At 37.1% G+C, this 72089-nt stretch overlaps 1 pseudogene; it reads right to left on the reverse strand.

Moving 5' to 3' along the window:
• Positions 1 to 19384: 19384 nt before the first annotated feature.
• LOC149207813 (adenine/guanine permease AZG1 pseudogene) lies at positions 19385 to 28934 on the reverse strand (annotated as a pseudogene).
• Positions 28935 to 72089: the final 43155 nt, after the last annotated feature.

Here is a 72089-nt window from a genome sequence, read left to right on the forward strand (position 1 = left end):
TGGAAGTTCAAGAGTTACACGGGAGGTGAAGAGTCACGTCATTTTTTATAAATACACCTTCATAGCTCAAGAGACTAGACTTTGGACTTTTCACCTTGGCTTCCCTAGTTTGGCATAGGAGAGATGATCTTTCTTTGGAGGGAAAAGTGATGACTTAATGTTACACTATTAGGGCTAGTGAGGCAGCATTGTAATCATGTATCTTGGGAATTTCACTTAATATATGAATCTCTAAGAGCTAACACACTTTCATGCATATTTCATGAATGATTGTGAGACTATTGTTTCATTGTTTGTGGTGTATGTTTATGTTAGCACATACTAATGAAAATGACCTATTTGTTGGCTTTGGTATGCATCTTTTTGAATGTGTGTTGTTACTTGCTTTTATCATCATTTTTATCTTGTGAACTAATTTGGAGGTTAATAGACGATTATTTCATGCTCTTATGCGTCTATTTTAGGATAGTAATATTACTTTTGTTCTATAGGGGTACTCTCTCTTTTCCCTTTTGTGAAACTACCTTATATACATTGCAATTGTATGCCTCACAATGTCAACTTACTTGCTAGTGACTTGCTAGTCCCAAATATTGTTTGTATAATCTCTTATGTTGATAATTGTAGGCAAGCCAATTTCCTAAGGATAATAGAAACCAACCTTATTTCCTGATTGAGGGTCCTACTCCAAAGAGTGTGAGGTCTAATTGGGATTTCATACATGGGAGACCCCCTTGGTTGACAGATTTCCAACACCGTAAACAATTGATGCTAGAAGGAGGGCCAGATGACAAGTTGTGCCCATTGAGTTTGTTTTCAATCTCTTATCTTGAATGGCTCATTCCAAAATCATACTCTCAGAATGTTTTTCTAATATATCAAATCTTAAACATTCAACCCCCCTGGAATTTTTTTACAACTTGTCTCAATTAAGTTTTTATTGCAAGGGTGAAATATTTGTAACCAAGCATACATCTCATTTTCTCAATTGTTTTGAATCTCATGGAATCAATTCCAAAGATGTTTCTTTTAAACTATTCACTCTGACTCTTGAAGGTCGAGTTAAACTATTGTGTCATACCTTACCATCCGCTTATTTTCTTTCATTTATTGTTCTCTCCAGCTACAACATTGTCTATTATTCATCACATCACAACTTTGTTTGTTGTTTGTCATATTGCAACATTATTCATTATTTGTCACACATTGTTTATTGTTTTTCATATTAGGAACAATATGAAAGTTAATGCCCATGATGACTATGGTTCTCCATGGCAACCATCTTAACGATGGTTAACCATGTTATCCATAAGCAACCATAGTCAACCATAAGTGACATGTGTTAATTTATAAATTAATGTGTAGTTAACATGTCATCAATGTGTTAGTGTATAAATGTATATATTATTAATGTCTTGGTAATATGTTGATGTTTTAATTAATGTGTAGGGAAATGTGTAGATTAATGTATTATTAATATCCATGATTATTGATTTTTTTTTTTCATTTTCAAATTTTGTTTTGTAAAAAAATTGAATGATTATGCATCTAAATTTTGGCTTTTTCTCTTGTCCTAGATGTAAAATTGTTTTCTTTCCTTAATGTTATCTAATTTATGTTTTTTTTAGCAATATATATTGACATAAAATTGATTCCTTATCATTAACATTTTCCTAATATTTAGATAACTTCAATGATCCTAAAGTGCTTTTATTTCACAAAGGCTTAAGCAAACAAAATTGTTGATGTGGTTGGACTTAAGTAAGTCTTTTATTAATATATAGTTATGAATGAATTTACATATTATATTAAGGTATATATAATATTATAAAATTATTAAAGTAGAATTATATTGAAGTATTGCAGATTACAATTAAGTTGCAAATAATTGTATCAAAGTATCAAAATTGCTATAATTTTATATTAAACTTACAATATTATATTTAAAATATTTATCGATACCTACAATCCAATAGATCAATTGTTCTGCATTAAGACTTACATTCATACATAAGAACATCTAACTCAAGTTTATTGACTTACATTCATACATAAGAACTTCTAACTCAAGTTTACTGCTTACTTTTGTGATTTCTTTTACAATCATTTCATCTGCATTTTCTTGCTCTTATTTTACACTCATATTGTCTCATGGTTCTTTGTAATCTCTTATCTAACATACTTCAATGTCTCTTCTTTGAGTTGTCTCTATGATCTACAAACATTCTTTCGTGTCCTCCATCTTTGTCATTAATATCTCTATTGTTGGTTTTCTTTTCTTATCTCCTCCCATGCTTTTTATCTTATGTTCCACCCTTGTAAGCTTCTCCTGCATGCTTGTTTTCCTCTTTTTTCAAATTGCTTTTCCCTTTTCTATGGAAAAGGGCTTTTGTTAGCGCTTCAATTCACTAAAGTTCTCTTCTTAGCTCCATTGAGTTTACCTCCCCTGTAGGCTACAATGTACCTCTTTTTAATAGCAAGTCTTTCTCACCATACTAACACAATACCTCACTTACCTTTTCATTTGAACGTGGTCCATTGGTATCTCTTTATATCTTTATTATCCGTGTACCTTCTCTCTAAGCTTTATGTGCCTCTTACTCCTCTTATTTCAAGCTCCACTGGAGGGATTTTCCTTGCCACCGATGTCTTATTATCCATGCTTCACTTTTCTTTGGATTTTTCTTCTATTAAGGAGTTAACCTCTTCATAGTTATGGTTGAGTCCTGTAGTTTTTTTGTTAGCATTTCTCACTTACACTTGCACTATTCTTTATGGACAAGTTTCTTGCTCGAGTTTATCAAAGGTCGAACAAGACCCTATAACTTTACATACTAAACTTAACTTTCGCTTTCTTAGTGACCCAAACCTTAACTCAATTAGAATCTTTACCTTTCGTATCCCTTGAATGATTTGGCATGTCAAATAATACTTACTAACTTTGAATTTGACTATAAATTTAAACTTTGGGTACATCAGGTAACACATCACACACCCTTCTGATAACTTCGTCATGACTGTAATTTTAATTGAACCCAACCTCTTTCAAACTTTCTTTCCCAAAAGTTTTCTTTTTGTTAGTTAACCTGAAACTAGTCCAGTCACATTGCTACTCACTAACCACTCGACTTTTCGGTCTTCCCTGATCAATTGCCTCCGAAATGAAACTACCACTTTTAATTATGGGTCGATATCATTCACCTTGATCAAGGCTTCTTATCGATAGCCACCAAGCTAAGCTGATTATGGGTATTGATCAAGGCTTCTTAAATACCTCTCATCCCCAGGTCCATGAGTTGGACACGTCTAAACCTCTTATCATCGAATGCCATGAGCAAATGTTGACTCATTGAAGTGCTATTCATTCATAAATCTAGTTGCGTCAAACATACTCCTTTTATGAGCCTCTGCTGCTCACCATCTTTGACTAGAATTGTGGCTTCTCGAGTGAGTTTTGATTCAATGATTTCTTCTTTAGCCAACCTAAAATACAATATCCTCGAGAGTCTAGTGAAAATTTCACTCAAGTAGCCTAGGAAGCTTCATGCTTTTACTTCTGGTCAATAGACGAGGATCTCCCTCCACCACCATTCGATCTCGTACCACCAAAAATGATGTACCTCAAACAATGCAAATATGAAATTGAAAACACATTGGTCTCTAAATAGTGGAAGTCCGTTTTACTTCTTAGGTTCGAACAAGTTAAAAGCTCTCTCTCAACAGTTATTTGTTTAAAATAACTTGTAATGCTTGCAATACAAAAGGCGAATACAAAAGGCGTTCTACTCAATCAATTCGATGCTGTAAAACTTTTGTTCATTAGAATTAGCCCACGACCACAAGGTGCATTTTACCTTTTCTCTGTTAAATTCTACAGGTTGCAATCAATACTCAGGTGATTTGTCTTACCTCTGTCTTATCAAAACAAACATAAAGGAGTCACCCCTTCAATAATCATATACATGTCCAAGCAATGAATTGACACTTTTGATCCACACTCTAATGCGATCCGACATCCAACAATTCAACAATTCAATGACTGGTTACTAGCAATCATGGAACCAATCCAGAACTTTGTTCACTCTTTGGAAAGCACTAGTCATAGTTTGCTCTCTGCATAATCAATCCGTACACAACAGGTACACACGATCCACAAGCTTTTAAGTCTAATGGAAACCCTACTCACGATCACACGTCGCTTTATCCTTGTTGTGATATCAAAATGATGACTTCTAAATAATTATATGCTTTATTATCCAATTTACAATGAATGTATTTACACATTCATATGAAATAGTGAGGAATTGACTTGAAATATGAAAGATTTTTTAATTTCTTGAACATTTGTAATTATCCCTAAAATTATTCAAATCTTCCATTTATATGCCAACCAAATAAACTTGTTACATTTCAGAACATTTGAAAGAAACGGACACATCTCTATATCTCTATAACATTTCAAATAAACAGACTCATCTCTATATCTCCATAGAGATCAAAATGATGCTCTTGCATTATTAGATTTTCTAAATTTTTGCATTTTAAGACCACTAAGATCTAATTAAAAGAGACCATTCTTGGCTATATTCATGAATTAGAAAAATGCCATTAAAATCAAATCCTAATTATGGAAGTGTTTCATTTATTCGTTTTCATTTATAGTTTTATTTAAATATTAGAACTTGCAATGGGCAGATATAACATTAGATTTTGTTTTCCATTTAGAATGCATGTCCTCTTCCTCACTGGATGTAGCTTGTACTGTTAGATTTATCCATGATTCTTAGGTATGGGTTGTTACACTGTGTTAGAATATTAATCTTGACGCATAATTAAGAAGTTGGCAGGAGTAGTTGAAAGTTGCTTAAATATAAATGATAGTCGGTAGATTCACTATTGAATTTTCGGGTGAGATTATGTATAAATAAATCGATGTTGAATGTAATCGATAAGCTATCTTGCACAGTTTTCCCATTTCTATCAACTGGTGTTGATTATTGATTATGTATAAATAAAATGATGTTGAATGTAATCGATAATCTCTCTTGGAGAGTCTTCCCAGTTCTATCAACTTGTATTAGAGCTTGGAGGATGGAAGGAGTGAACCACTAAATCCTGAAGATGGCCGCTGCAATGATGAATGGCCAGGCAACCACTGTGTGCGTGACGGGAGCGACTGGTTACGTGGGCTCCTGGCTAGTGAAGTGATTACTCAACCAGAGTTACATTGTTCATGCTACAGTGCGCGATCTAGAGAATGAGACGAAGGTGTGCCATCTCCTGGACATTCCGGGTGCTGCGAAAAGGCTCAAGCTCTTCCGAGCGGAGCTATTAGAAGATGACCAGTTTCGGTTCATGTGGGACACCTACCGAGTTCGCACCCAAAGATGCAGAGGAGGATATGATCAAGCCGGTAGTCGACGGAACACTGAATGTTCTGAGGGGGTGCACAGAGGCCAAAACCGTCAAGCGTGTGGTGGTCACATCGTCTTAGGCGACGGTTGCCATGAATGAGTCAGAGGAGACAGTTGCACAGAGATGTATTAGCCGCTAAAGGAAAGATACAAGCATCGAACTATAAGAACCAGTGGAGTTGTCGTTGTGAATCTGTGCAGCTGTTAATCTATGTGCGCTGACCAGAGTCGTGGAGCTTGGAGTAGAGGCTTTGTGGAACCATTCTTCTCCTATTTTTTGTAAGTTGCATTGGCGTGTTTGAACTATTCGAGATACAAAAGCGTGGGGTAACGGGTGGGATGTGAGCTCCGGTCTTTAGAGCCATTAAAATTGGTGGTCAGTGAGCGTGGAACGAACATGCAACGTTCCACATGAAGCGTTGTCCTAGTGCAGTGTAGAGCGTGAAAAAAAGAGCACTGGAAGTTGTGGATGGTGTTGTAGGGCCAATCGACGTATTTACAGAAGCGTGTAATCAGACAATATAGCGTGAAAAAAATAGCGCTGGAGGGTGTGGTATTTACAGAAGCGTGTAATCGGACAATCTAGCGTTGAAAAGAGAGCGCTGGAGGGTGTGGTATTTACAGAAGCGTGTAATCGGACAATCTAGCGTGAAAAAGAGAGCGCTTGAGGGTGCGGGTTTGGCGCAGTTGGCAGTGAGCGTTTCATTCTATACGTAGGGTTACAGTCGGTGGTTGCCTAGTGTGAAGGGTTGAATATTGTCCCCTATGTTAAAATAGGCATCCTTAAGTCCACTGCAGTTTTCTCAAATATTTGGAGGGATATGGGCGTGGTCAATTTTTTGACCGCACAGATATTTCCGAATATTCGGGGAATTTATAATCAACTTAAGCTCAAAATGTTAAAATAATCCATGTAATGAAAAGCTTGTGGAGATGAACGGATGTGTGGAGATTGTTATCCTGTTGGTTTTGCATCGGAGACAGAGTTCAAGTGAGTGGTTGAGAGGCTTCCTGTGGAGTTGTGTGCGGTTCAGCGTTGTCCAGAAGAGGGCATAAGGGTGAGCCTAGGAGCTCAAAGCTAGAGCTGTAAGATCGATGGTGTGCAGAGTTGTGAGCTCTGTGGTGTGAGGAGCCAAAGGAGGGCTTGGTGGTTGTGAAGGGCAAGTATAATATGCCTTGTCATTGACACTGTTAGAGAGCATTGTTTTCAGTGGAGTGTCCGCTGAAGAGAATTGTGTTGGGCGTGACGCGTATTACCCAAAGAGTGATCTAGTGGAGTAGGATTCTCTGCAACCTAGTGTTTGCTGATAAAGATTGTGACACCTGTGTGGTGCAGATCCTGTGGAGTGTTGGTAGATAAGAGTGTCTACAACCGAGTATTCGCTAATGAAGATTGTGATGCATGTGTGGCATAGATCCTATGGAGTGTTGGCAGATAAGAGTGCTTACAACCGAGTATCCACTGATGAAAATTGTGTCTACCATGACGCCTGTGTGGCGTAGATCCAGTGGAGTGTGGGCAGATAGGAGAGTGTGCAACCAAGTGTCTACTGAAGAAGGGTGTGTCGACTGTGACGTCTGTGTGGCGGAAAGAATATCTAGTGGAGTGTTCACAGATATGAGTGTCTGCAACCGAGTGTCCGTTGATGAAGACCGTGACATTTGTGTGGCGTAAATCACAGAGAATATCCAGTGGAGTGTTGGCAGATAGGAATGTCTGCAACACTGTGTCCACTGAAGAGAGTTGTGTGAAATCAACAGCAAAAATGATAGCCCCCTTATCAAGTTTTTTTTATGTACTATTGTAAGCCTTAACTGAGACTGAGACCAACAGGCACTTTAAAATTTAAGTCGTCGTGATTAAGGGGAGATTTGTTAGAATATTAATCCTGATGTCATCTATCCTTGTTCATGTGACGTCTATGCATGTTCATGTGATGATGAATTCAGTGTTATTCCGCAGCATAATTAAGAATTTGGTAGGAAAGGTTGAAAGTTACTGAAATATAAATGATAGTCTACAGATTCACTATTGAATTTCTGGCTGAAATTATGTATAAATAAACCGATATTGAATGTAATTGATAAGCTCTCTTGGAGAGTCTTCCCAGTTCCATCAGACTAGATCTTCTCTATTTAATTTGCATGGCGGTTTTTAATGTTTCCCAATTTATTTTCATGGATAAACCGCCCTAAAGTAACGTTGAACATGTTGGAAATAATTACACCCTCAAACCAATGCACTACCTCCCTCTCCTAGACCTCCATCACCCCATGCACACCGCCTTACCATGTTGATCTTCGAAGAGCCATCACCGCCATAACCATATCAATCTAGAGAAAACAACCGACTTAGTGTTTGTATAAATTGAGGTGGTTACACGTAGAAGAAATGCACAGTCCAGATGCATAGTTTGTGTTTTAAGGTAATTGTAGTTGCATTTTGTTGTAGTATTATTTTCTTAGTTTATTGTAGTAGTAGAAGAGCATTGTAATTATCCTTGGGATTTGGAAATTTGATGAAGTTTTGTTGATCAGAGAATTGGAAATCAAAATAAAGATGCCCTGGTGGTAGTTTGTCGAGTGTGTACCTTTCAACTGGTACTAAAGCCTTGTGTGTGAGCATATGTATTGAGATCTGAGATCGCGTGATTTGTGATGTTGTACTGTTTGATTGAGTCTGCATGGAGCTGAGGCTCAAATTTTTTTAGAACATGTGTCTTGCTCCCAAGCTTTCTTTCATCAACCACAGTTTTATTTATAAACTTGGCAGCCATTATTTCTGGATCTGTAATTTTTGTTGAAATTATAATTTGCAACTGCCACGTATTAATTCCAGAAAACCACCATGGTTTTCCCCGCACCACCTTTCATGCAGTGTGGTATTTCGTGGGGAGGCTCCGATCACACCGACCAGCCGGCGCATGTCCACAGTACAGTTTCAAAACCATTCATTCCCTGGCCGGTAAATTTCGTTTGGTTCAACTGAGCAATAACCGTTCGATTAAAATGAACGCTTGAAACCATTGATTGAAGTCAAAGATGCATACAGGCCTGAATATGGAGTTGGCATGAAAGTTTTTGTTTGACCGCCAGCCTTTGTTAGAAAAGTAATTAATGAATTTACTATGGTCGTAGATTGTAGGTAAAAGACTTTAATTTTAATGTTTTTTATTTTTACGGAAGTATGGGCATAGGTCAATGTATTTTGTTATGTTTTCTTTTGGTTTTGTGCATATGCAATGTTTGTTGTTTTTTTGTGAAAAAAAAAAGGAGTGAACCACACAGCAGCGTGTGAGTAAAAACCATTACACAGCAGTGTAACATTTTGTATGCAGAGGCAGATTGTTTCTTAATATGCAGTAGCGTGAAGCTTGTTTGGGTGTTCGTTGAAAAACGAAGTGTAACGCACAACAGTGCGAATGTATTGTAATTTTTTTTGTTGTTGGGCATATGAAATGAAACTCGCAACAGAGCATATGTAAGGGATTTCTTTTACAACAGTAAATCCATGTAATTTTTTTTATTTACAGCAGTAAATGTAAAAGAAATTTTTACACACAGTAGTGTAAAATTTCTAAAAGAGACAGAGTAATTTTTTTTAAGTTCTTGGTGAATCCCTCTGTTAAGAGGATGAAGTTTGTATCAGGCAGTTTATTAATGAATATAAAGTTTTTATGTGTGTGAAAAACTCTGAGCTTCTCCAGCAATCTATTTTAAGCTTCCCTGTGTTAAAGATCCTGTGGCAAAAATAGAGTATTACTCTCTGTTCAGTGATTTTGTTTTGGAATTTACCAGAAAATTCCCAACAGTGGTATCAGAGCCTAGTGCAGGCTCTTTGAAGGTGTCAAAGAAGCTGAAGGGAAGGATTTCTTGCTGCAACAACTTCTCCAGCAGAGTGAAGACACAGTCAAGAAAGGATCCAGGTATTTCTCAAAGTTTTTTTTTGTGTGTTGTTGTTGAAGGCACTCAATGATTTTTAAATATACAGTCAAATATTTGAAGCATATTTAAGAATGCAAGAATGGCTAACTCCAGCACCAGCACTAGCATGGGTATGTTTAACACTCAGCTCCCATAGTTTAATGGGAAAAACTATGACTATTGGGCAATAACCATGAGAGCCATGTTTGCCTCACAAGATTTATGGAAACTTGTTGAATACGGGTTTGAAGAACCAGGAGATGAAGATGAGTTTAATAGATTAACTCAGGCAGAGAAAGATCTGTTGAAGAGAAATAGGAAAAATGATTCAAAAGCCCTCGTATTTTTGTATCAAGCAGTGCATGAGAGTGTGTTTCCAAGGATAGCAGCAGCCAAGACATCCAAAGAAGCATGGCAAACTCTCAAGACAACCTATCAAGGCATGGAGAAAGTGAAGACAACAAAACTACAGTTGCTGAGGAGAGATTTTGAGAATCTGTGCATGAAGGAGTCAGACAATATTGACTCATTCTTCACACATGTGATTGGTCTGGTCACACAAATAAGATCTCATGGAGAAATTCTTGAAGAAAGGAGGATTGTGGAGAAACTATTGAGGGTCTTACCCTCAAAGTTCGATGTGATTGTCACCACCATAGAAGAGACAAAGGATCTCACAAAATTTTTAGTTGATGAACTTCATGCATCACTGATAACACATGAGCAGAGGTTGAGTAGAAATGAAAACTCATCTCTAGAGCAAGCCTTCAAGACCCAGATGTCCTTTGGAAGAGGAAGAGGTCAAGGCAAAGGAAGCAAAATAGGAAGAGGCAGAAGCGAAAACAGAGGTGGAAGGAATAGTCCAGCAAATGCTCAAGGAAGAGGCAACAATCCAAATAAGAACCAAGGCCAAGGCAGCAATTAACAAAGTGGACAACATCATGCTCAAGGAAAAAGGTATGAAAAATCCAATGTCCAATGTTATTATTGTAAAAAATATGGGCATTATGCAAATGAATGTAGGAAGAAGCAGCATGATATGAGTAATAGATCTAGTGCAAATATCACTAGAGAAAATATCAGCCAAGAAAATGTGTTTTTAGCTTGTAACATGGCTGAAACAAACAATGATGATATATGGTTTCTAGATTCCGGTTGTAGTAACCATATGACAGGAAACATAGCCCTGTTTTCCAATTTAGATTAGAATGTGAAGTCACAAGTCACACTTGGGACTGATAGTAAAATTTCTGTTATGGGAAAAGGAGAAGTAAAAATATTTACAAAGAAAGGTGAAAAGAAAACCATAGCAGATGTCTATTATGTTCCTGGAATGAAATGTAACCTCTTAAGTATTGGACAGCTTGTTCAAAAGGGTTACAATGTTTTCTTTGAGAATGATGTATGCACCATCATGGATAGAGCACCCAGCAAACGATGTATTGCTGAAGTGAAGATAACGAGGAATGGGATGTTCCCTCTTAGAATAAATGCAGATTTAAAAAATAAAGAAGTAATAGCAGTAGTGACACAAGAGGCTTTCCAAAGCGTACCAAAGGATGAAAATTGGTTGTGGCACTTGAGATTTGGACATCTCAACTTTGGAGGTCTTAACTTGTTGAGTAGAAAAGGAATGGTAAGAGGATTACCATTGATAGAGAAACTGGATAGCATTTGTGAAAGTTGTATCTTGGGGAAATAACAGAGAGAAAGTTTTCCATCAGGGAAAAGCATAAGGGAAAAGGCACCCTTAGAGATTGTCCACTAAGAATTATGTGGACCTATGCAAACTCCATCACTGGCAGGCAGCCAATATTTTCTAACATTCATTGATGATTTCACCAGAAAGACTTGGGTTTATTTCCTGAAGAACAAAAGTGAAGTGCTTGAAAATTTTCGAAATTTCAAAGCACTTGTAGAAAACCAAAGTGGGCTGCATATCAAAATTTTAAGAACTGACAGAGGAGGTGAGTATATCTCCAAAAACTTTCTACGGTTTTGTAGAGAAAATGGAATCCATAAGCAGTTTACAGCTAGGTACACCCTGCAGCAAAATGGAGTAGCTGAAAGAAAGAATAGGACCATCATGGATATGGCAAGGAGTATGTTAAAGGCAAAGCATTTTCAAAACGATTATTGGGTTGAAGCTATACACTGTGCAGTATATATTTTGAATAGATGCCCTACAAAAGCAGTCATGAACAGAGTGCCGAAGAAGCATGGAGTGGGAGAAAGCAAGGAGTCACCCACATGAAAGTTTTTGGATGTGTGGCTTATGCACACATTCTAGATCAGCTAAGGAAGAAGTTGGACAACAAAGGGGAGAAATGTATTTTCGTTGGATACAGTGAGGAATCCAAAGCTTACAGGTTGTATATCCCATCTACCAAGAAGTTTTTTGTGAGCAGAGATGTTCAATTCATTGAGGAGGAAGCTTGGGATGGAAGCATAGAGAAAACAATGAATGTTAAAAAGTGTTTGTCTCATGATGAAGATGATGAGGAGATGGCTGAAATACACCCCCAAACAGTAGTACCAACACAAGGACAGCAAGGGACACCCTTGAGGAGAAATGAAAGTGCTTCTCCAAGCACAGCACAAGGAGGAAATTCAAGTGCTTCTTCGAGCACTTGTACACTAAATGAAAGAGGTAAGAAGCTCAGAAATTTAAGTGACATTTATGATGAAGGTATGAATTATTTGTTTGCTTTATATTGTCATGTTGATGACCCTATTCATTTCGAAGATGCTGTTAAGGATAGGAAATGGGTAGAAGCTATGGATGAGGAGATCAATGCCATAGAGAGAAATAAGGCATGGTATTTAGTTGAACTACCAAAAGGAAAAGAAGTCATTGGAGTTAAATGGGTCTATAAGACCAAGAGTAATGCTGAAGGCAAAATAGAAAGACACAAGGCAAGATTGGTTGTCAAGGGATACAAGCAGTAGTATGGGAGAGACTATGAGGAAACTTTCGCACCGGTTGCTAGAATGGAAACCGTGAGAGTAGTGTTGTCAATAGCAGCACAGAACAAGTGGAAAATTTACCAAATGGACGTGAAGTCAGCATTCCTAAATGGAGTGTTAATGGAAGAGGTTTACATTGAACAACCTCCAGGCTATGAAAAGAAAGGCCGAGAGCACAAAGTGTGCAGATTGAAGAAAGCTCTTTATGGGCTGAAGCAAGCACCAAGAGTGTGGTGCAGTAGGATAGACTCCTATCTATTGGAAAATGGATTTGAAAAGTGTGAGGGAGAACCCACCCTCTACATCAAAGAAAAGGTTGGTAAAATACTAATTGTTGTGTTATATGTTGATGATGTTATTTTCACAGGTAATGATGAATATCTCATTGAAAATTTCAAAGCAGTCATGAAAGAGGAATTTGAAATGACTAAAATGGGTTTGATGAGATACTTCTTAGGAATAGAAGTAGATCAAAATGAAAATGGGATTTTTATCTCACAAGAGAAATATGTTAATGAAGTATTGGAAAGATTTAACATGCAGGAGAGCAAGACAACAATCACTCCCATAGTGATGGGATTAAAACTCAGCAAAGAGGACAACAGCAAGGATTTTGATTCTAGTTTGTACAAGAGCATAGTTGGTAGCCTCATGTATTTGACTGCAACTAGGCCGGATATAATGTATGTTGTTAGTTTAATTTCCAGATTCATGGAGAGGCCAAAGGAAGCACATTGGCAGACAGCAAAAAGGATTTTGAGGTATGTTAAAGGTACTAAAAGGTTTGACATTTTATATACTACTTCAGAATGTTCAGATTTAATTGGATATACTGATAGTGATTGGGCTGGAAGTGTAGATGATCGGAAAAGAACATCCAGTTATGTCTTTCACATGGGTTCAGGAGCCATTTCATGGGCTTCTAAGAAACAACCTATTGTAGCATTGTCTACAATAGAGGCAGAATATGTGGCAGCTACAACAATAGCATGTCAAGAAGTTTGGATGAGAAGGATGTTGAGGAGTTTGTGCCAAGAACAAAGAAAATGAACTGTAATTTTTTGTGACAATAGCTCAGCTATTACATTGTCCAAGAATGTTGTGTTTCATAAGAGAACGAAACACATTGACACAAAGTTTCACTACATCATAGCATTTGTGAACAATGGTGAAATTGTTTTACAACATTGCAGAACTCAGGAGCAGGTTGCAGACATTCTAACCAAACCATTGGGACAGAAAAGTTTTGAATTTTTGAGGAAATGTCTGGGTATGACTGATAACCCAGCAATTGAAATTAAAGGGGAGTGTTGAAATTATAATTTGCAACTGCCGCGTATTAATTCTAGAAAACCACCATGGTTTTCCCCGCACCACCTTTCACGCAGCGTGGTATTTCGTGGGGAGGCTTCGATCACACCGACCAGCCGACGCGTGTCCACAGTACGGTTTCAAAACCACTCATTCCCCGGCCGGTAAATTTCGTTTGGTTCAATTGAGCAATAACCGTTCGATTAAAATGAAGGCTTGAAACTGTTGATTGAAGTCAAAGATGCATACAGGCTTGAATATGGAGTTGGCGTGAAAGTTTTTGTTTGATCGCCAGCCTTTTTCAGAAAAGTAATTAATGAATTTACTATGGTCGTAGATTGTAGGTAAAAGACATTAATTTTAATGTTTTTTATTTTTACGGAAGTATGGGAATAAGTCAACATATTTTGTTATGTTTTTTTTGGTTTTGTGCATATGTAATGTTCATTTTCTTTGTGAAAAAAAAAGGAGTGAACCACACAACAGCATGTGAGTAAAAACCATTACACAGCAGTGTAACATTTTGTATGCAGAGGCAGATTGTTTCTTAATATGCAGCAGCATGAAGCTTGTTTGGGTGTTCGTTGAAAACGAAGTGTAACACACAACAGTACGAATGTATTGTAATTTTTTTTTTTTTTGTTGGGCATATGAAATGAAACTCGCAGCAGAGCATATGTAAGAGATTTATTTTACAACAGTAAATCCATGTAATTTTTTTTATTTACAGCAGTAAATGTAAAATAAATTTTTACACACACTAGTGTAAAATTTCTAAAAAAAGACAGAGTAATTTTTTTTAAGTTCTTGGTGAATCCCTCTGTTAAGAGGATGAAGTTTGTATCGGGCAATTTATTAATGAATATAAAGTTTTCATGTGTGTGAAAAACTCTGAGCTTCTCCAGGAATCTATTTTAAACTTCACTGTGTTAAAGATCCTATGGCAGAAACAGAGTATTACTCTCTGTTCAGTGATTTTGTTTTGGAATTTACCAAAAATTTCCCAACAATTTTTGTGGCATGCAGATATCATATATTTACAGAGTACTTTTGCAGTGTATGGGTGGTGATAAAATTGTAGCCATTTGTCAAGGGATTAGTGATAGAAGGGAAGCGTGGCATCCCTTGGAACGTAGTTATGAAATCAGTTGTATTGGCATCATGTCAACAAATTTCTAGGCGTATGTCTTTTGCTAGAGGCCGACAATTGCGGAGCTCTCGTTTCATTTGTTGTAATTTCATGTAATGTGGGGCGATTTTGCTTGTGGGAATACAAACAAAGAAACCCAGAGTGCTACTGTTTAGTGGTGGAGCAGCATGAAATAAACCCTTCAATTTTCAGGGATTTCTCCCTAAAAATATGTGCATTTAAGTCCTGACATCTTATTTTACACTTGAAAGAATAATACCCAATTCCACTACAGAGAGGTATCTACAAGATATGTGGAGGTGCTGAGCAGTTTAATCCAGGGTGGTGTACGAAAGTAGAGAAGATGGTTTTGATGAAGAAATGTATTCCTAATTCTGCTGAGGAGGCATACCCTGTATTGTGTTGCATGCCCTGTGAGGGCTGTTTGAAGAGATGTTATAAAAGAAGAGCTTAGGACGAGCTAAAGTCTCTTAGAGTTTGTAGCTGCAGTCTGCGTGAAGAGAGTTAAGATTTGTTTCTTTGTAGGCATATATGGAACCGTCGCTACGTGTGTGACTCGGCTCCAGCCTCTTCATACATTCATTCCAGTTTTCTATATATTTTCTCAGTGCTCAAAATTTCTTGTGACAATGTTATTTCTGATCTTCGAAGCCAAGCCATCTTTGATAGAGAAATATGTGTATTTTGATACTTGTGGAGGCAGTGGATGCACTTAGGTTTTTACTTAGGTGTTCTGGTTCTTTGAAGCATATTCAACAGACTTAATAGTAACATCTACTTTGTCATTGAAGAAAAAAATGAATAGAGCCCTGATAGTACTCAATATAATAATGTTATTGTATTCTCTAGATGACATGAGTATCATTGTTCGTGCTCCTATGAGTTAGGGCGCTCGATGATGCCAGCGACATCTTACTAGTTTAGTGTGTTATCGGTGCTATGTATTTGTCCCTGAGATTGAATATATCGCATCTAATATGATAAGGTTAATCCAACCATAGATGCACCAAAATCAGAAGTGAAAATGTGTTTTCATCTATTAGGAGACAATGTGAAGATTCTGCCTTACAGGGCACATATTAAAAATCATATTTTTCTTTTGAGGGCGATATGGAAGATGGCCTCATGCAATTAGGAAATTATCTATAAGATAGAGGAAAGATAACAATCATGGGTTGCAAAGTAAGCCTGAAGAAGATTAAGAAAATGAATCAAAACAAAGAGACAGAGATTGTTGCCATGTTCATAGAGGTTCAGGTCACACCCAAGGAACTAAGAAGTTTAGCACAAGATGAAGAAGAGATCGAGGTTGATTTGTATAGCTTTGATTTTCTACCACCTCCTAAGTTTACTCGTAAATATTTTGATTTTTGGGTTATCAAAATGCTAACTTTCGTTCGAGCTAAAGAGTTAATTGAGTATCACTCTAATAACCCATATGATGAAGTATGTGATGCTTTAGCATTGAATTTTATAAAATAGGGATTGGATGAGATTTTTTTTACAAGATAGCAAAATCTACAACTTCCAAGGAAGAATGGAAGATCCTAGAAGTAGAATTTGGTGCAAAGGGGAGTAATCTAGTCGAAGATAATAGTAATTTTCAGCCTATTGTAGCAGTGCTTGAAGAGGAAAATGAAGATGGATCTCTCAGAGCAGACTAGAAATAGATCAAGAGTTTGGTGAATCTCACTTGAAAGTGGATCACGATGTTGATGGTGTGTTACTAGCAGGAGATGGTTTTTGCATAGATAATGTTACCAATGGAGAAGAGACTGATTCAATGGATCCAACAATTGAAATTGTTGATATTAACTTTGCTAAAGAACAATTCACTAGCGATAAGTGCTTGCAAATGATGTAGTAATAATTCCTTATTGATATGTTGTTATTTGGTGAGCGAAATCCGCTTGTGTCTAGAAACCAACTGGAAAATAAATTGTTTGTGGAAGTAGAGGTGAAGAATCAAGATTATGAGGCATTCACAGAGTTAAAGAGGAAGAAAAAAAGAAATCTCTCATTCCAGAGAAGAATGAAGAGAACCAATATGTTTATGAAGATATTTTTTTTATATAAACTTAACATTGATTTTGTGTGTGCGGATGTTAGAAGAAATCAAGATAAAACAACAAAATTTGAAGAAGAATTAAAGTTCCTTGAAGCATGTCTTGAAACACCATGTGTTGATGATGTTTGCATAGAAGTTGCAACAATGAATGTTGAAGACAACAAGAACAATGTTGAAAATGAAAATGTCAATGAAATTTTCATGTATTGGAGTCGTGAAGAGATAAAATTCTATTATGAACTTATGTTGCAACAAATTGATAATTAGAAGATTGATTCTGAAGAAAAACTATAGAAGATGACAAGTAGAAGCAATCCACATACAAACATATTTTTAAAGAAGTAGATGACAACTATGGACAAACTGAAATGATTTTATATGTTTTCAAGATAAACAAAGATATCGTGATGGAAGAGCTCCAACATCAAATGAAGAAACTAAAATTTGGAGCATAGAACAAAAGGACAAAGCTAAAGCAGTTCAAAGGATACATGACGTGGAAGAAAAGGAAAAAGAAATCTAGCTAAGGAGCTCATGTCAAAGTTTTTTAGTCACTGTAAGCCTAGCTAAAACTTATACCAGCCGACATGTTTAAGTTATGTTGAGTCAAAATTATGTTGTTGGTGGTAATTAAGGGGGAGTGTAATTACTCCACCATAACCATATCAATCTCAAAAGACAATCAACCAACTTGGTGTTTGTATAAATTGAGTTTATGATAGATAAAAATATGCATAGTCCTAATTAACGGTGAGAATTGTAAGCAGTGGTAGCTGCTTTGACTTTTGGTTGTTCTATGAATTCATGTTAACGTTTTTTTGTTTAATTGAACAACCGTAGCTGTATTTTGTGTGTTGCTCTCTACATTTTTAGCTGTGTGAGTTTTTCTCCGTTGTGTACTTTCAACATGGCAAACTCTATTTGGATTTTCATATTCAATGTTTAGGTATTCGATGCAATGGACCTATGAGTCGTGCATGAGATCTTAATCTTGTGATTCTTGGGGCTTTGACCATTGTTGAGATTTCGATGTAAAACTTTCAGGAAAAAAATAGACGAATATGATTCAAATCGTAAGTTGTAAAGAAAAATGGGATTTAAATGCATTGATAAATAAAGTTCATTCTGTAGTAAAAGTCCCGGTTCAAGGCTTTTAGGTTGTCAATCTTGCTCATCCTATTATTAGATATTACAAGTTGATAATATTAATGTGTCTATGTACATGTATTAATATCAAAAAGAATTATAATAATTATTAATACTATAGTGTATATATTTTAGTATATATTAGTTATTTGTATTAAATTCGAAGAGTAAAATTATATTTCAAATTGAATGGTTAAATAAATTTAATTTTTTCTATATAACTATAAAATAACTATTTTATAACCTATTAATTATAAAATATTTATCAATATCATTTTCACAGCATAATTTTTTAATTAAATATTTATCAATATCATTTTCACAGCATAATTTTTTAATTAAGTAATTATAAACAATTTCAATTATATTACCAAATTTACAGATTGCTATAAAATACTTATTTAGAAATATTATTTAAAATATTGAACTTACAAAGTTGAACAAAATATTATGACATCTAAATTTGCTTCACTCACTAAAAGAGGTAATCATGCCTTCATGTTTCTTTATTTTTCATAAACTACAATTCAATTTACTTTCTACTATTTTTGAAAACATCAAAATTTCCAATATTTTTACACAAAATAAATATCTATCATAATTTTTTTTATATGATTCGAAATAGAGAATTTAAAAAAAAGAAAAATTATAGGATTCAAAGTAAGAAATTTTAAAAATTTTCTTCCGCAACCAGCTATCTCTATATCTGGATGTTGAGATGTTTGGTACTTGATACTAAAAAAGCGGATAGGATCACTTGAGTGGACTATTTGCCCCGGAAACCACAAAAATCAAATCGAAGCACCAAATTCACTTAAATGTTTTAATGCATGTTTATATGCAGGGAACGGATTGATTAGCAAATCATAAAATAAAAAATAAAAATTACTTTCAAATAGCATGGAATCATCAGTAAATCATTCATAAAAAAAACCTTTCAAATAGGATGGAATCATCAGTAAATCAAAATTCAATGTAAAATTATGATCAATGTTCGAAGAAATCAGGAGATGTTTTGTTTCTAAGCTTTGGATGCGCAATCACGACTTAACTTTTGATCCCTGCTACCTGCGAATGGCGGAAAAGGAACAGACACAACCAGAGCAGTTTAATCGAATCATTCATAATTATTCCAAAGTGACTATATCTGATAAAAGTTTTAAGAACCCATTTTATTAATAAAGCCAAGATACCATGAAGAAACATGGTCTATGCTTTCACATGAATGGAAAGCAAACTATTATAAGTAGAAACTAACTAAACTAGGTCCGGAACTTCTGCAATTAGAATTGGCAATTGTCTACATCAAACATTCCCTGACAGCTGAGTGGAAGAGCTGGAGATAGCTTTATGCGAATTTTCCACATATATCCTGAGATGTCTTAGCCCATATACAACCGGGTCTCAGGAATGGAGAACGATATAACTCCTGATGCCAGCAATCAATCAATAAGAAAAGGAGTAAGTAAGAGGCATTAACACCATGGCCATGAAAGCAGGGATCACTTCCTTCATGTTCTCTCACTCGATATCCACAACTGCCTTCGTCATCATCACACCCACGACAATGAGGGGAGGCCCAACGGCCCAAGGTGGGATGGCTGCTAGAAGAGGAGTGAAAAACAGTGCCAGAAAGAAATAAAATCCCACACTCACTACTCTCAATCCCGTTCGACCTCCCTCCCGAATACCGGTCAAGGACTCTATAAACATTGTCACAAGAGACGTCCCAAGAGCTGACCCAAGAACAATGGCAGCCGCATCGCTCATTTACTCAAAATATTGTTGAAAACGTAATTTCAACTGCACAATAGTTGAGCCGTGCAGCAGTATTAAGACAATAACCGTGCGCTTCACCAAGGATTGGGGCACAAAACATCACCGATGAGCGATCGCCGATATCGCATCAGCGAGTCGCAATGGAGGACTTACAAAAAGGTTTGGGCTTTTATATTTTGCGATGAGCGATCGCCGATATCGCATCGGCATTTCGCTATCGGGATAGCCAAGGGTACGGGTCTTTACATATGACATGCATCTAACCCGATGGGATGGACCCGATAGCGTTATAAATAATTTCTGATAAATTTTCAGGTCAGTGCTAAGGTCGTTTTCAATGGTTTTGGCGCATTCTCGCTATATAACGAAATATAAGGAAATACAAAGGAAGCCTTGGCGGGTTCCGATAGCGATGAGTCCCGGACTCGATGAGGCGAACCCGATAGAGAAGATATATATGTGTGGACCTTTGGTATTCAAAATAGTGAGGTGGGCGATATTGTTCAGTGGCACGAAGCTGGTTAAAGCATGGAGCAGTACAACAATAGGCGACTGCATTCAATACACAGTATGGCCAAAAAGGAAGCAGGTTGCGATCCAACTCTTGCACATTGAATTCTCAGCTACCGCAGTTAAAGTGCAGCTCAACCAAGGATGAGAAGGACAGCCTCGAGCAGTTCACAGCATGGGACACCATTTTTGTTCATTAAAAAATCATTCAGATTTTGTATGTAAGTTTTTTTTGTGATGTGTGGTTGTCTGTTGAGAGAGTGAAGGTAGGAGCGCATGTGAATGAAATTTTGTTGTTGAACATGAATGTAATACGCAGCAGCGTGGTATACAATGTAATGGGAAAGGAATGAATAGAGTAACACTGTGCATTTTTTTTTGTGAAATCCCTCCGTGAGAGAGGAAGACTCTTTTGTAATACCAGTTTTATTAATGAATAGAAATATGTTGGTGTGTGAAAACTCTGTCCTCTGCAAATAAATTTTTAGCCTTCCGCTGTGTTAAGATCCTATGTGAAAAAAAGAGCATTGTTCTCTGTATTCAGTTTATTTTGTTTTTGGGATTTTAACAGAAAAATCCCCAACAGTGGTATCGGAGCTAGTCCAGGCTCTGTGAAGGTGTCAAAGAAGCTGAAGGAAGGATTCTTACTGTAGCAGCTTCTCTAGCAACGTGAAGACTCAACAAAAGAATCAAGGTATTTTCCCAAGTTCGTTTTTTTTGTGTAGCTGTTGAAGACTGTCAGTAATTTCTAAATACAATCAAGTATTTGAAGCTTAGTTTAGAGTGCAAGAATGGCCAGCACCAGCACTAGTATGGGTATGCTTAAGAACCAGCTCCCACAGTTTAATGGGAAAAACTTTGACTATTGGACAATAACCATGAGAGCCCTGTTTGTCTCACAAGACTTATGGGAAATAGTTGAAGATGGTTTTAAAGAACCAACAGATGAAAATGAGTTTAATAATCTAACTCAGGCAGAGAAAGATCTGTTGAAGAGCTACAAGAAGAAGGATTCAAAAGCCCTTGTATTTTTGTATCAAGCAGTGGACCAAAGTGTGTTTCCAAGGATAGCAGCAGCCAAGACATCCAAAGAAGCATGGCAAACTCTCAAGACAGCCTATCAAGGCATGGAGAGAGTGAAGACAGCAAAACTACAGTTTCTGAGGAAAGATTTTGAGAATCTGTGCATGAAGGAGTCAGACAATATTGACACATTCTTCACACATGTAATTGGTCTGGTCACACAGATAAGAACTCATGGAGAAATTCTTGAAGAAAGGAGGATTCTGGAGAAAATATTGATATTCTTACCCTCAAGGTTCCATGTGATTGTCACCACCCTAGAAGAAACAAAGGATCTCTCAAACTTCGCAATTGATGAACTTCATGCATCATTGATAACACATGAGCAGAGGTTGAGTAGAAATGAAAACTCATCTTTAGAACAAGCCTTCAAGACCCAGATGTCCTTTGGAAGAGGAAGAGGTCAAGGCAGAGGAAATAAGAGAGGAAGAGGTAGAAGCCAAAATAGAGGTGGAAGGAACAATCCAGCAAATGCTCAAGGAAGAGGCAGCAATCCAAATCAGAACCAAGGCCAAGGCAGCAGCCATCAAAGTGGACAACATCATGCTCAAGGACAAAGGTATGAAAAATCCAATGTCTAATGTTATTACTGTAAAAAATATGGGCATTATGCCAATGAATGTGGGAAGAAGCAACATGATATGAGTAATAGATCCAATGAAAATATTACTAGAGAAAATATCAGCCAAGATAATGTACTTTTAGCTTGTAATATGGTTGAAACAAACAGTGAAGACATATGGTTTCTAGATTCTGGTTGCAGTAACCATATGACAGGAAACATAGCTTTGTTTTTTGCTTTAGATCAGAGTGTGAAGTCACAAGTCACACTTGGGACTAATAGTAAAATTTCTGTTATGGGAAAAGGAGAGGTAAAAATACTTACAAAGAAAGGGGTAAAGAAAACCATAGCAGATGTCTATTATGTTCCTGGAATGAGATGTAACCTCTTGAGTATTGGACAGCTTGTTCAAAAGGGTTCAATGTTTTCTTTGTGAATGATGTATGCACCATCATGGATAGAGCACCCAACAAATGATGCATTGCTGAAGTGAAGATGACAAGGAACAGGATGTTCCCTCTCAGAATAAGGGCAGATTTGAAAAGCAAAGAAGTAATTGCAGCAGTTACCTAAGAGGCTTTCCAAAGCGTACCAAAAGATGAAAATTGGTTGTGGCACTTGAGATTTGGACATCTCAACTTTGGAGGACTTAACTTGTTGAGCAAAAAAGAGATGGTAAGAGGATTACTATTGATAGAGAAACCAGACAGCCTTTGTGAAGGTTGTATATTGGGGAAACAACATAGAGAAAGTTTTCCATCAGGGAAAAAAATAAGGGAAAAGGCACCCTTAGAGATTATCCACTCAGATTTATGTGGATCGATGCAAAATCCATCATTAGCAGGTAACCAATATTTTCTAACATTTATTGATGATATCACAAGAAAGACTTGGGTTTGTTTCTTGAAGAACAAAAGTGAAGTGTTTGAAAAATTTCGAAATTTCAAAGCACTTGTGGAAAATCAAAGTGCACTGCACATCAAAGTTTTCAGAACAGACAGAGGAGGTGAGTATATCTCCAAAGAATTCCTACGGTTTTGTAGAGAAAATGGAATACACAAACAGTTTACAGCAAGGTACACTCCGCAGCAAAATGGAGTTGTTGAAAGGAAGAATAGAACCATCATGGATATGGCGAGGAGCATGTTAAAGGCAAAGCATTTGCCAAATGATTATTGGGCTGAAGCTGTACACTGTGCCGTATATATCTTGAATAAGTGCCCAACAGAAGTAGTCATGAACAAAGTGCCAGAAGAAGCATGGAGTGGGAGAAAGCAAGGAGTCACCCACATGAAAGTTTTTGGGTGTGTGGCCTATGCACACATCCCAGATTAGCTAAGGAGGAAGTTGGACAGCAAAGGGGAGAAATGTATCTTCATTGGATACAATGAGGATTCCAAAGCTTACAGGTTGTATACCCCATCAACCAAGAAGTTTTTGGTGAGCAGAGATGTTCAATTCATTGAGGAGGAAGCTTGGGATGGAAGCATAGAGAAAACATTGAATGTTAAAAACTGTTTGTCTCATGATGAAGATGATGAGGAGATGGCTGAAATACATCCCCAAACAGCAGCACCAACACAAGGACAACAAGAGACACCCTTGAGGAGAAATGAGAGTGCTTCTCCAAGCACACCACAAGGAGGAAATTCAAGTGCATCTTCAAGCACTTGTACACCAAATGAAAGAGGTAAGAAGTTCATAAATTTAAGTGACATTTATGATGAAGGAATGAATTCCTTGTTTGCCTTGTATTGTCATGTTGATGACCCTATTCATTTCGAAGATAAAATTAAAGATAGGAAATGGATAGAAGCTATGGATGAGGAGATGAATGCCATAGAAAGAAACAAGGCATGGGATTTGGTTGAATTACCAAAAGGTAAAGAGGTCATTGGAGTCAAATGGGTCTAAAAGACCAAGAGTAATGCTGAAGGAAAAATATAAAGACACAAGGCAAGGCTGGTTGTCAAAGGATACAAACAATAGTATGGGAGAGACTTTGAGGAAACTTTCACACCGGTTGCTAGAATGGAAAACGTGAGAGCAGTGTTGTCCATAGCAGCTCAAAACAAGTGGAAAGTTTACCAGATGGACATGAAATCAACATTCCTAAATGGAGTGTTAATGGAAGAGGTTTACATTGAACAACCTCCAGGCTATGAGAAGAAAGGCCATGAGCACAAAGTGTGCAGATTGAAGAAAGCTCTTTATGGGCTGAAGAAAGCGCCAAGAAAATGGTACAGTAGGATAGATTCCTATCTACTGGAAAAAGAATTTGAGAAGTGTGAGGGAGAACCCACCCGCTACATCAAAGAAAATGATGGTAAAATTTTGATTGTTTTGTTGTATGTTGATGATGTTATTTTCATAGGCAATGATGTTTATTTTATTGAAAATTTCAAATCAGTCATGAAAGAAGAATTTGAAATGACTGACATGAGTTTGCTGAGATACTTCTTAGGAATAGAAGTAGATCAAAATGAAAATGGAATTTTTATCTCACAGGAAAAATATGTAAATGAAGTGTTGGGCAGATTTAACATGCAAGAGCGCAAGGCAGCAATCACTCCCACAGTAATGGGATTAAAACTCAGCAAAGAGGACAGCAGCAAGGATTTTGATCCTAGCTTGTATAAGAGCATAGTTGGCAGCCTTATGTATTTAACTGCAACTAGGCCTGATATAATGTTTTTTGTTAGTTTGATTTCCAGATTCATGGAGAGGCCAAAAGAGGCACATTGGCAGGCAGCAAAAAGAATTCTGAGGTATGTCAAAGGTACTAAAATGTTTGGAATTTTATATTCTACTTCAGAATGTTCAGATTTAGTTGGATACACTGATAGTGATTGGGCTGGAAGTGGAGATGGTCGGAAAAGCACATCCGGTTATGTGTTTCGCATGGGTTCAGGAGCCATTTCATGGGCTTCTAAGAAGTAGCTTATTGTAGCGTTATCTACAGCAGAGGCAGAATATGTGGCAGCTACAGCAGCAACATGTCAAGCAGTTTGGATGAGAAGGATGTTAAGGAGCTTTGGCCAAGAGCAAGCAAAATCAACAGTGATTTTCTGTGACAATAGCTCAACTATTGCATTATCAAAGAATTCAGTGTTTCATAAGAGAACAAAACACATCGACACAAGGTTCCATTACATCAGAGAATTGGTAAGCAGTGGAGAAATCACTTTACAACATTGCAGGACTCAGGAACAGGTTGCAGACATTTTGACAAAGCCATTGGATCAGAAAAGCTTTGAATTTTTGAGGAAGTGTTTGGGTATGACTGAATGCCCAGCAGTTGAAATTAAAGGGGAGTGTTGAAAATGTAATTTCAACTGCACAATAGTTGAGCCGTGCAGCAGCATTAAGACAATAACCGTGCGCTTCACCAAGGATCGGGGCACAAGACATCGCCGATGAGCGATCGCCGATATCGCATCGGCGAGTCGCAATGGAGGACTTACAAAGAGGTCTGGGCTTTTATATTTTGCGATGAGCGATCGCCGATATCGCATCGGCGGATATCGCATCAGAATTTCGCTATCGGGATAGCCAAGGGGACGGGGTCTTTACATATGACATGCATCCGACCTGATGGGACAAACCTGATAGCATTATAAATAATTTCTGATAAATTTTCAGATCCGCGCTAAGGCCGTTTTCAATGGTTTTTGGCGCATTCTCGTTATATAACGAAATATAAGGAAATACAAAGGAAGCCTTGGCGGGTGCCGATAGCGATGAGTCCTGGACCCGATGAGGCGGACCCGATAGAGAAGATATATATGTGTGGACCTTTGATATTCAAAATAGTGAGGTGGGCGATATTTTTCAATGGCGCGGAGCTGGTTAAAGCATGGAGCAGTACAACAGTAGGTGACTGCATTCAATACACAGTATGGCCGAGAAGGAAGCAGGTTGCGATCCAACTCTTGCACATTGAATTCTCAGCTACCACAGTTAAAGTGCAGCTCAGCCAAGGACGAGAAGGACAGCCTCGAGCATTTCGCAGCATGGGACACCATTTTTTCTCATTTAAAAAATCATTCAGATTTTGTATGTAAGTTTTTTTTGTGATGTGTGGTTGTCTGTTGAGAGAGTGAAGGTAGAAGCGCAGCAGCACATGTGAATGAAATCTTGTTGTTGAACATGAATGTAATACGCAGCAGCATAGTATACAATGTAATGGGAAAGGAATGAATAGAGTAGCACTGCGCATTTTTTTTGGTGAAATCCCTCCGTGAGAGAGGAAGACTCTTTTGTAATACCAGTTTTATTAATGAATAGAAATCTGTTGGTGTGTGAAAACTCTGTCCTCTGCAAATAAATTTTTAGCCTTCCGCTATGTTAAGATCCTGTGTGAAAAACAGAGCATTGTTCTCTATATTCAGTTTATTTTGTTTTTGGGATTTTAACAGAAAAATCCGCAACAAATATTGGCTTTCAAAATCACCTTTCTCATCCACAAATCCTGCAAATTTCCCCATGGAATATAGCGTTCCAGTTGTGTCCAACAAATCAACGTAGATAAATGTGACAAGAGCAACCCAGAGCTCATTTTCTCTAAAATCTGCTAAGCTGAACGCTCCTATAGTGCTTTCAATATTATGAACATCTGCGTCTTCTTAAGTATTCGAATGACTGGTTTCCTTGGGGAGTGCATGGAAAATAGGTCACCTGGGTACCTCTAATCCAAGACATGAAGGTCACGAAAAGAATCCCATAAATCATGCCTCCATTTGTTTCCTTCATCAAACAATAACTTATGATGACGAAGCCCGCTATTCCTAGCCACGAATTGGGGCTTTCCATGCGATGGCTGGTGCAGAGTATCTCAGCAGAAGCAGCTGCACCGGGGATTAGTACTAGGGTTCCATTCACTGTTCTAACCAAGGATAATTTTAGGGGCGAATGTTCGCCCTTTGGCGAAATTAATGGGTTTTAAATTTTTAGTGGGCGAATATTTTGTATCATAGTACATTTTTACAAATCACCTCAAATAGGCCACCTTATTTTAAGGGAGAGGGTAAAAAAGGTAAATTTATCCCTTGAAATTAGGACTTACAACCTTCCATTCGCCCATTTTCAAGAATAGGTTTTATTTAAGTGAATCCATTCGCCCATTTTCAAGAATAGGCTTTATTTAAGTGAATCCTATGGGCCAAATACCATATTTATAAAAGAGGTATGGTAAATTAATAAAAATATAAATAAATGAGAGGTATGGTAAATAAATAAAACATTTTTTATATTTACTCAATAAGTCACCTTATATACATGTAAGGGTGTAAACAAATAAAAATATAAGTAAAGTGGATGTATGGTAAATAAATAAAACTTTTTTTATATTTACTCCATAAGTCACCTTATATACATGTAAGGGTGTAAACAAATAAAAAAATAAGTAAAGTGGAGGTATGGTAAATAAATAAAACGTCTTTTTATACTTACTCAAAAGGTATGGTAAATAAATAAAAATAAAAATAAACTAGACTTATCGTAAATAAATAAAACCTCTTTTTATATTTAGTCCATAACCCTCGTTCTATTTATGAAGGCTCAAGAAAGCGGTTTTATTTAAGTGAATCCTATGGGCCAAATACCATATTTGTAAAAAAAGGTATGGTAAACTAATAACAATATAAATAAACGAGAGGTATGGTAAAAAAATAAAACATTTTTTTATATTTACTCCATAAGTCACCTTATATTTACGAACACTCAAAAAATGGGTTATATTTAGGTGAAACCTATGGCCAAAATACTATGGGACAAATACCATGGACTAGATTGTTATTAATACCATGCAAAAAACCATTATTAACCCTAATATTAGAATTAATAAAAACAAAAATGGCACATGGTATTGACCCATGGTATTCACCAAAATTGCACATGGTATTGACCCATGGTATTCACCTGGAATGTAGCTTATTTAAATGGGGGAATTAAACCAGCATGTAGCCTATGCTAAGATTCACTAGGAATTTACAAAGTTTTATTATTTAGTGAAAGACTTGCCAAGATCTTACAAGATTTTATAATTAAGTAAAATATTCGCCATGCCTGGTGAGAGATTCGCCAAAAAATTATATATACATATTATATTATTGATAAAATCGCCTTCCATTTTTCCTATATACCATGGAGATTCGCCCATTTATTATATTTATAAATTTAGGGGGGCTTCTTAAAATTTTCCCTGGTTCTAACAGGAGCCAACTGGCTCTTATATTGGCTGGGGTAGGGAGAGATTGTGAGAAGAGTTGAAGGACTGAAACCCACGACACCAATCCCTTGGTCGGATTGAAGGCCTATGAAGGCAAGAAACAGTCAGATGCCCACTGCAGATGACAAGCGAACGGGTCTCGGTATCATCTTTGCGAGGTTTGTTCTGAAACCAAAAGCTGAAATGATGAAAAGCAGAGAGCCCTCTACAAAGACAGCAGCAAGGGCACTTTTATATGAAACATTCCCCGAGGCATGGTACCCTAAATCATTGTAGGCGAAATAGGCGTTCGCTCCCATTCCTGGTGCAAGTGCCAAGGGCAGGTTTGCTAAGAGTCCCATTATGTGACATCCCATAAGGGACGAAACAGCTGTGGCCACTATGAGGTCTCTCTTAGTACGTTCTAAGCATTGTTCATAGCCTCGATTCAGTGTAGGAAACTTACAGTCAGGTCTAGCCTTCACTAACTTTAGTTCAGTAGGAGGATTTTCCTTGGAGCCCTTGAATGTACCATGGCAGTCAAGGGGAGACACGGCAGGAACATTGCATACCTCTGTGCAGTTGGCAACCGTGCAAGTTCCCCCAGAGTCAGTCAAAATACTCGAGTTGACTGCTAAAATATATGTCATGGCAAGGAAAGTAGCTGTTCCAGCCCAAACTTCTTTTGTGAAGCATGTCTTCCGAGATTCATGTTTGAAGTACCTTCCGATCCTACTATGGTTGATTCTATCATTCATTTTGGCCTCTGCGCGTTCCCATTGTCGCCATAAACTTGTGATAAATTTAAACATATTGACTAAACAAGTGAAATCTGTAACACAGAAGCTTCACAAAATGGTTAGTTGCTGATAAAATAAACTGAACCCTTTGTATTCGGGGCAGAAGCTTCAAAGAATTGTAAATGTGTTAGAAAACATACACAAATGAATCTAGCTACTAAAGGTTGAACACACAGCTTTGCAGAGAAAAAACACTAAAAGAAAATCGAAAGAACAAATGAATGATTCATTAGAAAATAGGTTACAATGCTCATGATATAGCATCACTGGGTGAAGATCCCAAGGTAATGCACCATAGTGGTGGTCAATGAGAAGACTCAACACCTACAACAAGTTCCAGAGAGAACTAGCCAGTTGCGGAGTGAAAGAAGGTGCAAATCAAGGAGTAAATCATGCAGAAGAACTAACCAGTTGCGGAGTTAAAGAAGGAGCAAATCAAGAAGTAAATCATGTAGAAGGAATATTGCATTTAGTCCCATGCTCTAACGAAGAGTCTGCATGTAGGTGTGTAGTAGTTCCAACACCCCCCCTAAACACCACTATGGGGAAAAATAGAAAATGGGCCTTGGCAACTAAGGCCAAAGGTCACCCAAAATACAGTGCAACTTGTACTAAAATTGAGGAAAGAGAGAAAACCTCATGGGAACCGAAAACCCCCTCAAAATAAAATGTAATCAAAAGAAAAGAGAAAGAAAAGACAGTTGCTAAGCAACTGTGTCCTTCACTCCAAGACGATTGCGCAGAGAGCGAAACTTCTGCCTAGTGAATATCTTGGTGAAGATGTCTGCTGTCTATTCTGCTGAAGGACAGAACTGCAAATCAATGACCCGATCATGTACTAAGTCTCTGATGTAGTGCATATGGATCTCTATGTACTTCTTTCACTGCCGCTATACTGGATCCCTGCAAAATTTGAGAGTGCTCTTGTTGTCACACCAAATGACAATTTGTTGTTGGATCTGGATGCCCAACTCAGTGAGGAAGTGTTGTAGCCACAGAGCCTGAATGGTGATGTTGAATACTCCTTCTTGCTCAAACAACCGATAGAGCCAGATCCCAGACTGACTAAATATCCGGAGGTGGAATTGCGATCAATGTTGTCTCCAGCCCAATTAGAATCTGTGAAGCCAAGGAGATTCAATGCAGTGCCTGCTACATAGTGAATCCCCAAGATGATGGTGCCCTGCACATATCGGAGGATGCGCTTGGCAGCATTCCAATGTAGCTCATGTGGCTCCTGCATGTATCTAGAAACTGCCCTTACTACATATGAGAGATCTGGTCTGGAGTGGGTGAGGTAAAATAAGCTCCCCACTAGCTGTCGGTAGAGAGTGCTGTCAACTAACGGAGTGTCACCTCCATCCTCAAGGCAGACCCCAAACAGAAAAGGAGTCGGTGCTGGCTTGTAGTCAGTCATGCAAAATCTCTCGAGGAGATCCCGTGCATACTTAGCCTGAGAGAGTTTGATGCCTGTGGCATCCTGGCTAATCTCAAGACCAAGAAAGAAGTGTAATGGACCCATGTCCGTCATCAAAAACCTATCATGCAAGGCCCTCTTGACTGTAGCAATGGTTGAGGCTGAGCTGCCAATGATTAGGAGATCATCCACATACAATACTAAGATAAGAAGAGAATCATGTGCCCTGAGCATGTAAACATTCAGATCAGACTTACATCTTTCAAAGTTTTGTGATAAGAGAAAAGAATCCATCTTCGCATACCAAGCTCTCCGGGCCTGCTTAAGGCCGTAGAGATATTTCTTCAGTCTGCAGACCAAAGATGAATCCTAAATGAAACCATGTGGCTGCTCCATGTAGATCTCCTCAGATAGGTCTCCGTGAAGAAAGGCATTCTTCACATCCATCTAATGTACTTCCCACCCCTGGGCAGCGCAATGGCAAGTGTAAGGCGTATGGAATCCATCTTTGCTACTGGAGCAAAGGTCTCGTCATAATCAATGCCATGCACTTGTTGGAAGCCTTTGGCTACTAGCCTTGCTTTCCGTTTGGTGATTTGCCCATTTGCAGCACTCTTGGTCCTATAGACCCATTTGCATCGGACAAGTTTCCTTCCTAAAGGAAGGGGACCAGATACTAGGTCTAGTTCTTGAGGAGGGAGTTATACTCCTCCATGGCGGAATCCCAAGATGGATGCCCAGCAGCCTCAGCATAAGACTGTGGATCATAAAAATGAACCAAATGACAATGCCAGGATGGTGACAGTTTAGTGGCAATGAAGGCAAGAGGAGGCTCAATAAACTCTGAGCTAGTCCTCTGCAGATTAGAATTATCCCCCACAAGACCATTTCTAGCAGCTCGGTGGTCTTGTGCATATATCTCACGTAAGCTCCTTGTTCTCTGATTTATGATAGGGGAATATGATTCACTGCTGGAAGCTCGATATGGGCTTGGATGTGGATCATCATATGCATGCACTAGATTTGTATCTGAATACTCTGTCTCTGCATTTGCATGCTCTACCTCGGCATCTACATGCTCTGTATTTGCATCTGAGTGTACTGAGTCATCATCTCGGACATGAGGTAGATAAAAGGTGTGTGCATGTGGCAATTGAGGTGCATGCGAGAGACTTTCCTCAAATTTGACACTTCGTTCAATGATGAGTTTGTCCGTAGAGGAAATTAGGAGCTGGTATCCCTTCACACCATCAGGGTATCCAACAAAGATGCACTCAATGCTCTGTGGATCAAGAGTTTTTCTCTTTTCAAAGGGGATCCTGGCCCATGCTCGGGAGTTGAAAACATGGAAGTGGGTGACCTCTAGTTTAGTGCCACTCCAAGTCTCAAAGGGGGTCTGATCCTTGAAAGACCTATGAGGAGATCTGTTCTGGATGTAGTTAGCACAATTAAGTGCTTCAACCCATAGCTTATGAGGAAGTGACATAGCATGCAACATGAAGGAAGCCATCTCTTTGAGAGATTGGTTCTTTCTCTCAGCAACTCCATTCTACTGCGGAGTGTATGGAACTGTGTACTGCAACCGTATGCCGGATTGAAGGCAAAGGTTCCGAAGTGGTGTGTTAACATATTCCCCCGCATTGTCTGTATGGAGGGCTTTGATCTTTCTCTCTGACTACCTCAACTAGTGCTTTGAAATCTTCAAAGTGCGCAAAAACTTCAGATTTGGCCCTAAGAAGATACACCCAAGTATACCATGAGAAATAATCAATAAATGTAAGCACATACCTTGCTTTGTTGATGGAAGGATGAAGAAAAGGCCCCATGAGATCACTATGGATCAGATCTAGAGGAGAGGATGCTCTGTGAGTCTTTCTGGTGTCAAAATTTTCTCTAGGATGTTTGCCAAGGACACGCCCTTCACAAACTCCGTTGGAGAAACTGATATTTCGCAAGCCTTCCACCATCTCATGCTTGCTTAGCTGCTACATATACCTGTAATTTAAGTGACCAAACCTCTCATGCCAAAGCCTACTACTATCATCAGCATGTGTAAGGAATAAGGAGGATTCAGATTCAAGAAATTCAGAAAATGTATATACTCTGGCTCCATTGTTTACCTTACCGATTGCAATTTTGGAGCTACTATGTAGGTCATATATGTTCACTGCATCTGGAGTGAATGCCACTCTCTTTCCAGTGCCATAATGAGTGATATGATAAAATGAAAGCAGGTTTACCAAAAGTTTTGGAACATGAAGCACATCTTCAAAGCTTCCATGTAAAAGTTCCACTCTACCTTTTCTGGTGACCTCAATAGGTGAGTCATCTCCCATGAAGATGGGAGGTCCTTTTCATGCATCCAAAGAGGAATAGAGTTCCTTTGCAGCAGCCATATGATGTGATGCACCAGAATCTATAATCCATGCATCAGGGGAAGAATTAATTGCAACTAAAGCATGAAAATTGTTACCTTTCCCGTGTGGTGGATCCTCAGTTTCCTGCTTGGCGCCTTGACCAATGTGGTCCCCAAGGTTGTGCTTCTGAAGGATTTCTACCATTTGGTCAATTTGTTTCTTCATGCAAGAAGATTATGGATGGAATCCTCTTTGACAGTAGGTGCATCTGTTTCCTTTCTTCCCTTTCTCATTTCTTGAGCCGGAGGAGTCATTGAAGGGCTTGGTATACCCTTCCTTCTTTGGATGGGAATGCGCTTTTCCCTTGTCTTTTTGCTATCGATTTTTCTGATTTGAATCAGATGTATGATTTTTATTGTGGCTGCCATCATACATAGCAAGTGGATGTGCTTTTGGAGGTTTGATTTTCCACATGCCAAAAAGTTTATCTTGCTCAAAAATAAGGGACTCCATAAATTCTTTGAGAGAAGGCATAGTGTAGGATTTACCTGTTGCGACCCTTACTGAATGAAATGTAGACACAAAAACAAAGTATTTCGGTCCGAGCTTTGACATAATAGAGAGAACTTGGCGACTCTCCTCCTTGGATTTGTCAATTCCACAACCCTTTAGTTGCAGCAATAGATCATTATATTTGGTGAAGAAGTCTTGAATTCTGTCATAGTTCCGTGGATCCAATGACAACAGCTCCACTTTGATCAGATGTCCTTTCATCTCATCATGTTTCCCATAGAGTTCTTCAACCTTTTTCCAAATCTCATTGGGAGTATTGCAGACAGATAGATGAAACTGCAACTCTGGAGAGATGCACATGCATATGGATTCGGGGGCCTCATCCATATGGTTGAGGTACTTGGATTTCTCTATGGATGAAGTGGGTTGCACTTCTGTAGCCATGGTAATCCTGTACAACCCTCTATGATGAAGGTATCAAGCCATTTAGTCATTCCATTCATGATAGTTGTACGTTGTTAGGATCGATGCTTTGGGAAACTCCATTTTTCTATCGATCTTCAATCTCCATGCTGTAATATCTGCAAAATAAAATACCGGTGCATCTTTTATCTAGCAACCTGTGGGCTCTGATACCATGTAAATGTGTTAGAAAATCTGCATAGATGAATCTAGCTAGTAAAGGTTGAACAGACAGCTTTGCAGAGCAAAAACACAAAGAAAATCGAAAGAACAAAAGAATGATTCATTAGAAAATAGGTTACAATTCTCATGATATAGTGTTATTAGGTGAAGATCCCAAGGTAACACCCCATAGTGGTGATCAACGAGAAGACTCAACACCTACAACAAGTTCCGGAGAGAACTAGCGAGTTGCGAAGTGAAAGAAGGAGCAAATCGGGGAGAAAATCATGTAGAAGAACTAACCAGTTGCAGAGTTAAAGAATGAGAAAATTAGGGACTAAATCATGCAGAAGAGCTAATCAGTTGTAGAGATAAAGAATGAGCAAATCAAGGAGTAAATCATGCAGAAGGAATCTTGCATGTAGTTCCATGCTCTAACTAAGAGTCCGCATGTAGGTGTGTAGTAGTTCCAACAAAAATGCCTTCACAAATCATGAACCCTTTGTATTCGGCTTGAAAAGCATGAGTTTAAAAGGAAATAATTGAATTACTGCACATGAATATGACCACCGTTTCCAAAACGTAGGAGGAGCAGCAACCATGCTTGCAGATTTAATGAATGAAAGCATCCGTTGTTTATAATAGAAATTTACAGGTCCCCGCCATTAACAACTTGAAAGGACTACCGTTCGAGACATTGGAACCTGCTTACCTGTGAACTTATTGTGGCCATGTTTCGTGCCCTTTCACATCTATTCTGAATAAATTGTGTCATCTCTGCAATAAAAATATCGAGTTCGCTTATGAAGATTGAAAGTTGGTTTCGTACCCGCGCATACCTCGTAGTCATTTTTTTTACCTTAACATCTATCCTAAATTAATGTTTCCATGAATTTACTTTATAATGGTCTTTGACCTTTGGAATTTACAACCAGATATAAAAATGATAGTGGCTTCCTGATTTTCCTCCAACATTAAAGGTCTTATCAAATACTTTTAATGCGAAGACTGCTCTTCAAAGAAAATTGAAACTTAATATTATATGCATGAGTTGGTTCTTTACTTCAATAAAAATGTCGTTTCATCTCTGAGTAACGGAAAGCAACTTTTCCATTTATAACTGCACATTGACAGCCCAAAACCCTGAGATTGCTTCAATTAATCTCGATTCCCGATTGCATGCTTACTCATCCTTCTATGATTATATGGTTTACGAATTAGCTCCTTCAATTTTCTCTACATATACATTCATCTAAACCAACCGAATGGTGCACATGAGATGTGATATAAAAGGTGATAGTGACGAGTTGCACTTCAATGACAGTGACAAATTTAGTGCATGGTGCTGATCAAGAGTTCCATAATCATCACCAACATATATAATCGGACTTAAAAAGATATAGTTTTTTTAAACTGGTGTAAAGGATTTCCATAAAATCTTTTTACATAGAGTTCATAAAAAAAATAAGCAGAGGTGGCAACTATGCCGGTTTGAAGGAGGAGGTTTCTTCAATATTCCATAGTACTACATTAATCATGAAATGCAATAGTCATCGGTGCCAACTGAGGCATCAAAACAAAGAGACCAAATCCAAATTGTAAGGAGAGATCTGAACCATGCCTTCCATAATCACAAGGCAGAGGATTTCCACACTGCCATATTCAAAGATTACTTTAGTAGATTTTCACATGGAACATAATGTCGACCACCAGCTGTCCACCATGCCGAAAATAAGTGAAGACCAATATGCGAGCTTCTTCAATCCTACAAAACAAGAGTTATTGCATATCGCCATACACTAATTCTTCAACATTGCAAAACAGGAGTCATTGTTTGCTGCAATACACTATGAGCAAAGGAGTTGAAGGTAGGTCTCAAAAGTTCATAATGCACAACCTCGAGATGAAAAGGTTTGAAGAAATCCTTGTATCGTGCCGAGGACCATGTCACTGCACCCAATAGCTAGCTCGAAGCCATTAGGGAAAAAACGTAGAAAACAAAACAAATGTAGACCCAAGACAATATATCGCAACTAAGAACTACCATATATCACCATAGATAGGACCATGAAAAATAACAGAAGCCTGAAAAACATGGAGTACTGTGGTATCAAAACTGTAAAAGCAACTTCCTACCTTAATCAAAAGATATAAGTATAAAATTAGGAGTATTATTCATAGGAGGGCCAGTAGGATCTGCGTGAGGATTAGTAATCCATGTTGAGTTTGAGTCTGAGTGGGACAACATATATTTGTCCATGCGGTTTAAACGAGCATCAATATCAACAAGGAAAAAACATATATTCATGAAAAGGTATTTTATATCTTGTTGGTCAGCAAAAATCTTATAGTTATCGACTTGTTTATCTCTTAAAACCATATGAAGGTGAGTGTCCATTAGTTGATGAATTGAGAGACTGCAAAAATTTTGATCTTTATTTCCTGAGATTTCTTGGGTTTGGGATCCATTTGCGATTGAATCGATGTAGTCCCCAGTTACCAGAGGGATTGAATCAATGTAGGAAGCAACTGATCCCCATGTTAACGACCAGTGGAAATACACACGAGAAGAACTAGCTCCACCATGGTGATTGGCCATGTGTTGGTGTGGAGGCATGATGAATTGGACAAGAAAACAAGGATGATAACCGTAAAAAAAACCACGACCAACTAGACATAGTGAAGGACACACCACAGAACCTTGAAAACCCAGATAGAACACAATCAAATCATCTCCCAAACTTTACACCTAGGATATAAATTCAAGGAAGACTTGAAATTGGTTCAACTGTAAAGACATAAACCTCTTAAAACCCCACACACAAGGTAGCGCAGTGAAACTCCCCAAACTCGAACTATTCTTTAAAGCACAGCGAGAATGAAGAACCAACATAGCTTTAAATGCAACAATGCTAGTGTTACACTAAAAAATGTCACCATGACTACTTACAGTTAGTATGGCTCAAATCAACAGTCATGCTACCCTCTTAGGCAAGTCTTATGCCTCTGCTATCCATCTCAAACTCAAAGAAGAGAGAAAGTCTTGTAAAAAATGTGTTTATCTCTGGGGTCGCAGGTTCTCTCTAGCCTTACCTACGGGGACGCTCACAATGTTCACAAAAGCTGCGTCCTTGGACGCTCTGTATGTTAAGGGACAGGTGCGTCCTTCTGTAAAAGGCAAAATGCGCAAGTTTCATCTTAAAAAAGTTACTTGTGGTTACTTCTAGAACTTTCTAGAGGTCGGTTTGATGAAATGGATGCGCCTCTAGTTGGTTCATGTATCCCTATTAAGGAGGAACTTATCCCATCAATAAGGGAGCTATCCCACCCAAAGAGGGGGATTATCCCATTGATGGTGGACCTGAATAACCTCTTTACAGCACTATAAATAAAGGCATTGAGCCAGAGGGAGAGGAGGTTGAAGCTATACATTTTCTTTGGGTAAATGCTGCAGGAATTAGGACTCCCATTTAGAACCTTGTGAGGAGAGATTGTCTTTGCTTGATTCTACTTGGAAGTGGGTGAGCTTTGTCAAAGTAGAGGAAAACCCTTGATGGACCCTGGGAGGAACTTGCACAACACCAAGGCCAGGTTGTAAGAGTTTCTTTGTTTCGTTATTAATACAAACTGGTTTATTTTTCTCAATAGCTTGTGTTAATGAGTTATTTCATGTGTTCCTTGGTCTGCATGTTGAATATATGTTTTATTATATGAAATGCAAGTGCTTGGTAATTGTTTGATTGTTTGTGGTTGCAGGAATTGATGTGAAGGAGGAGCTCATCCAGATCGGCAAGGACGGACTACAACAACAGCGTTTTGGAATAAGGTAAGCCTAAACACTTGTAGTTTTCATTTTTTAAAAGGTATATTTAGAGAAAGGTCACTCCATTTTGTCTTGTTTGTCGCTAGAGAGTTTAGACTCCTAGGGAGGTCAGTTGTGTCCGCACAAACGACTTTTTCCGCCACGACAAATTGGCGACTCTGCTGGAGAATCCATTAATGAGAAAGTCTTTTCCTTTGTGTGAACTTTGCTGTAAGAAAATCATTTTTATTTTCTGGTTTTTGACTGTGAGAATTAGTATTTGGGTGGCTTAGCTTTAGATTTAGTTAGATTTGGTTTTTCTTAACTTTTCCAGAAGGACGCACCCTCTGAGTGCTGCACAGTGCATCTTTGGACGCGCTGTTGCCGTTTGCACAGAGCGGGCCCGCGCCTGTTCTAACGGGTTGCTTGCGTCTTCCTGTAAAAATTTAGGAAAATTCCATTTTTTGCTTTAATTGCTTTTAGATTTTGATTTTTCTTAGTGTTTTCTGCCCAGATCCTTTAGTACCCTGTCAAAAATTTTCACCTGAACTTGTTTTGTGAGCTTTGAGTGTTTTAGTGGATTTCAACGAAGTTTAGGCCTAGGGTTTGATTTTTGGATAGGTCTTGTAGTGACTTTGACGGTAGAAAGTTGTCCAGCCTTAGATCTCTCTGGTTTCTCAGCCTTCTTAGAAGTCGGGCCTGTCGTAAAGTCTCCTTGTGTGAGCAGCTTGCCATTTAAGTTGTTTTGGGTCAAATTTCGAATTACTTGTTTATAAAGTGTTGATTTCCATTTTACAAAAGAACAAAAAGATTAGAGTTTTGTTTTGGCTAGTTTTTGGTTCTGCAATAAGCTAGTCCTTGATTTGATTGTGATCAAGTAAAACACCTTAGAATAATCATTGTTGGTTTTGGCCTCGTTAAGATTGCTTAGAGTAAATTTACCTTTTAGTTTGCTTATGAGTGAATTTTCATAGATTTTAATAGTTGTTAAGATTGATTTTTGTTACCTTAGATTTATTTGCTTTATTAAAAGAAAAATACAAAAACATCTTCTTTAAAAGTCTTGTTTCAAGTAGCTTTTTGTTTTTGAAAGAGAAAAAGAGTTTTTTCGTGCATGTAAAGAGCGGTCATGTTTTTATGCTTGGAAAAGACAAACGAATTGTTTCTTTGATTGTCTTCAATTAAGAAGTTGCTTTTATAAAGATTGCATTCTCTCAACTTTTTAGTTAAGCAATTCATTGAAAAAGTAAAGTAGTGGGTAAATCATCCTAGGTGCATTTTGTAGTGGTTTCGAGTCGAGTCAACACACCACTGGTTTCACTTCCATCACCTTTTGACTTAAGAAACAACCTTAAAAGTAACGCTTAAATTAAAATCAATCTAGTAATTTTTATTTTTCTAGGGCTCTGAAACACCAACATAGCTTAGGCTAGGGTCTTGGAGTAGGTGAGTACTTAACTCTCCAAGACTACAAAACCAAACAGATAGTTTATCTTGAGTAGATTAAATCCAATTGTTTCAGTTGCACTCTGGGAAAGCTCCTCTTAAAGGAGAAGCACGAGCTCGTGTCCGAACCAGTGAGGGGATCATCCCCCCCTCGTTGGGAACGATGCCAGACAGTACGTATTACAAACGGTAAACCTCGGATTAACCATTGTCGAGGAGCCAGGGGTCACTTATCGGTAAACCTTCGATTATTGTCAAGGAGCCGGTAAGGGGATTGAGCTTGTTACTCTGCCCTTGCGTGCTGTCAGAGTTTAGACTGTTCCCCCAGGTGTAATTGCTGTGATTGGTAACTTTAGTGACCATAATCTTTAGGGTTCTACCGAGGTGACGGTGGAGGGAAGGTCCCACTGTACCTGGAGCAGACGTCGGTTATACTCACTTGGATTTTCCGGGGGGTTCACTTCACTTCGAGACGGTTAAAGTGGAGGAACTTGTGCCGGTCTATTCATTAAGCAGGTTGCCGGGGTAACTGTTCCACCCGCCATTTCTGTACTGAATCCTGCGAGGTTGGGCCTAATCACCAACTAGCGCTTTTGGTCCGGAAGACTACTGTTTGTGTTTGGTTTGATGCTCTAGATTATTTAGGCGTGTGCTTCAAATTTGTTTGCTTCTTTAGAAGACTTTAGGTGGTTTGATTTGAAATTTTTACTTTGTTTTCGTGTGTTGTAGTTAAAAATCTTTAATTGTGGCGGAATTACCGAGACAGTCCCGTCGACTTCGGGGCAAGTCTCCTGAGATTGTTACCGGAATAGATTTGTTAAGAAAACTCCGTAAATCGCGGGGTGAATCTCCTGAAGACATTCCGGGTCAGTACGAAGGGTTAAAGGTCCTTGTAACTCCTCCTAGTGACAGTAGAGTAGGTTCACCTGAAGAAGGAGAATCTTCCTTGGTAGTCCATCCAGATTACCAAAGTTTAGAAACAGGTTACAATCCCGAAACTGTTACAGTTTCCGAGCTTGCTGGTAGTTTTTCATCTGCCAGTGAAACAGGTGAAGAACCTGAAATTTCCGAACCTGTTACTCCAACTTCTAGTGTCCCTGATTCACCGAGAATAGAAAGAATTATCACCGAAAATCTACCTTCTGGTTTGATTGCTATAGAAGAACTTGCTCCAGAAGAAGATATAGGTGTCTCTCACCTTGAAGGTCAACTTACTATTGATCTAAGGGAGCGTGAATCCATCTTTTACAGTCCGCCTAGAAGTACTTCTTGGTACCTTGCGTTAACCAATTTTTTAGACAACTCAGTAGGTTTTTCTACACCTCGTCCTCCTTTTCCACCTGGAGGTGTTTATACTCCTGTAAATATGTCTGGTCAGTCGTCCGTGTTTACTCAAAGTCCTGAATCTTTTTTACACGGCGGTCCTTCTGTTCCCACTGGGTATCAGTCACTTTCTGGTACCTTTGCGGGGGCATCTCCTCAACCCGTTGATCATGGGTTATTTGCTGGAAACAGTGGTAATATACCATTGGGTGTAGGAGACATTTACATGATGTCAGGTTCAGTTCCCGTTTCCCAACCGCAAGGTGGCCAATTACCGCCTGGGGGGCAACCGCAGTTAACGCCTGGGGGGCAACCTCAAGGTACACAAATCGTGTCTGGGGGGCAACCTCAAAGTCAGTATGTACCTATGGTGCAATACGTGCCTCAAGGTCAACCTCAGCCTCAATATGTACCCCAAGGTCAACCTCAGTATCAATATCAACCTCAAGGATGGCAACCCCAAGGATGGCAACCTCAAGGGTATCAACCCCAAGGTTATCAACCTCAAGGGTACCAACCTCAAGGTCAAGGTCAACCCCAGTATCAGTATTTACCTCAAGGTTATCAACCTCAAGGTCAATACTCAAGTCAAGGTTATCAACCGCCTCAAGGTCAGTCATATGTTCCAAGTATGGGAACTGCACCTTACAATTATCAATCCTACCCTCAATCTGGTTATGGATCTCAGTATCCTCAACCTGTTACGGGTCAATACCCTGGAATGTTAGTGTGGGATCCATCACAGGGTCAACAGGTGTTGCAGCCAAGTGTACAGATGGTTCCTCAAGCTGGACAACCTGTAGTTTCTGGTCCAACCCAGCAACCGCAACCTGTCCAGCCAAATGTTCAAACTTCTGTAGCTTCGATAGTTACTCAGCCATCAATTGCACCTAGTACTCCATCTCAAACGGCTGCTGCAACTACCGCTACATCTACCATACTTACTTCTGGAGTATCGACGGCTCCAGTTTCTACTGTCCCTGTTACCACACCTCAGACATCTTTACCGTTGTCTGGATCTATGATTCAAACCACGGTCCAGATGCCTGTAGGTCAGCCTGGTATAAGTACGGTTGTCACTACTCAACCTCAATTTGTTCAACCTCCGTACCAGGGACAGTACCAACATGGGCAAGCTGTCCAACAACCGGTTTACCAGTATCAACCGTATCCTGGGTACACTTATCAACAACCTCAACAACCCCAATACGGTCCGGTTAATCCTGGTTTTCCAGGAGGATATAATATCCCAAATGCGACTCCTGTTCCTAGTTATCCTGGATATCCTCCTCCTGGGGCTGGTATTGTGACCTAGAGTTTTAGAGATCCTAACCGGCAGTTACCGTTTATCGCAACTTTGGATTTACCCGACTTGACGCGCCTAACGAACGATCCAATTCAATATCTTCAATTCTGGCCGCCAATGCCAAATAAGTTGCCCAGCGATATACCCAAGTTCGAAGGTAAGTCTGGAGAGGATCCGTCCAATCATGTGATGACTTACCACCTCTGGTGTGCTTCGAATTCTATCTCAGATGATTCCATCCGCTTACGTCTTTTCCAGCGTACACTCATTGGTCTCGCGGCCAAGTGGTACATTGAGTTACCACGGGCCTCTTTTTACAACTTTAGCAGTTAGCTACCTCGTTCTTAACTCACTTTCAGTTGCCGGTCAGATACGATAACGACACGGAGTTATTAACTTCACTAAAACAATCGACGTCCACGTATATTTCTGATCACATTCATGAGTGGAGACGTCGAAGGAGATTAGTGAAAGTTTTTATCCCAGACCAAATCTTAGCTGAATGGTTTGTCAAATCATTATTACCGAAGATTACTGAAGATGTAGCTAAGGCCGGAGTAGTTACTGAGGAGCAAGTCATTGCTCAGGCACAATACCTTGACTTAGTTTACACTCAGTCGGGTACGTTACACGAGAAGATTCCGGATCTTCCAAAGTCGAATCAAATCGCTGCTGCTCCTTCGGGATCTCATGCCGCTGATGGTATGATTGGTATCGTGACTACGAAGAGTAAGAAGAAGTCTTCCAAGGCTTCAACAACTCCAATTATCACTTTGCCTGATTCTCCGACAGGAGAGTCTTCTCCTGAACTCACCGCCGACATTCACGCTGTAGAGTCATCTACGGCCAAATCAAAAAACGGTGGAAAGAAGAAAGGAAAGAAGAAGGCTAAAGCAGACAAGGCTCCAAAGGAGAAAACTGAAAAGTCGGAAACCAATGACGAAAAACGCAAACCTCGATATCCTTGTCTTATTTGTGAAGAGGATCATTTTACGAGAGATTTCCCTCATCGGGCCGAGGTTGTGAAAATAGTCAAAGGTTCTCCCACTCCTGCTGTGTTAAAGAATCCATTTCCGGAGCAGGAGAATAAGATGATAGGTTCTTCTTCGAATGCCAGTGAAGAACCCATTTTGATGATGTCTCATGTGAGGATTGCGACTCGATCGCAAGATTATGGTAGTAAGGCTCCTATGGTGGTTACTTCTAGAACTTTCTAGAGGTCGGTTTGATGAAATGGATGCGCCTCCAGTTGGTTCATGTATCCCTATTAAGGAGGAACTTATCCCATCAATAAGGGAGCTATCCCACCCAAAGAGGGGGATTATCCCATTGATGGTGGACCTGAATAACCTCTTTACAGCACTATAAATAAAGGCATTGAGCCAGAGGGAGAGGAGGTTGAAGCTATACATTTTCTTTGGGTAAATGCTGCAGGAATTAGGACTCCCATTTAGAACCATGTGAGGAGAGATTGTCTTTGCTTGATTCTACTTGGAAGTGGGTGAGCTTTGTCAAAGTAGAGGAAAACCCTTGATGGACCCTGGGAGGAACTTGCACAACACCAAGGCCAGGTTGTAAGAGTTTCTTTGTTTCGTTATTAATACAAAATGGTTTATTTTTCTCAATAGCTTGTGTTAATGAGTTATTTCATGTGTTCCTTGGTCTGCATGTTGAATATATGTTTTATTATATGAAATGCAAGTGCTTGGTAATTGTTTGATTGTTTGTGGTTGCAGGAATTGATGTGAAGGAGGAGCTCATCCAGATCGGCAAGGACGGACTACAACAACAGCGTTTTGGAATAAGGTAAGCCTAAACACTTGTAGTTTTCATTTTTTAAAAGGTATATTTAGAGAAAGATCACTCCATTTTGTCTTGTTTGTCGCTAGAGAGTTTAGACTCCTAGGGAGGTCAGTTGTGTCCGCACAAACGACTTTTTCCGCCACGACAGCTAGAAGAAAAGAAACAAGGAGTATTCCCAACTGTAGGGAAAAAGCCCCAATTTTTCCAAGGGATTAACAAAGACTTAGAAAAGAGATAGATACGGAACAACCAAATTGGACATTGCACCTAAGGGAGGAAAATTGCACTAAAACTAGACCGAGAAATTACTAGTGTAACAGCCTTGTGAAAATTCCATGTAATAAAAGTTAATAAAGGAAAAAATAATAACCACACTTGATGAGACACTTATTCCAAGCTGAATGTTGGGTGAGACATCCTAATGTGGGTGTTCATTTGGTTATTAATGGTTAAGGAAATTGGCAAACGCAATGGATAAGGCTTTGGAAAGGAAAAATTGAATTTTTGGCACATTTATTTATGAAAATAATGGAAATTAGAAGAAAAAGGAGGTGAAAGGTCATAGGTTGCATGTGAGGAGGAAATGGAGGGAAAATAATGGAAAATGAAGAAAATAGAGGCTTCATTCATAAAAAGGCTTCTAAGGATCAGTTGGTAACCTTTTTTTAGTTCAGTTTTGGAGCTCCTCCATTATCCTCTCTCTCTCTCATACTCTTGGATACTTAGAGTTTTCTTGGAGCACTCTTGGAGGGTGTAACATACTTAGATTTTTGGAGCAAGAAGGAAAAGAAAGAGTAGGAAAGTGCAAGAGGACATCAGGATCAGCAGCTACAATGGATTTTTTGTACAGGTACCGAGTTGAATGTATGTTTTCTTCACTAGTTTTGACATGCATGGCATATGCATGTGGTTTGTTCATTGTTATTTATCATTGGCATGGAGGATGGCTAGGATTAACAGTGGATTGGTTAGCCTTGCCATTTTCTGGATAACCATGGCGACTGTGGCTCTATTTCCTTGTTTTGCTTTGATTGGTTCTCATGATTCCTTGGCTTGGGTCGAGTTACTAGTTCATCGATCCTTGGTTGGACAAATTCTCTGGAGCCTTGCAACAACTTGGGTTGAGTTACTAGTCCCGTAGCCTTGGTTGAAAAAACACTCTAGAGCCCTTAGTGGGTTGAGTTACTAGTCCTAGAGCTTTGGTTGGATAAACGCTCTAGAACCTGGTAAAAGTTATGGGTTGAGATACTAGTCCTCGAGCCTTGGTTGGAACAAACTCTCTAGAGCCTTAGAAGGCTTAGATAGAGACCGATCTGATGATGGTTTTGTGATGTCCAACCGTGAGGTGGAATCTCTGTTTGATGGGTTGAGGTGGTTGGCCTCTAGAAGCCCTAGATGGTTTTGGATTGATGTGTTCTATGAGATCCTACATTCATGCTTGGAATATGGCATGGGGGTGAATGGATGAAGAGAGATTTGTCTCAACCATTCTATGATTGGGTGGAACATAGAAGTCCCATCTTGGGTTTGGATTTTTCTTCATCAATATGAGGTTATTTCTCCTTGTATTTCTGAGAGTATTATACTGGTTATATGTGGTTTATATGGTTGTGATTTCATTAGTATTTATGCTACTATTATGTTGGTTATTTATATGTTTTATGACAGTAACTATGTATAACTCTCATCATGTCTTTACTGGTAAATGAATGAACAATGTATCTATGAGCTAATGGATGACATGACAATTGATGTGTTGAGGAATCAATGTGTCTTAGTGATTATTAGCTAAGTATGAGATCCCTATGCTTAGATAAGTTATTTACACCTGTAGATAACATATTCGTGATATGTTTGACGAAATTCCTGTCATGGCTAGTAGGGGTCAAGTCAAGGTCTTATTTAAGTGATTTCATGTTTACTATTATTTTACTGTTATGAAGATGTCATTCAGTTATGGGCAGTTACTTGGGCTTTGGGCCTGAAAAATGGCTCAAATACCAGGGATGTTGGCACAACACTAAGAAAAATAGTCCCTGGATGCTGGCTTGTAGGCCCGTGAGAACATCCAGAGGTCCCTGGACAATGGAATGCCTATACCACGAGAGCATCTAGAGGTCAAGTGGTCCAAAATCTTAATGGGACCCAGGGGTTGGTTGGCAAAAAGGTTGGATTATTTCCTAAGGGTCCTAATGTTGATGTTGAATGTCTGTATAGTGTATTTCTGTCGGTTCCACTTCCTTAATGTGACTTAGTAGGTCGAATCATATCATAGTGGCCTCTCGTCGCATGTTTATCCCGATTGGTCGGTTGCTTAGGTATATGTGAGAGGACAATGTTACAGAGTGGTATCAGGGCATGATTCGCCCCTCGGACTAGATGGGTTGTGTGTTGATCGTTCATTCATGTTCATTGCATGTTTGTTTCTTACACTTGCATTTCATGTGTTTGTTTCATTTGCATAATGTTGATCATGGTTGTAGTGATGTCGACATGTGGAAGTTGATGTTGTTATCATTAGATGCATCATCATGAGTGTATGACTGGTTACATGTCGTTAGATGTCGTTTACATGTATCATTTTTACGCTTGGTTACATTATTGTATGTTTGGTTACATTCTTCTAAGCTTGGTTGCATGTATCATTCTTGTGGGCTTGGTTACGAGTATTGTTCATGTATGCTCGATTATATATGTTTATGTGTGTGTGTGGTTGATCATGCATTGCTTATGATGTTAATGTTTACATGTGGTCAAGTGTAAAGTGATGTAATGATTGTTTTCATGCATGAGGTCATGGTATGTGTTGTTCAGAAGAACATGCATTGATGACTGGACCCTAGCTAGAATGATGGTTGCATAGTTATATGGTTATGTGTTATGTTTATATATGTTGTCAGGATTATGTTATACATGTATCACGCTGATTTGTTGATCTTGGAGACAAGGTATCCTCCCCGATCTATACTAAGGTATGTTGGTTTATTGTGATTTCGGTTAGCTGACATGATATACCTTTTAAAAAGAAATATCGAATGGCTAACAAGATGGTAGACTACAAAGAGTCTCCCTATAAATCAAATGAGCAGTATGGTGTTGGGAACTCTTTTGATTTGGTAGATACATTGAGAAGCTTAAAGGAAGAAATAAGAAGTTTTAAGGTAGATAATGACAGAATCATACAGGCAAGCAAAGGTAAATCCAGTGATTCTTCAGAGTTTTCCAGATTTGCACTGGTAGTGACGACTTCAGTTCAGCCATGAGCACGAGGACAAAAATAATGGGGTATATAGCAGTAGGTCGCATGGTGGTCACAAGTCATATAGAGATGACACAGTTAGAGATAGAAGATTATTAGACACTCCAAATAGGAGAAGGGATAGACATAGGTACCATTCTAATGTTGGTTCTAACATGCATGACGATTAGTATTGTTATCATCCGTACAAGAGGAGTGATAAGGGATACTTTCCAGATGAGCTTAAGAAAGTAAAGTCACGAACATTTGATGGATAGGTGAAGAAATCGCAGGATGCATAGGCATGGTTGACTGGTATGAAGAATTTTTTCAGGTTGCATGACTATTCAGAGAACATGAAAGCCAGAGTAGCAACATTCAGTCTCAAAGGTAAAGCAGACCATTTGTGGGAAGATGTGAAGAATGTCAGAGGTATACATGAGGAATACTTGACCTCGAATGAGTTTGAGTGACTATTCAAAAGGAAGTACCTATCATAGATATACCTTGATAATAGGGCAAAGGAACTCTATGAGCTACAGATGGAATCTATGACAGATTATGAGTACACTAGAAAGTTCTTGGAGATACTAAGGTATGTTCCTTACCTCAAGGAGGAGAATGCCAAGATTCAAAGATTCAATAGTGGGTTACCAATGTCATTCAAAGATAGAATTGAGTTCAATGAGCCTAAATCATTGGAGGAGGTCATTCAAAAGCTAAAGCATTGCTATGAACAATCAAAGCAGAAGTCTAAGACGAAGAAAGACTGGAAGGGTAATGCCAAGAACAAAGGAAAATGGGACAACAGGTGAGTAAGACCATAGGCCTCAAGTAATAAAGAGAATGTTGCACCACCTAAGAGGTTCAATGCATCAGATAGAGGATAGCGACATTGATCTGGGGAGAAGAATAAGGAGCTTGTGCGGTGTTGGACTTGTGGAGGACATCGTCATAGGAGGGATTGTCCGCAATATCAGGGTGGTAGGCCTCAGATATGCAGTGAAAAGGATGCACATAAAGTTGGGCCTGTTGGTCAGAGCGTTCCTCGTATTTATGTGGCATTGGATAACAAATAAGAAAACCATTAGGAATCTATCCTTGAGATGGATGGTAAGCTTTGTGATAAAGTTATTTCTATTTTGATTGACCCTAGATCTAATTATAGCTATGTTAGTCCTGACTTGGTGGATAAGTTTGGTTTGAGTAAGGAATTGCATGTGAAATTTTCGTTAGTGAAGGTGGCTAGAGGTATAGAGAAGCGAGTTCATAATTGGGCAAGAGATTGTGCATTTGATTTGAATGGTATGCCTACCACAACAAATTTGAATGTATTGACATTGGGATCATACAGTATGTTGTTGTGCATGGATTGGTTGTACCTTCATAGAACCAAGGTTGATTGTTATGACAAAGCTATTGAGTGCGTGGATGACAATAGAGAACCAAGAGTCTTACAATGAAAGAAGAAATCCACATCAGTTAGGATGGCGACAGTTATGCAGGTATTGCACAGTCATAGAAAATGGTGCATGTTATTTGCAGTGCACATTTCTAGTGACAAGGGTAAGGAAGTTGATGATGTAGATGTTTTGAGTAGATACCTAGTTTACAGTAGTTCAAGGATGTATTTCTTGAGGATATTTCAGAGTTTCCACCTCATAGGGAGGTAGAATTTTCTATTAAGTTGGTGCCATGGGCAGCTCTATCATCAGAAGAACCTTACATGATGAGTACACCTAAGTTCATATAGTTGAAGCTACAATTGAAGGAAATGTTGGAGAAGGGATGCATTAGGCCAAGTGTATCAACATGGGGTGCACCGATATTATTTTTCAAGAAGAAAATGGCACTCTCATATTATGCATTGACTACAAGTAGTTGAATAAAGTGACCATCAAGAACAAACATTCGTTTTCGAGGATTGATGACTTGTTCAGTTAGTTGAAGGGAGAAACAGTGTTCTCAAAGATTGATTTGAGATCTGGATATCATCATGTACACATCAAAGAGGAGGAAATTTAAAAGACATCCGTCCAGACTAGTCATGGGCATTATGAGTTTGTTGTAGTTCCATTTGGGTTAACTAATGCTCCAACTACATTTATGTGCTTGATGACTAGTGTGGTATGTTTGTATTTGGATAAATTTGTTATTGTTTTCATTGATGACATATTGTATATTCAAAAAATGAGGAAGAGCATGATGACCATTTAGCAGCATTGTTGAGATTGCTGAGAAAGCATAAGCTGTATGTTAAGCTCAACAAGTGTAGCTGAAGGAAAAATTTAGGGGCTAATATTTGCAGATGGGCTAATTTTCCATGATTTTTCCAAAAAAGGATTCACTAATTTCCATTATTCTAAAAATGATTCGCCCAAATTTTATAGTACAAAAATATTTTACCTTGTAAATCGCCAACATTTTATAGAGACTATATATAAAACCATTAAAAATTTGAAAATTTTAAAAGGATATCAACAAACATTTCATAGTTTACTCATTAGGGACTAGTGATATTCGCCAAGGTTTGTAAACTTTAAGATAAATTTACATCCTTAAAATATTCCTTGGTGTAGCTTCTTTCAGACTGAGGTACACTAAATGGGACATGGTGTCTCCAAGGAGGGAATTACAGCAGATCCAGAAAATATAAGGGCCATCATGGAGTGGGTAGCTCCTAAGAATGTGGATGATGTGAGATATTTCGTGGGATTTGTAGGCTATTATAGGAATTTCATCAGGAACTTCTCAAAGATTTCTTATCCTATCACATCATTGCAGAGGAAAGGTAATAAGTTCGAATCGACAAAGGAGTGTGAGGCTAGTTTTGAGCAGCTTAAGCAATTATTGACACATGTTCCAGTGATAAAGATTACAGATATAGACAAAGAGTTTTCAATATGCACAGATGCTTGCAAGAAAGGACTTGGTGGAGTCCTTATGCAGGATGGACAAGTGGTATGCTATGAGTTGTGAAAATTGAATGAGAATGAGAAAAACTACCCCACACATGATCTTGAGTTGGTAGCGATTATAAATGCATTGAAGATGTGGAGGCACTTTATTATGTGTATGAGGTTTACATTTATGAATGATCAAAGTGGTTTGCAATATCTATTTGACCAACTGAATCTAAATGGTAGGTAGGATTAATGGTTGGCTACGATTAGTAAGTTCAATTTTGAGATCAAGTATATCAAAGATAAAGAGAATAGAGTGGAAGATGCTCTTAGCAGGGGAATATAGGTTAATCACTTAGCTACTATGAGCTCCTATGGGATAGACTTACATGATAGGATCTTGTAGGGAGGTTAGCGAGATCTCAGATATATGGAGATTATGGACAGGTTGCAGTAGAGTACTAGTATAGGTACATGTATAGGTACACATACAGGTGTAGGTGCACAATATGTGGATTATTGTCTTACAACAGATGGACTGGTATAATTTAGAGACAGGATATGTGTGCTATACAGTAGTGAGCTCAACAAGGTGATCTTGAGGGAATTTTATGTGAAACCATATTTGGGTCACCCAGGTTATTAGAAGACACTAACAACAATGAAGATATTTTATTATTAGGCGAACTTGAAGAGGGATGTAGCAGAGTTTGTGGCTAGATTTTTTTTATTTTCAGCATGTGAAGGCAGAATGTAAGAATTCAGGTGGATTGATATAGTTGATTGTGATTCCATAGTAGAAATGGAAAGTCATTTCCATGGACTTAATTACAGGTTTTCCGAGGACAGTGAGGCTACATGATTCCATTATGGTTATTGTGGACATGTTAACAAAGGTTGCACACTTCATTCCAGTGAAGTATTCATTCTCAGCTAGTGTTGTAGCACATGTATTCATCATAGCTATGGTCATATTGCATGGTGTTCGAAAGAGGATTATGTCAGACCAGGATGTGAATTTCACTTCCAAGTTTTGGAAGGAGTTGTTTGCAAGTTTAAGCATAGAGTTGGCCTTTAGTATAAATTATCATCCCCAAAAATATGGATAGACAGAGAGGGTCAAGAGGATATTGAAGGACATGTTGAGGATGTATGTGATGCATCAAATTCAGAAGTGGGAAAAGTACCCTCCATTAGTAGAGTTCATCTACAACAATGGTTATTAAGAATGTTTGAGGATGAGTCTGGTTGAAGCCTTGTATGGGCGGAGTTGCAATACTGCCATTAGTTGGAGTGATCCAGTTAACAGGGTATTGATTGCACCATACATGCTAGTAGACATGGAACATGAGATGTAGGTTAAAAAGAAGAATCTAATACAACATGGGATAGGTAGAAAATTTATGCAGATCAAAACAAGTTTTTCAAGGAGTTCCAAGTTGGGGAACACGTGTACCTGCACATCAAGCTAAAGAAGAGCTCCTTACGGATTGGATCATGTGCCAAGCTGGAACCACGGTTTTGTGGACCCTTCAGTATTATTGAGAGGATTGGGCCAGTAGCCTATCGACTTGCACTACCTCCGAGAGTGAAATTCCATGATGTTTTCCATGTCTCATTGCTTAAGAGGTATATTAAATATATTGATCATGTGATTAATTGATATGTATTGCAGATGGAACCAGATGGAGAATTCCAACCAGAGCCTCAGTGTATATTGAAAAAAAATGTGCTCATGATCCGAAATCGAGAAATCAAGCAAGTTAAAGTGAAATGGAAGCACTTTGGCCTTGATGAAGCTACATGGGAGATGACAAATCAAATGTGGGTTGTGAATCCTTCCTTGTTTGTCGGTTGAGGAAAAGCAGTTTTGGTGTGGTGTTTTGGTATGTCTTGGTATATGTTTTGGTACATGTTTTAGTGATGTTTTCTATATGTGCACATGTATATAGATGTAAATACTACCATGAGCTATGTTATAAACCTCCAAGTGGTATGGGTTCCATGTCATTATCATGTTATGTTTGTTATATTTTCATGTTGGTTTGCTTCTCTGCAGGTCGGTCATTGTAAATACCTCAATGAGATAAGTTATAAAGCTCCATCGACAATATATTTTTCTTTCAAAATTCATTTGGTTATAGGTGTTGTTGAACGCCAAGGATGGTCTTACTCCAAGGGGGAGGGTTCTGTAACAACGCTCGTAAAAATTCCATGTAATGAAAGTTAATAAATGCAAAAATAATAACCATGGTTGATGGGACACTTATTCCAAGCTGAATGTTTGGCAAGACATCCTAGTGTGGGTGTTCATTTGGTTATTAATGGCTATGAAAAATGGCAAAGGAAATGGCTAAGGATTTGGAAAGGAAAAATAGTATTTTTGGCACATTTATTTATGAAAATGATGGAAATTAGGAGAAAAGAGAGGTGAAAGGTCATAGGTTGCATATGGCGAGGAAATTTAAGGAAAATAATGGAAAATGAAGAAAATATAGGCCTCATTCATAAAAAGGATTTTGAGGATCAATTGGTAACTTTTTGTTAGTTTAGTTTTGGAGCTCTCTCTCTCGCACTCTTGGATACTTAGAGTTTTCTTGGAGCACTCTTGGATGGTGTGGAATACTTGGATTTTAGGAGAAAGAAGGAAAAGGAAGAGTAGGAAAGTGCAAGAATACATAGGGATCAACAACTACAATGGATTTTTCTTGTAGGTACCGAGTTGCATGTATGTTTTCCTCATTAGTTTTTCATGCATGGCATATGCATGTGGTTTGTTGGTTATTATATGACATTGGAATGGAGGATGGTTGGGATTGATAGTGGATTGCCTAGCCGTGTCATTTCCTAGATAGCCATGGAGATTGTGGGTCTATTTCCTTGTTTTTTTTTGTTGGTTCTCATGTTTCCTTAGCTTGCGTTGACTTACTAGTTTCAGAATCCTTGATTGGACAAACACTTTGGAGCCCTGTCATAGCTTGCGTTGAGTTACTAGTCTCGTAGCCTTGGTTGGACATATGCTCTAAAGCCCTTGGTGGGTTGAGTTACTAGTCCTGGAGCCTTGGTTGGAACAAACACTCTAGAGCCTTGGAAGGCTTGGATAGAGACCGATCTGATTATGGTTTTGTCATGTCCAATCATTAGGTTGAATCAGTATTTCATGGGTTGAGGTGGTTGGCCTCTGGAAGCCCTGGATGGTTTTGGATTGATGTGTTCTATGATATCCCACATTCATGCCTTGAATATGGCACAGGAGTGAATGATGGAAGAGAGATTTGGCTCAACCATTCTACAGTTCGGTGGAACGTGGAAGTCCCATCCCAGTTTTGGATTCTGCACCATCAATATGAAGTTATTTATCCTTGTATTTTTATGAGTATTATACTAGTTATATGTGGTTTATATGGTTGTGATTTCATTTGTATTTATGTTTCTATTATGCTGGTTATTTATATGTTTTATGAAAATAACTATGTACAAATATCATCATGTTTTTATTGGTAAATTAGTGAACAATGTATCGATGACCTAATGGATGAAATGATAGTTGATGTGTTGAGGCATCAATGTTTATTAGCGATTATCAGCTAAGTATGAGGCCCCTATGCTCAGATCTGTTATTTACACTTGTAGATTACATATTCATGATATGTTTGATTGTTAGGTAGGGGTTCCCCAGGTTTATGTTTTGTTTGAGTCATGTAAAGAATCCACATTTTGAGGATCGGAGCGTGATTAACGCATGGTTATAAGAGTCAAAGGGGATTTAGGGCGGGTTAAAGCCCCTTCTTTTGTAAAGGGATGGGATTATCTAGAGTATTCTGATCTCTACCCATGCTATTGTAAGGGTAGAAGAATATATAAAGGGATGTGTTAGCAAGTATAAAGAAGTAACATAAGATAAGATGATATGTTTCGGAGTCTGTAATTATGAGATATTTCTGTTTTCGGGCGAAGTGGAAAGTTCCTACTTCTATGTGCATAGAGACATTGGTAAGTTTGTAGCTCTGTGTGCAGGCCCCTGCATATGTGTGCGCAGAGTCTGGAAGATTGTATCTATAAAGACTTGGCTAATAAAGAAGAATTTCGAGACAAATCTGTGCATTTTCTTATGCTCACGTAGTTTTTGTGTTTTATAATGTTTATGGTGACTTTTATATATTTGTTCTGGAATTGCATCACGAAGGTTCAAATATTGTTTTATATGATGAATAATACATGTTAGGCTAGTTACGTGCAACTCACAAGTCTATTAAGTAGGAAAACGCTTTACGACTGTAACAATAAGGGTCAGAGTTCGCGAAGGTTGGATTAAGCCCTAAACTAATAGGAACCTTACAACCATACTAACAACACCTCTAGATTCAGAAACCTAGTTTTAGCACCCGAAAGTATGCATGCGCCCGAATCTCTGTAGAAGTGGATCTTGGGAAAGGGCTACCAGAAGCTATCAAAATCAAAGTGGACCAGTGGATGCACATACAATAGCTGGATTATGAACAAATCCCCTTCAAATGCAAATTACGTCACAAATATGGTCATTTTGCAAATAGATGTACAAAAAAAAAATGAAAATGAAAAGAGTGAAGATCCGAAAAACAAATGGGAACAATTTAAAAGAAAGAAGACAGTCCACAAACAACCAAATCTTTCTTCCTTGCAACCCTCCACATCCTCTGATCTCCATCCTTCATCACCCAAAGAAGATAGTAATCCTCTTGCTAGCCTTAATCCTTTTGAGCCTCTGGATCCTTAAGCTCCCCCATCCAGATCTAGATCCATATCCCCACAACATACCCCAAATGTCACTTCATCCCCTCTAGTACCAAACTATCACACCCCTCCCCGAGTAGACAGAATTCTAACCAAAAAATAGTCAAAGGAAGCACCCCCAAATGTAGAATATCAAAAAAAGGCAAGAATAAAGACAAATAAAGAAATTAGGGATGAAGCAGTAGCAAAGGAAATGGCATTAGGAATGCAACAACCTATGGAAACCTTCTTAGGAAGTAGCACAGGAAACAACGAAAAGAGCCACAAAGAGGGAAAGGAGCCATGCACCACCCAACAAGTAAATAATGATAGTGGTCTCCTGGAATTGCAGAGGAAAGGCATCATCCGTCAAAGAAAATGCCACAAGAGACATTCTGGCAAAAGAAAACCTAGATATCCTTATGATTTAGGAGACAAAGACAAACAACCAAGAAACTGAATATATATATATATATATATATAATAAAAAAAATAAAAATAAAAAATTAACTAGAAATTATGAAGGGGAAGAAATACAGACAATAGGAGCATCTCGAGGTATTTGCACAATATGGAAAAAAGGAACCTGGGAGTTAATAAAATAAAAAATAAACCAACATTGGATCCAAACGGATATAATGCAAATCAACACAAAAGAGAGGTACAATGTTATAAATATATGTGCTCCAAATCACTACAAAGAAAAAGAGCAATGTTGGGCCACCATAAAAGAAGCACTAAAAAAATACAAGCTGGGAAAATAATTCTAGGAGGAGATTTAAATTTGGTAAGAAGTATAGAACAAAAGTTTGGAGGAACATACCACACTGACCCATCCAGGGATATTCTAGAAGAAATAATGGAACAACACAATTTAATAGACATCCTGCCAAGTAACGAGAAATACATTTGGAGCAATAAAAGAGTGGGCAAAAGAAACATAAAAGAAAGGCTGGATAGAATTCTGATACAAGAAAACATAGTAGCAGTGCATAGCTCCATAAAATAAAAAATCTTACACACCACCACATCTGACCATAAACCGGTGACAATAGTCATGGGAAAAATGGAAAACCAAGGTCCGCTCCCATTTAGATACAGCTCAATTTCGCACAAAAACATAGAAATCAACGAACTAGTCAAGGAAGCATGGGAGCCAAGAGTAACAAGATCACCTCAGTATATTTGGGAAACAAAATAAAAAACTGCAAGAACAAAATTAAAGGAATGGGCAAGAGAAAATGAAATTAAAAAAAGAAAAAGAAAAAGAAAAAAGAGTTACAGTAGAAAATGGAAAGCATGCAAACTGTAAAAAAAATAAAAAAAATAAAAAAAAACAGAGAAGAAGGCAAGCAAGATTACCTAAGAGAGAAGGAAATTTTTTGGGAAATATATAGTGAAAGCATGAAATAAGAAGAAGAGACAAGATTGAAATACAAAAGTTTGTGGCTCAAGGAAGGGGACAAAAACACATCCTTCTTCCACAACACAATGAAAATAAGAAGGGAAAGAAACCAAATAGAAAAAATTCAAGTTGAAAGCCAAGAGGTCAGAGGTGCAGAGGAACTAAAAAAAGCAGTTTATCATCACTTTGAAAACTTAGGCTGAGAGTAAAAATTTATTGAAGCACACAAAAAAAAATAAAAAAAATAAAAAACAAAACGCTGCAATGTGCAAGGATCTGACAGAAGAAGAGGTAGTGACGGTCATATGGATCCTGCATCCACACAAAGCCCGAGGGCTAGATTGTTTCACAATAGCATTCTACAAATCTCATTGGTATACCAACAGGAAGGATTTCTTAGGAATGGTGAAGAATGTCTTCAAAAAAAAAAAATAGGGGGCAACACAAAATCTTCCTATCTTGCTCTAATCCCAAAGGAAGCAAACCCCTCAACTTTCAATAGGTTTCGCCCTATCTCTCTTTGCAATTCTTCTTATAAGATAATAACAAAAAAAAATTGAAAATAGAATCAAGGAAGTACTTCCAATAATCATATCTAAAAACCAAGGAGGATTCGTGCTCAATATGCAAATCATAGATAATGTAATTATTGTATAGGAAGTTGTACACTATAGTATGCTAAGGCAAGAGAAAGGCCTCATAATCAAGCTAGAAATGGCTAATGCATTTGACAGGGTCAACCATCCATATCTAATGGCTGTCCTCTAGAAACTTGGCTTCTCAAGAGATATAATGGGAAGTCATACAGGCATGCATTTCTACTCCTTAGATTGCCCCCCTCATAAATGGAAGGCCTAGTGACATCTTTCAAAGCACAAGAGGCCTTAGGCAAGGTTGTGCTCTCTCTCCCTTCCTATATATTATAATGGCGGAAACTTTAAGCAGGGCTTTGGAAAATCAAAGAAAGGAAAGAAACATCACAGGGATCAGAATAGGAAAAGGAGTTAAAACAATAAACCACTCACTATTTGTTGATGATACATTGTTGCTAGGAGGGGCTTCAACAATAATAGCAAGGAGGTTCAAAAAATTTCTGGATGAATTTTTACAGGTTTCAGGTGGGCTATTAAACAATGCAAAATGCAGGATATATGGATGGAATACCCCTCCAAGAAAAATGCAAAGGATCTCACAAATCTTATACATCCTTGCACAAGAAAAATGGACACATTTCTTCTATCTAGGACTTCCAATTTCAAAAGAGAACATGAAGACAGAAACATGGACTAAACAAATTGAAAAAATGAAAAACAAAATACAAAACTGAGGTATGATGTGGCTAAACATGGCAAGAAGGGTAATACTAATCAAAGCACTCCTTGCAGCACTAATATCTACCAACATGCAATAATCATAGCTCCAGCAACTGCTCACAAACAAATGGAGTTAATCTTAAGAAGTTTCTTGTGGCAGGGGGGGAAGCAAGAAAACAAAAAATATAGCCTGGTTAGGTGGGAGCAAGTAGTTCTCTCTTATGAACAAGGAGGACTATCAATTCGGATACCTGGGCTCATGAATGTAGCACTCTGATGAAAATAGTATGGAGATTAATAACAGGAAAAGAGAGCTGGTGGAAAAAAGACTCTTTTATCAAAATATATGGATGGCACCAGGGAAAGATTGCTTAATGGAAATATCCCAATAAGACAATGTACCCAAGTTTGGAAGCTTGTTAAAAAAATAATTCCATTAATGAGTAGATACATTTCTAAAATCCCAGGCAATGGAAAAACAATTTCAATCTGGGAGGACAGAATCATGGGAAAAGAACCACTTGAGACTCATCCAGAATTTGAAGACATACAAGAGTCGATGAAAGGTAAAGGTTTCAATACTTTACACTCAATCTCTCTATGGAACCAAAATGAGTGGCAAGACTAGAAAATCTCAACAATTCCGGCAGACCTGGAAGGGTAATGGAGCAAAATCAGGCAGCTCTTAAAAGGGGTAGCGCCAATCCACCATGATGAGGAAGATGAATATCTCTGGGACCCAAGCAGTGGACATTATACAGTTAAGACTGGATATAAAATCCTTTAAGAGCAACCAAATCAACAAGAGTGGGATTCGTGGAAAATAACCTGGAAATCAGAAAGTTTGCCTAAGATAAAAATGTTCATCTGGACTCTTTTAAAAGGGAGAATATTGACCAATGAAAACTTAAGGGAAAAAGGCTTTCAAGGTCCACCACGATGCCCATTATGCATGTAGGCTGAAGAAAATATTCAACATCTTTTCCAAGAATGTATCTTCGCCAAAGAATGATGGTAGCAGCTGATAAGTCCTTTGGAAATAAGAATAAATTTCGAAAAGCCCTTGCCAAATTTTCTTCAAACCTTTGAGAATTCCTACCCATACACAACAAAGAAAAAAGCCATAATTCATAGGATATGGAAATGCGTTCCAGTGGTTCTATGTTGGCAAACTTGGTTGACAAGAAACTAGTGCATTTTCAAAAATCAAATTCCAAGGATAGGGAAGAGCCTTTCAAAAACATGGGGTATAGCTTCTAAAATACTCAATGTCAAAGGAACAACTCCAACATATTATGAAATTCTTCAACAGGAAGAGCGAGATTGGCTTAGCAAAGCCATAATAAATAATAATGGGCAAAGAGGATAGAGGAAGACAAGTACAGGAGTTATATGGAAAATAAGAATGAGTGAAGAGGAACTGACAAACTAGAGGAAAAATTAGAATAGATATTGTCTATACTTTGATGAGGCTTCAAAGCATAATCCAAGAAAGGCAGGGGCAGGGGAAATAATTCTAGATCCTGATGGGAAAGAAAATGTCACTTATGAATGGGGCTTGGGACAAATCTCAAATAATAAGGCAGAAGCATACAGCTTGTTGATGGGAACAAGAATAATAAAAAAAAGAGAAATCCAAAATCCCATCATAATAGGAGACTTAACCATAATAATAGAAACAATGACAAGAAACAAAAAACCAAGCAATGAGCACATGAATAGAATCTTTAGAATAATCAGGAAGAACTTGGAAGGCTCTAGCGATGTACTCTATAGACATGTCTTGAAAATTCACAATCAACAGGCAGATTATTTTGCAAACCAAACAGTGAAAAAAATGAAGGGCGTGTTCGTGAAAATCAAGAGGAATACCATAGCTTAGTTCCTTAATAATCAGCAAAAACCAGAAGCTTCGAGCTAACCAATTCCAAAGGAAAAATCACAATGAGAAAAGCAATAAATAAAAAAACAACAGTTATAAACCAACAAAGGACACAACACTACAACAACAACCAGGAAAACATAGGAAAGCAAAGGAAAAAGCATGAAACTTCAGACTCTTGTATGAGCAACAACAAGAATGAATACAAGAACTACGTTGTAATCCATCTCATTGAAGGCAGGTTTCGGGCTAAGATAAAGCACTATAAGAACATAGGGTTCTTCATAAAAATTGCAGTAGCAATTTCAGTGAGGAAATATCCATTTTCCAGGTTATTATAGTAATTCTCTAGTGTCAAAGATCCTCCCTGACCTCTCTAATAGCCAGCAGTGTTTACCCTGTTCAGTGTGCAGACTTCATCTTAAGCCCCCACCCTTCTATTTTCCCATCTTGCTCACTTCATACCTCTTTTTTCCGTTCTCTCCCTCCTCTCAGCAAACACAAAACCCTTATGAGCACCGACGCCCTGCATCTGACCCTCTCATTATATCAACCCTCCTTCTTGACTAATATATCCAGAAGTTAGCCCCCCTTCAAATTTGTCATTCGTAGGGACTTTAGCTCTATCAGTTTACAAGGGAAAAACCCACTCGTGTGCCTTATCAAGATTTCAAAAAATCTTTCATTTGAATCTATTATTGTCATCGGGCCCGCACTCCAAAACCTTTTCCATAGTTTTGCTCCCTCCTCTCTCCGATCTTTGATCAATTCAGGACCGTTGATCGGGCGCTTGATCCGACAGTCGTTGATTAGGCTGACCTTTCAAATCTATGCGAACCATCCCCATTGTTGATTTGTACACATAGGATCGGACGACTTAAATATATTTCAGGTGGACAACAAGCACGTTGATTACCCGCATGAAAAGTGGTTTTTCCTCTCTCCTCTGATGCTACGTATCGCCCGGTCAATGGAATCGGGCGACCACTCCCTTTTACTTCTTATGGTTTATAACCTGCCTGATATACCATCTTCACTTTTAATCCCGCCTTTCTTCTTGGTTAACATGCGGACTTGTCCGCTCCCGATGACCGTAGATCTCAAACATCATCAGTTGCGACGGCTCCTCCGGTATCCTCTTGCGCCTCTGGTTAATCCCCATAGTACATCCCCTGATCCCATTCTTTGCGAACTAATCTTGGCAACTAATCTCCTGACAACCTCATCCATTGGCACATCCAACGGTTCTCGTTTATGCCAAAAGGAAAGTGGACAACAACAACAAAAGAAGAAGCACCACAGGCAACACAAAATCAAAGATGCACTGCGAAATTCATAGTAGAAAGCAGAGACAAAGGAAGAACAAGCAAACAAATCACATGGAATTCAACCCAATGAAGGAGAGAACTCTTCGAGCAATGAAGGAGAGAAATTAGACAATTATGACAAGAAGAACCAGTTAAATCAGGAGCAATCAGGCTACAAGCCTTGGAAAGTTCCCAGAGAGCCCATGACACTAGAATTCACATAAAAATTCATGAAGTCCTGAACACAAGCCTAGGAGAAGAGACTACGTTCCTATCTCATGGCTTAGAGGTTTTTCATTTGTATATTCCTTTGTAATAGGAGCTTTCTCCATTAAAGCTTTTGGTAATATATAAACTACCTGACCTTGTTAAAAAAAATTAATAATAATAATAATGAAAGCTGAATTCAAACAAAGCAGCTGACGTTATTTCCTAATCATAGTTTGATAGTCCTAATCATTATATAGATACATTGTTATTTAGTCTAGATTTTTAATTGACCCAATGCCTCCAATACAGTTTTGATGATGGATATTCAACAAAACTGATGGTAAGAAATATCACACAATCTATATCAAAATATGAAACAATTACCATAATTTCTATAATAATCGCAACTGCATTGAAATAAAACAAATGACATTATTCCCAAATCAATTGCTATAAATTTGAGAAATGACGTGTAAGTTATCCTTTTTGAACTGAACTAAAAAAAATCATGTAATTTTCACACATAAGTGTATCGATCTTGATATATAATTACTAATGATAAATCAAGTGTAATAATTGTAAGTCCTATGAATCAACTACAAATATAAAACTACAACAAATAAAACAAACCTAGAAAAAGAAGTAAGTAGCACAACAATCACACCAACAATAGATAATGCCATGTTATTAATTCGTAGAATAGTTAAAGGAATATATACAATGAATAAGACCTTATATTGTTTGTCAATGTGTTATGACGCAAATGCACAAGAATGCTCTGAAGAGAAGCTCTACGACCACTAGGAGCCCCTACTCAATCATAATGTTTTTTTGCTGATAATATATGCATATGATGCAATGCCAACAAATTAGAAATGATGAACTTTTCATTAATGGTAATATCATATCCCCATATCCTTAGAACATAATACTATAATTGAAAAAAATTAATAATTTGGCCAATGATCCACCAACAAAATGAAGCCAGGGTTGCGATTTTTAATAGGAAAAGCTGATAGTCTTTTAATTAATTAAAAATATGTTGCTTTTTTCTATTGAACAATGAAAATTTTGGCCAATGATCATCACATTGATTGAATGCAAGTAAGATTCACTAAATCGAATGTTATTAATGATTAATTAATTATTTTGTTAGTTAAAAAGAAATAATAATGTTTCTTATTTCATGTTTATTAGACTTTGTTGATTAATTGATTAAAGATTGTTCTCTTCGCACAGTGAAAGCTCTATTTATAGCTATGCTTGTGTAAATAGGCATGTTTGCAGAATTGTAAAGGAAATCCATTCTACGAAACAAAATTTCAAGCTTTCACTTCGCTCAATCAGAGACCATCTGCATAATTCATACACACTTCCATTCATAAACATGTTTTTTAATCACAAAAATTGGTAGAAAATACATTTCTTTCTAAACATTGCTAAATAATTTACTGATCGTTGTATTGACTATGGGAAAAACTATGCAAAATGAAATTTGTGCAAATCTTTAATTGCAGGAAACACAAACTGGAAAATCTTTACCTTAAGAAAATTTGTATATATGTAATAAGAAAATATGAAATATCATTACATTAGAAATTAAAGTTATAACGTTCCCTGCATTCTGTCACACTTATTTAAGTCTACAAAATTTTTAAATCTCAACATAGCTAAATCTATAAAAAAAATTAAATAATAAATAATTTGAAATAAAACTTTTTGTCTACTCCTCCATTCTCACGTACATTACCCATGCTTCGCATGATACGCTTCACATAAGGGAAAAATCACAAAATAAAACAGAATAATATTAATTCTAAGTTTTTTCTTAGTAAAAGTAATTACATATTGATGACATGATTTTTCTTTTGCACATTTGTTTTCTCTCTCACGCAGCCTTCTCTACATCTCATCGGGGCAATGAAAATTTACATTGCGTAGACGCAAAGTTGGAATTAACGACAAAGATAGAGACTAAAAACAAGGAAAGTTACATCGATTCGGTATTTACATTGTTAGAGCAACTCTAAAAAGGTGGAATTAATGGCAAAGATAGAGACTAAAAACAATGAAAGTTACATCGATTCGGTATTTACATTGTTAGAGAAACTCTAAAAAGTTGGAATTAATGATAAAGATAGAGACTAAAAACCAAGAAAGTTATATCGATTCAGTATTTACATTGTTAGAGCAACTCTAAAAAAATAGAATCAGGGACTAGAACAATAATTCAACAAGTTTATTAGCACGTGATTCTAGAGTTGCAGAACAAGAGCTGAGTGCTTCTTTAGCTAGAATAGTTGATTATGTGGAATTTCTCATTGATTTGCTCTTAAAAAATAATTAAATGATTAAATCTAAAGCACGGGTCTATTTCGACCTTCTAAATCATAAAATAACAACATTGTAATTGAATATGGAGTGACAAAACATTGAGTTTATGTCTGGATAATTTGGCCCAGGAAGATAACTTTAATGTGGAAGAGGACAGCAATGAAATAAATGATGATATCATTACTAGTCATTGATGATGATATCATTGCTATTGACTAGTGTTCCTCCATTATACGCTTCCACCAAAATTTAATGCAGCCCAAGATATGTGCTAATTTACACAAATGTTATTTTTTTTCCATTAATAAAGAAAATCATTTTAGAATAGATTTTACAACCTAATCATGAACAAGTTCAATTTTTCTTTGAATTTTTTAATTGTGACTGAATTCGAAAATAACAATTAATTTCCATGTATCACATTTATCTGTATCACCTTTTTCGGCACTATCAAAGCTTAACTTGTCAATATTAATAATTTAACATTAATTTATTGATGCACACTTCGTTTTCCCTAAAAAAAACCCAGATTAATTTTGTCTCTACTGAGTAAAGTTTCCAATATAAAATCTAAACATAGTAAAAACTCCCCCACAATGAAATGCGTCATTGAGAGCAATAACACACTATCACAACACTCACGTAATTCGAAATATTGTGAAGAAATTCCATATTTTAATTTGCAATGATAAAATGAAAACCTGTATTTTTAAGTAATATGCTTAGAGACATATAAAAGATGTTTACTTAGAGAAAAAAAGTATTTAAAAAAGTCTTACTAAAGATAGAAACCTGTTTTTATTGCAGGAAGCTATATTTTTTTTTTGTGTGAAACTCATATTAAAACTTATATGGTAAATCATAAAATTTACAGTAGCCAATTTTAAATGAGTATTTGTAAATCGTTAATGATTATATAACTAGCTATGTACAAGAACTAGCTACGTACAAGTGGTTCTATTGAGTACAAAACTAGCTATGTACAAGTGGTTTTGCATTATTACATATGAAAAAGAGACAAAATTACAAAATTACATTATGCACCATCCGCTCTCTCGCACAAGGCCACAATAAAACCCACTCACAAGGAAAATTAACAACATTAATGATTATGTTCTCTCACACAAACCCCATCCTCCTCAAAAATTCATACTTCTAAACTCAAATATTTATGCAATTTCTCTCTGGCACATATTTCGTACTCCACATAGTAAAAGATCTGCATAACAAAACATAATAACACAATGTTAGAGCACTCACATGATTCAAAGCATTATGAAAAAACTCCAAAGTTGGTTTTGCAATGATCAAGTGTAAACCAATTTTTGTAAGTAATTTTCTTATAAACATATATAATTTTCATGCTTGAAGAAAACAAGTATTTAAAAAATTCCTATTGAAGATAGAAACATGTTTTATTACTGGAATATTTTTCTTATGCAAAACCCATATTAAAGCTTATGTTGTAAGTCATAAAAGTTACAATAGTCAATTGTAAATGAGTATTTGTAAAGGGTTACTGAATACGAAGCTAGTTGTACACAAGTGGTTATGTATTACTGCATATGGGAAAGAGGTAGAATTACAAAATTGCATTATGCACTGCCCATTTTCCCACACAAACATATAGTAAAAACCATGCACAATGAAAATCAACAACATTAATGATTATGTTCTCTCGCACATACCCCATCCTCTGCAAATATTCATAGTTCTAAAGTCAAACCTCTACAAAATTGCTCTCCCACACATACTTCATATTCCACAGAGTAAAAGATATCTGCATAACCAAACATAATAATATTCCACATTCTTCTTCACATACCCCACACACACTTCTTCGATACATGCTTCCTTCACATAAACACCTTCAAATAACCACATGCTTTCTTTACACAACCACATGTGTACAAGCTTCCTGCACACAACCACCTCTTCACGTGATTGGTAGACAATGACCTATTAACTTTTAGTCAGAAGCTTCATTCACTATCTGAATAAGAAAGAGATCAACAAGGGCTACTTAATATTGAGCGAATAAGGCAGATCAAAGTTGCATAATATTAATCATTCTGCAAATATTCATGGCTCTAAAATCAAAATCTCTATGCAACTGCTCTCCTGAACATACTTCGTACTCCACACAGTAAAAGCTTTGCACAACTAAACATAATAATATTGCTCCTTCTCCCACACATATGATATACTTATCTCCACACAAAGACTTGTGTAGCACCTGCTGTCCCCACCCCTGCAAAGGACTTGCAACGGAATATGTTATGTTATCTTGGGGAAGAGTAGTAATGTAACAGTGTAAGTGATAATGTCATAGCACTCACCAACAAATGACCACTTATGGAATTAGATCTTTTATTTTATTTTTAAATCAATTTCCAGGAACTAGAAAATACCAAAAATAAAATGCACTCAACGTTAACATTTTCCCAAAATTTTGGTTAAAATTTTACCAAAAAAACAAAATAACATACAGTAAACCAAACGGGACGAAAATGTAATAGTCTAATAAAACTTTATTACATAATCAAATATTTCAACTCACTTTTGAACTCGCTAATCACCATAATTAGTGGCCTTGGCTAATCTTAAATTACCACCTTAATTTCAACATATGAATTAAATTCCCATAATCTTAACTTGACCTTAGATTTATTTAACTTGTAAAATGAATTCTTTAACTACTTTGGTTTAAAGAAAAAAAATTATAACATGACTCTTCTTGCTTTGGGTCGTTATGCACTATGGACTTTGCCCTTGCAAAAAATGGACAAAAGGATTTTGATTCCGTCTAAGTAGATTAATGGCCCATTTAATTTTATGATAAAAACGATTGTCGTATGAATAACTTGGATGCAGGATCATTCAAGCATGCACAAATAACACAAACATTCTTTGTCGAGATCTTTATTTTTGCTGGTTGGCCTCAAACTAGTCAAGTCACACTGCTACTTACTAATCACTTGACGTATTGGTCTGCCCTCGATCAATTTCCTCCAGAATGACGCACCACTTTCAATTACGGGTCGACATCATTCACCTTGATAAAGCCATCTTATCGATAACCACCGTGATAAGTTGATTATGGATAATGATACCCGACACTTTTAACCTTGTGGTTTATACCATAGTTATCAAGTTCGAATTCGAATTCGGTTTAATAGGAAAAAAATTCAGTTATTTAAAATTTAATACGGAAAAAATTTGGCAGTACAATATATTTCTTATTCCAATATTTCAAATAATTTAAATATACAATTATAACATTGAAAACAACAAAAACTCTTTTAAAATTGTTTCAATTATAAATATTGCAGATAAAATTATATATTGAACCAATTAGCTTAGTTTTATATTTAAAATAGCAAGTAAAATAGTAAGTTTTAAGAATTTTTGTATTGATTCAGTGACCCACTTGCACCACAAATTATGACATTTAATATAGAGTGAATTTTCAAGAAATAATATATTACAATGAACCACATAAATTCCACATTATTAAGTATTTTATGTTCATAATGAAATGGTATATTAAGTGTGTGCAAACAGTGTTTAAAAATATACACTTGTATTATCAAATGCTAATTATTTATTTTTCAAACCAAACTCACCTCTAATTTATAAGGTATAGTAACAACATCTATTATTTAGTATAATACAAAATGTTAATCTGTATAATTTAATACTTAATACTTACTCAAAATAATAAAAAACGTTAATATGTATACTTAATCAAAATCTTAATTAAGAAAATCCATTTACTGTATTTCTGCTTTTTACTAATATAATTCATGCAATATTTCTCTTTTTAAAATATATTTGTTTAAATTTAATAAATCTACAAATTTACAAATTATATATATCATATATATTTTTTTACTTTACTCTATAAACGCATAATTATCATAAAAATTATAGATTTTTACATATTTCATTAAAAACTTGTTAAATTTACTGTAAATTCCTTATTGCATAAACTGACAGGTAACATTATCATTTAGTAACCATATTCTTATGCTATTTCTTAAATTTGGAAAAAGTTTTGAACTGTAAATTGGAAACTAGAAAAAAGTTTTGAACTATAAATTAGAAACTGGAAACTAGAATCTCGATAAAAAGTTCTTTGGACGAGGCCTTTTATGAAGTTATGAAAATGTGGTCCAAGAACCAGTATAAAAGTATGATGTTTTTTTTTCTCACAAGCAATGTCAGCGGTAATTCCTCAACTTCCCATTTTCGTCGAAGATGTCAGCGGTAATTCCTCAACTTTCCCATTTTCGTCGGAGGCGTGGATTCTTAATCCGTGAACGTAATATTCCGTGCACCGAATCAAACCCGAATTTTCGAGTTAATTCGCAAATGGAATCGAACCAGCGAATTTTCAAATTTTTTTCGGCCGTACGGCCGAATTTGGTAACTATGGTTTATACATGCGGTTCATCAATATCTCCTAGGCCCAGGTCCGTGAGATGGACACGTCTCAACTTCAGATCGTCGATTACCTTGAACATATGCTTTCTCATTGAAATGCTATCCATTCATAAATCTAATTGCATCAAACACACTCCTTGTAGGAACCTCTGCTGCTCACCACCAGTGAGTCCACTGCTTCTGATTCAATGATTTATTTTATATATTCTTTAGCCAACCTAAAATACAATATCCTCGAGAGTGTAGCGAAAATTTGAACGCATGTAACCTAGGAAGCTTCATGTTTCTACCTCTAGTCACGCATGGATCTCCATCCACCACCATTCGATCTCGTGCACTAATCATATTTTGTGCTCTGCATAATCAATCCGTACACAATCGTTACACACGATCCATACACCTTTGAGTCTAACGGAAACCCAAGTCACGATTTATATCTTCACTCCTCTCTTTATTCTTGTTCTGACTCCTAAACAATTATATGTTTTAGACTTATAAATAATTGTATGCTTTATTCTTCACATGTGTTTGTATTTTATTTAAAAAATAATAATTATATTTAAAAAATAATATTTATTTATGGAAAGGAAGACGAGAAAAAACATTTTTATTCATTAAAAAAATCAAATGGATTGATCGTCTTGCCTCTTGTGGCATCATACATCTCACAAAGCTCTTGTGGCATCATACATTTCACAATGACCCAATCACGCGTATATAAAATTCTAATTTATTAAATATAGAATCATGTTATTTTTTATTAGTTTAAAAATAGCAAATTTGTTGCATTGCATACCAGATTTATTACTATTTCCAATATTTATATTCAATAATGAAGAACTTATTAAAAAATATAGAAATATATATTTGGTGTGTAGAATTTGAGGAAAGGTTCGCATTTGGATTCGATTCTTCTCAGTGCATGATATATCCGGTTTTAGATGGATGTAGGTTAGTTCCAACTAAGGGAAACAATATCATATTTTTAGATGCTTATTATTATGTATATATTTGAAATGAACTTTATAATTTGAACTTTACATTATTTTTTCATTTCCTGGAATGATCATAGAATTTTGTTCTTTAATTTAGTCTATATTGTTTTCTTTGAATGGTTTGTAGATCTATGTTTGGATGTTTTGAGTGGTTTGTTTGTGTCTGTGTCTATGTTTGGATGCTTTGAGTGATTTTTTTCTTTTATGTCTTTGGATTTGGATGGTAATGTTTGTGAATTTTACAATTTTTGTATTATATTTGTATCTAGGAGACAATCTTGTCAATAGCTCGCAAGAGGATTTATACCACAAATCTATTTCATTTAATTTTAACTATCACAGTTTTTGACAACTAACTAATTCTTAATAGTGTCCCTCAAAGTATTACTAAATTTGTTGAGATGATAGATATCGTTAATAACTTTAATTATGAAAATCGATGAAATAAAAATTTAGAATACAAAGTGACAATGTAATAGTGTGGAATGGCAAAAAATGTGAATGATAAGAATGTAGTCAATTACAAATAATCTTATCTCAACTATTTTTTTCTACTATTCTCATTGTTACCCTTGTTAGTTTTTCCATACTTTCATATCGATTATATGAAAAGTGTAATTGAAATCGTAAACCATTCAAATCTTTAGCTCGAGTTATTGTAGTAAACATCTTACATTTTCTCTCTTACTCTCCAAGATTAATAGGTTGAATTACTATAACACAAAAATCAATGCACATTGTCAATTTTTTTTGTGCTTACACTAAAATCAATCATACTGTTAATCCAATCACTTAAAAATTAATGTATGATCATATATATAGTGATATCAAATTAGAAACCAACATCTACACTGAAATTAATGCATCGAGTACAAGCAACCAAATATAATAAAAAATCAATATCTACACTGAAATCAATACATCTAGTGCAAGCAATCAAATATAATTAGAAATCAACATCTACACTGAAATCAATGTTTAGAAATCAACATATACACTGAAATCAATGTATCTAATGCAAGCAATCAAATAGAATTAGAAAACATGTACACTAAAATCAATGCATCTAGTGCAAACAATAAAATAGGATTAGAAATCACATTTACACTGAAATTAATGCATTTACTGCAAATAATCAAATATCATTAGAAATCATCATCTACATTGAAATCATTGCATCTAGTGTAAGCAATCAAATAGGATAATAAATAGCCATCTATAATGCACTCAATTCATCAAATGGTTGAAATCAAATAAGATTATAAATAACCATCTACACTAAAATCAATGCATCTAGTGCAAGAAATCAAATAGAATTAGAAAACATCTACACTGAAATCAATGCATCTAGTGGAAGCAATCAAATAGAATTAGAAATCAACATCTACAATGAAACCAATGCATCTAGTGCAAGAAATCAAATATCATTAAAAATCAACATCTTCACTGAAATCAATGCATCTAGTGTGAGAAATCAAATAATATTAGAAATGACCATGTATGTTAAAATCAATGCATCTAGTGTAAAAAATATTCTCCCCTCTCTCTACCCGTCCCCCCAACTATATATATATCTCCCCCCATCTCTCCTTTTTTGTCTCTGTATCTCACCCCCAAACATACACGCAATCTCTACATCTCTCCCTTGCCACTCCCTCTCTCTGTCTCTATGTATTTCTTCTTCCCTCATTCTCCCCCTTCCAAATCCATCTCTTTGTCACTCCCTCTCTCCTCCTCTCTCTCGTCTTTCCTCTCTATCCCTTTCTCTCCTCTCATCTCTCTCTCTCTCTCTCTCCTCCTCTCCACCCTCCATCTTTGTATCTAAATCTCTCCCTTAGCCTGCTATCCTTCTCTCATTCTTTAATTTCTCTCTCTATTCGTTCCTCCTTTTCTCTCTAATTTAGTTTATCTCCTTCAGTGCAAGCAATCAAATAGGATTAGAAATCACCATCTACACTAAAATCAATTCATCTATTGCAAGAAATCTTCTTCAGTCTCTCCCCCTTCCATTTATATTTATATCTCCCACCATCTCTCCTTCTTTTTCTCCCTATCTCAACCCCGAAAAAACACATGCTCTCTCTCTCCATATTTATATATCTCCCCCTCTCTATCTCTCTCTTATTCCCTCTCTTCACCTTCCATCTATATCTATATCTCCCTCTATCTCTCTTTTCTTTCTATATCACCCCCAAAATATACACTCTTTCTCCATATCTATCTATCTCTCCCTCCCTATTCCTTTCCCTCACTCTGTCTCTTCCCCTTCTCTCCCTCTCTCCCCCCTTTTATCTCTCTTCCCTCCTGCTTTCTTCTATCCTTCTCTCTCCATCTCTGTTATCACTCTGTCCACTTTTCTCTCTATATGTCTTTCTTCTTACATTCCTCTCTCTCACATCATCCCTCTCTTCCTTCCTCTCTCTACATTTCGCTCCCACCTACCTCTATATCTCCCCCTCAACTCTCTCTCTCTCTCTCCAACTCTGTCACTATCTCCCTCCCTCTCTCATGCTCTCTCCCCCTTCTCTCTATCTCTCCTTCTTTGTATCACTATCTCACCCCAAGCATAAACATTCTCTCTCCATTTCTTCCTTGTCACTCTCTCTTTATCTCTCTATGTCTTTCTTCTTTCCTCCCTTTCTCTCCTTCCAATTCCATCTCTCTCCCTCCCTCTCTTCTCCTTTCTCTCACTCCTTCAATCTCGCCACCTCTATCAGTCTTTGTCCTTGAATTTTCATAGTGACTTTTTTAATATTACTTATGCATTTATCCTGTATAGTTTATTGGGGAAAGAACAAAAGGAAAAGAATAACATAAAGAAAGAAAAATTGAACTATAGAACCTTGATTTTTGCTTGGAACAACTAGTGGATAATGAATGTGTACACGACTTGACTTGAGTAGAGGATAAGATAATACTACCATGACAACGGTATGTCGAAAGAATTGTCCTAGAACTTGGTAATGTTTTTGGTAGCCTATCAGATATCATGAAATTATTATGGTGTGCAAAGAACAAATCATTGGTTACAAGCTAAGATGGGGACAAGATAATGAAAATTTTTCTTGAACTTTTACAATTAATATATATATATATGATGACGATGATGATATATATATATATATATATATATATATATATATATATATATATATATATATATATATATATATCTATATATATATATATATATATATATATCTATATATATATATATATATGATGACGATGATGATGATGATGATAATGATTACTACGTAAGTGTTATAATAAGATTATTAATTATTCTTATGATTGGAATAAAATTTATCTACAAATATTCCATCAAATGTTACATGTCACACATATTTACTTTGCTGTTAAATGAAATAAATAACATGTTGAAAAAATTAAAAAATTAAAAAATACAAAAAGTAATTCTATAATAACATAGTGGCTGCTAGACAATCAATACACCTACAAGCGCAAAAGGGAAAAATACCCTAATTGAACTCGGAAGTAACAAACAAAAATAGTTCACAACCTTCATCAACAACCTATAATGCAGGTTGATAAAAGGGCCAAAACTTAATGAATGTTGCAAAGGACTCTCGGTTGTGCTGAAAGAAAATAGAAAAGAAACCCAGGATGCAAATAACTAAGTTACTTGGACAAGTGAACAACAACACAATACAAGTGTCTTGAAAAAAAACACAATAAATAGTTTCTTTAAAAATTCTTACTATTATGAAGGTCGTGCAAAAGGAAGTGGTACTTCCATGATTTGAAATTTAGAGTGGGACCATATGATG

The sequence above is a fragment of the Pinus tabuliformis genome, chromosome 1_2, assembly GCF_031772625.1.
Source record: "Pinus tabuliformis cultivar Carrire ecotype Pingquan chromosome 1_2, CPIR1, whole genome shotgun sequence".
NCBI lineage: Eukaryota > Viridiplantae > Streptophyta > Pinopsida > Pinales > Pinaceae > Pinus > Pinus tabuliformis.